At 44.4% G+C, this 71,479-nt stretch overlaps 2 protein-coding genes across 3 annotated transcripts; one reads left to right on the top strand and one right to left on the bottom strand.

The window, feature by feature from the left end:
* Positions 1–20,125: 20,125 nt before the first annotated feature.
* On the bottom strand, positions 20,126–42,285 carry Cgrrf1 (cell growth regulator with ring finger domain 1). Of its 2 annotated transcripts, XM_055612232.1 has the most exons (6): positions 42,083–42,285; positions 35,337–35,476; positions 29,749–29,926; positions 29,466–29,613; positions 20,823–20,930; positions 20,126–20,613 (listed from the first exon to the last, which is right to left on the bottom strand). In XM_055612232.1, the coding sequence occupies exons 1-6, from the start codon at positions 42,184–42,186 to the stop codon at positions 20,293–20,295; spliced, it is 999 nt and encodes a 332-aa protein (XP_055468207.1). In that variant the 5' UTR covers positions 42,187–42,285; the 3' UTR covers positions 20,126–20,292. The 2 variants fall into 2 exon arrangements, with proteins under 2 accessions (XP_055468207.1, XP_055468209.1); XM_055612234.1 differs by lacking the exons at positions 35,337–35,476; positions 42,083–42,285 and adding an exon at positions 34,287–35,330.
* Positions 42,286–52,144: 9,859 nt separating this feature from the next.
* Gmfb (glia maturation factor beta) lies at positions 52,145–65,403 on the top strand. Its single transcript, XM_055612347.1, has 7 exons — positions 52,145–52,343; positions 56,819–56,915; positions 58,102–58,151; positions 58,685–58,734; positions 59,289–59,371; positions 59,959–60,032; positions 61,601–65,403. The coding sequence occupies exons 1-7, from the start codon at positions 52,341–52,343 to the stop codon at positions 61,670–61,672; spliced, it is 429 nt and encodes a 142-aa protein (XP_055468322.1). The 5' UTR covers positions 52,145–52,340; the 3' UTR covers positions 61,673–65,403.
* Positions 65,404–71,479: the final 6,076 nt, after the last annotated feature.

The raw sequence follows: 71,479 nt of genomic DNA, 5'->3' as shown, positions 1-71,479 counted from the left end.
ACTTTTCAATGTTTACATCTTTATAGGGAGAGATTAAAAAGGAAGGAGTCAGTAGTATGCAAATGATCTAGAAAATGTATGCTCAAAAATCTGTAGTTCTTTTTTTTTGTGATTAAGAAAGTCAGCTCCAATGGGCAAGGATGTTGGACATTTTTAAAGAAAACGTTCTTCTATTTGTGTCAGGACAATTCAAAAGCACTTTGAGATTCGATCTCACTTCAGTAGGAATATGGCTGTGGTCCAGAAAAGAACTGACAAGTGCTGCTGGGAAGGCTGCAGAGCAAGAGGAACATTTAGCCACTGTTGGGACAGTACTGACTAGTGAAGCCACTATGGAAGTTAGGCTGGGAGTCTTTCAAAGTGGGAAAAAATAACCACCCACCTATACACTTCTGAGCCTATCCCAAGACACCATATCCTACCACAGAGATGCCCACACGTTCATGCTTGCTCCTGTTCTGTTCACAGCAGGAATGAAGCCAGCCCAGCTGTCCCTCAGCTGATGACTGGAGAAGGGAAGCATAGCATACATTCACAAGGGAATTTTATTCAGTTGTTAAGAAAAATGAAGCTATGGAATTTACAGAAATAATCGCTGGAACTGCATCATATTAAGTAAGGTGAGCTAGTCTCAGAAAGACACAAATATCCCTTGTACTATGAAAGTGGGAAAGAATTAGGGATGAAGGGGGCAAGGGGCAAGGGAGGCAGGAGGGGAAAGAAGAGGGAGAAAAGAAACAACCAAAACCAAACTTTGAAAAATTCTATAATGAGATTTTACTTTCTATTAGCTAATAACAAAAATTAAGAACAGTGACTGTTAGGTTAAGCCTGGGAATCCTGTCTTGGAGCCCGACCATCTTTCACTAGACCTATGGCTTTGTACAAGTCACTTCCCAACCTGAGCCTCAGTTTTATTGTCATGTTTACACTGATAACATTAACAAGATATTAATGGCCCAACCTCATGTCACTGTGACTAATGAATACTTCAGTATGTCTACATTTCTTAAAATGGTGCCTAGAAAATACTGTCATTAATTATGATTGCTTGAAAGAGAATTAATGGAGTAAGAGGAGCAATGGGATTTGTGTCTGTCTCCCTCAGAAATGTGTCTGCAATGTTAGGGAAGTATGGAGCGGACAGAGAAGCACAGTACAGAGCACCGTGTCTTTACGTGTTTGTTAGTGTTGAATGCAACCATCTGAAGACAACTCACACAACTCCAGTGACAGGGACAGGCTCCAAGATAGCTGACCTGGAAGAATAGTAAATTAAAAGAGACCAAAGGCTCATAGCAACCATAGGCAGTGTATACATCTTTATTGCACTCAGATTTGCAAAAATAGCGATAGGAGACATTTTGGGGGCAAGTGGGAAGCTCTCAGCATAGGCTGAGAACTCACTCATATTGACACTGCCCTTGACTTCATTAAATGTGCCCAAGCCCCTGTGGCTACAAAGAACACCTCTTCATCTGTTAAGGAATGGTCATGCTGAGGTGAGGGTGACGGGTCATGATGTTTGTCTCAAAAAATAAATATAGAAGTGATTGAGAAAAGCCGCATACATCAATCCCAGGTCTACACACACACACACACACACACACACACACACACACACACACACGCCAAGGAGTCCCCACATTACACTAGAAGAGTATTATTAATGGGCTGGGGAGATGGCTCAGCGGACAAAGTAAGAGCTGAGCTCAGATCCCTAGCACCATGTTGAGAAACTGAGTGCAAGTACGTGTGCAAATACTCGTTATCTCGCCCAGCAAGGCAGAAGCAGGAGGATCCAGGGGTTCTCCCCGGCCGGCCCTGCCAACTGTGAGCTTTAGGGTCAACGAGCGAATCTGGGAGGAAAATAAGATGGAAATGAACAGAAGAAGACGGCGAACATCGATCTCTGGCCTCCATACACGTGTACATATACAGGCACAGGCCACGGACCAGGAGGGCAAAGATGTGTGTGGCTGGGCGTGGAGGCACATTCCTTTCCTCTCAGTACCATCGAAGCAGAGACAGGCAGACCTCTGTGGGTTTGAGGCCAGCCTGGTCTATATAGCAAGCCCCAAGCCAGCCAGACCATAATCAATGAGACTGTCTTGAAGAAGGAGGAGGAGGAGGAGGAGGAGGAAGAGGAGGAGGAGGAGGAGGAGGAGGAGGAGGAGGAGGAGAAAGTGTGTATAATTAAAAATAATTATGCTCTAGGGATAAAGCTAGGTTGGAAGATAGCTTCCCTAGCATACTCAAAGCTGTGGGTTCAAGTCTCAGCACACTTAAGCCAGATAGGGTGGCATGTGAGTTTAATTCCAGCACTCGAGAAGTAAAGACAGGAAATTAGAAGTTCAAGGGCACCTTCAGCTATGTAGTAGGTTTTTGAGTTCTTGAGTTCAAGGCCAACCTGTGCTACAAAGAACCCCTGTCAATAATAATAATAAAACAATTGTACTGCTAGTTGTTCCAAGCTTGTTAAGAGGTCTGAAAAGAACTGGAGTAGTATTCGGTACCTAATAAATATTTGATGTTAAATTTCCTTCTTCCACATACACGAGAGAACATGATTTGGCTGATATCCAGCGTGGGTCAGTTTCACGTGCTTTTCTTACCCTTGGATCCGAGTGCCAGGGCCTGCCTAAGGGAGGCAGGAGCCCACACAACTGCTGACAGACAGAGGTAGGCAGGCCAGACGAGAAGCTGGTTCTGCTAAGATAAAGGCAATGAAAGGAGAGCAAGCATGGTGAGAATTTTTGTCTCTTTAAAACCCAAGTTATGCGACTAGGTTTTTGTTTGCATCCTAGGTGTGGGATATGGTGCAGCTTCAGACTGTCACGGCAGCTAACTGTGATTTGTCTCAGGCTCTAGGAGGGGTGTAGTTAACATTTAGAATTCCAAGGACTCCGCAGAGGATATATAAATGCCAGAGTCCCAAGAGAGGGCAGCTGCTGCTCCCCTTGCTGAGCTTTTGCTGGTTACAGGTTGCTGGTTGGAGATATCCTGATGTCGAAGACTGGACTCGCCCCAAGGCACTCAATGATTCTAATCAGCATTAAGGAGACAAAAGAGGTTGACACCCCCTTTCCCTTCTATCCTGCTTGCTCTCCTACCTAGTGTTGGGGGTTGGAGAAGGGTGATAGGAAAAAGAACCAATGAAGTAACCAAAAAGTACAGTTACAGGTAAGACCTAGGGGCCTGGGCTAAGCTGAGCTCAGAACATCTCAGTGTTATTCAGGGCGGACATTCCATTGACAACCCAATGTCCTGTCGGGCCAGGGCGATGTAATGAGCGTCTAAAGCCGTTTTCTCAATTACTTGCACATTTTTACACTCATGAGATCATGGCCTCCTGATCCTAGCCCAAATCAGCGCTGTTGGTTGGCGATAGGAACACTGGATGGGCCGTCTCCAGGAATCTGCATCCCCCTACCCCCCACCCCATGACACGGCTTCACTCTGTAGCCCTGGCGGGTCTGGAACTTGCTATGTAAAGCAGGCTAGCTTTAAACTCCTTAAAGCCAGCTGGAGCAGCCATGATTATGCCTGAGTATCAGAGCAGACTGTGCACTGAGTGGACAATGACTCAATACAAGAAAAAATTTAAAAAGTCCCAGTGTTCCCATCCTGCTAAACTACCTTCCCTTAACATTGCGCTCTCTCGCTCTGTGTGTGTGTGTGTGTGTGTGTGTCTGTCTGTCCGTCTGTCTCTCTTTGGTTTTTCAAGACAGGGTTTCTCCATGTAGCCTTGGCTGTCCTGGACTCACTCTGTAGATCAGGCTGGCCTCCAACTCACAGAGTTCTGGGACCACAGGTGTGTGCCATCACCCCCGGCTGCAACATCTCTTAAGTGTGAGTCTGGTGGCCTCAAGCTCACTCACAGTGCTGTGCATCCAACACCACCCCTGCTGCCAGCAGCTTCCTCCCATCAACACTGAGTTCTACCCCCACTCTGTACCATCCCCCCTCCGACTGGCAGCCACCATTCTGCCCTCCGCCTGAGTGAACCTGACACTCTTAGGTGCCTCACGGAAGTGGAACGGAGCAATCCTTGTCTTTTACGTAGGGCTGGTCTAGCACCCAGTCTTCCCGGCTGTGCCATGTGTTGGCGCCACGTTCCCTCCTCGCTGCCATCTCCAGCCCCTGCAGGGCTCAGGGACGTGCACACAGCAGGCGCACAGTGCGAAGCTGTGCATCCCGTGAAGAAACGTCTTAAGTATCTTTCCCTAGAATAGAGTCAGATAAGACATTCTAACTCCATTTCCCTTCAAAGGCTTAGATACACTGTCTTTTTACAGATTTGTAAAAAATATAATTCAAACCAATCTATGGATAAAGTTAACCAAATTCAGGAAAATATTAGCAAGCGAGGCTCACTCTCCAACGCAAATGCAGATGGGGTCATGCTTCTTAAGAATAAACAAATGTGTGAAGCCTTAATTACAGTTTTTACAGAAGAACGTCTCATCATGTGTCATAAACCATTGACTAAATGCAGTCAGAAAGCTAACTGTTGGCACTGCAAATCCTACTCACAGGATCTATGTAGGTCGGGATCCAAGAAGTGGGAAAGAGCTTGCTTTTAGATTGGCACAGATAAAGAAGTAGAAATTGCTCCTACTGGAAGCCTTCTTCTGACCGCGAGCCAAGACTTGCCTGTATGTGGCCCGGCATGGCAGTGCACAGCTGAGCCGTGTGGTCTGCAAATCCCGTGCCAGCCAAGGATTTTCTCTGTGGCAAATGGTTTTCTATATGGCAGGACCACATCTCAAGAAAACAAGTAACAGAAAAAGAGTTGACGGACTCTTTTTCACCTGAAAGAACAGTGCCCATAATGAAATGTGCCCATAATTTTAGGTAGTTGACATGCGAAGAAGAAGACGAAGAAGAAGTTGAAAGCTATAATTTTAGAACGTGAGGATCAGGCAACCCTTGTGTGACAGAAACAATCTGTAGATGCTGACAGACATGACTTTCCCCCAGGCAGGCACCACTGTTGCGAGGTCGATCCTTTTGGTAGATGTCAATTATTATTATAAATAATGTGACACAATGAGCTTCCCAAAAGGAAAGGCTTAGTTCGGTTCCCAGTTTTAGAGCATTCTGCCCTTCCCTGCCTTTGTGGTGAGGCAGCCCCTCGCAGTGAAGCGCAAAACAGAGCAAAACCAGTTCTGTCTTGGCCAAGAAGTAGAAGGAAGAGGCTAGAGCCCCATTGTCCTGTCAAGAGCACCCCAACTCAAATGACTTGAAGGCTTCCTGTTGGGCCTCACCTTTTTTGCTTTAATTTGTTTTAAATCTGCTTTTCCAAGTTCATGTTTGTGTATGATATGTGTACAAGCATGTTTGTATGTGCAAGGGTGCACAGGCACATGTTGAGGTCTGAGGCTGACATCAGGCGTCTTCCTCCACTGAGCTCCAGCTTGTTCAACTAGAGCTTCCAATATAGCTAGGCTGGCGAGCTGGCTACTTCTTCACACCTACCTTTGTCTTCCAAGACAGGCTGCTGCACCTTTATGCTGCCTGGCATTAATGGTGTTGCTGGGTATCTTAACTCAGGTTAAGGATGCTTGCAAGGCAACTGCTTTAACCACTGAGCCATCCCGTCAACTTGGAGAACCTACCTTTTAAAGGTTTCATAACGCTAGTGTTGTTAGTTTGGGGAAAGAGCTTTCATTACTTGGAACTTTCGGGATACAGCACCCAAACAATGGCAACCCATTGCTGAGGTGTCCCCGTCGGAAAGTTTATGAGAGGCCGCCCCAGCCCATACTGGATTTCATTGCAAGATTGTCCAAGCCTTTGCTAGACTAATGTTCTCTGTGACTCCTGTGCTAAGTGCAGCGCATGGTAGAGCTTACGCTTTCTTCAGTCTAGGCCCCCTACCACAACAGCCTGGCTGTGGCAGCGTTGCCAGGCACACTTTTGCGATAATAGGTAAAAGCAATAAACACGAAGGAGTTTGGAGTGGTGCATGCAGTTCCACGTTGAAGCTCGTGCATATATGGTTCAGGCACTGCAGAAGAGCAACTGGGGTTCAGAGGCACAGATCTGTTCAAGGTCACAGCAGCTATCTATGAATGCTGCCTAGCACAGAAGCATAAACTTAGGTAAAACATTGTTCCGTGAGGGTGTGTGTGTGTGGTGTTTTTTTTTTTTTTTTATTTCTAACTTGATTGTGTAGCTCTTGAGCATGACCTTTGCAGAAGACAAGGGGGAGGCACTGACCCGAAAGGCTGGACACAGCTAGGATCCCACGCTTCAAGCAAAGTGAACTTTGTTCAAATCCCAATTCTCCCACCAAACAGCTGCGTGCTGGGGGCTAATTACTTAACTCATTTCATCTCAGTTTTCTGTCTACACAGTAAATTGTGCCAGGATTATATGAGATTGTATCTAATCACGTCCGCTGAAATCCAGCCAAGAGGCATAATCCCTATCAGAGATTATGAGTATGGAACTGTTAACTGGAACCCGAAGTGTGACTGTGCTAGCAGCCGCAGGAAGCAGGGACCAGCCATAGAGCTGAGGGGCGACAAAGCTGCCCTTGTGACGTCAGAGTTTGGAGGAACGGCTCTGCCAACCTGAAATGCTTAGACCTCTAACTGGAAGGAAGTTTGCTGCTGGGTTGGGGTGGGAGAGGACTTCTTAGGACGATGAGAAAAACTGTCATCCAGACCCAGTGGCCATTCCAGAGAGACTGGGGTGCTGCTGTAGGGGGCAGGAAACAAACAAGAAAGTTGCGGGGGGGGGGGTTGGTTTTAACATCAAGTTGACATAATCTGGAGCTGCCTGGGAAGAGAGTCTCAGCAGGGTGTGCTCCTGAGCAGGCTGGCCCCTGGGCAAGCCTATAGGCGATGGGTGTCTTGGCTGGGCTAACTGAGATGGACAGCAGTGTTTCACAGACTGGACCCTAGACTGATGGGAAGCAGTTGAGCCCGTGGGCGCCAGCAGGCGGCGGTGGATCCATCCCTTGCACACTGAACTGGACATGGCCAGGGACTTCCAATTCCTGCTACCCCAACTTCTTTGCGGCAACATTCAGAGCTCGAGCTAAAATTAACCCTTTCTCCACTGGCTGCTTTTGTCAGGATACTTTATCAGCACAACAGGAAACAGAACTAAGACAAAAAGAAACCCTCTCTTCCTTCCTGTCTCCTGTAATTGCTCTGTTTTTGGAAGCTTCACAGAGGCAGCAGGAACTTCAGAATCATAAAGCCCGGGGTAGACAGCTGGATACGGATGCTAGGGAGATGGCTCAGTGGTTAAAGCACAGTTTGAGTCCTAGAAGGCAGAGGCAGCAGGCTGGCTAGGGAGAGTAGCAGCCTGGCCATATGGGTGAGCTCTGAGTTGACTGAGGGGCTCTGACTCACTGAATATAGAAGAGCGAACAACGATGAGTTTCACCATCAGGCTCCAGCCTCCGCACATATTCACCCCCGCACACATGCCTCCACACACGCAAACACGCACACACATACAAAATACCATACACATACGAGAAAAGGAGGGAAAGGGGGTTGACTCGGTACAGAAAAACCAAAGGAACTGCTAGCACAGTGCAGGCTATGTTCGGCTGAGAAAGCATGCCTGATCTCTATTCTTTCTCCTGAATCCTGACTCGGGATATATATTGTGATATATATTTGTGTAGTTTCTGTAACACAAGATTAGATCAAGTGTCTGGAGTGTCAACAAGTTCAACAAAGCAAACACGACAGGCTTAGCATGACATCTCACATGTAACGCGTCTGCGGCTGAACTCCTGACCTGCTTCTCTACTCTTCTCCAAATAGCCCCCTCCCTCAAGCCTCAAAGGTCTCACTTAAGGCATACCATCTTTCTGACCTCACTGAGAAGACCCTGCCTGGTCACCCTTGCCCATGTTCATGGCCTGTTGGCCCCACCCAGACCTACACTGTTCCTTCTTGCTTCTTTGGTTTTGGTTAGCCAGGCTTCTTCTTGGTTTTTAACAAACCATACAGTTCTTCCTCGCCTTGGGTCTCCACACTGTCCGTCCTTCATGCAAACTGCTGTTTCCAGTCTCATCTCTTATAAGGCCATTGCCTCCAAATGCTCAGAGCTCAGTGGTTCCAGAGAGGTCTTCCCCAGTACTGCTGGAACTACAGTTGCCCCCAATTATTCCTTCATAATATGTAACACAACACTGTATTATCTTTGTTTTTCATTTGCTAGTTAATTAGATGAATATATGGGCCAGCCCACTTTCAGATAATTAACTCCCTCTGCCTCCTACCCATCCAGATGAGTTCCATAAGGGCAAAGATCTTTGTATTGTATCTTGTCCTCTTCCAGAACAGCAGATAGGTCCATATATTCTTTCTAATGATTTGCTGAATGAATGAATGAATGAATGAATGAATGAATGCATAGATGGGTAATTGAATAACTGAATAAATAAAATATAGACACAAATAAGACAAAATCCATCTACCAGGGCCAACAATTAAATCAGAAAAGTGGTTGTGTCAATCCTTTTTTTAAAATTATTGTTATAATGAAATATCTAAGGGGGTGGAAAGAAGATATTTTAGTATGCTGTTTGCAAAGTTCTGAGGGCTCACATCTGTGGTAGCCTTGCTGCTAGAGTCTCCTGGCAGCACATACGCCATGTGGTACAAGCATGGGCACCTGGTGTGTGCGTGTGTGTCTGTGTGTGTCCTAGTTTTTTTCCTAACTTTTTTTAGAAAGCCAATACAATTCAATCTGAGGGCTTTATCTTGATGGTGTTCTCTAGTCCTAATCATTTACAGTGGCTCCACCTTTAAATGTCAGAGTTGGATTAAATTTCTGTCCATTTAAAGCCTTCCTATGAGGGCTCAAATTTGAACTCATAAAACATTAGGCGCTTTTCAAACCATACCGGAGCCAAGCAGAGGACACGCGCTGTTCACAGTAACTCACTCCACCAAGCCAGAAGCACACAGCATCGTTAAGTTAATTATCCTTCAATGAGGCAATTCCCAAATTAGACCACGCACGCCAGGGACAACAGTCAAATATTTAGACCCTTAATCTTCTCATCTGGGTTAGTGCAATACTATCTTGCTCTTGGGTTTCCTGCCTCAAACTCCCCTTCTACATGCTAAACCTTCTGCTAATTCATATATTCATTTATAGATGATGGACGTGGTCCACAACCAGTTAAACATTAGTAAAATCCGACATCCTGTGTAGATAAAAATAATCATGAATTCTAATGCTTTCCCTAATGCCACACCCTGAGGCACCTCTAATACTTGGTTTCCTAAAACACAACTATAGTCATATTACTCAATTAAAAATTACTACAGAAATTCCTGAGGTTTCTTCTTAAGATGTGCTTACTCATTCAACAGATATTTGTTAAATGGTAAGCTCTGACCAACGCAATGGAAACACAGATAACCGAGCCAGATCTTGTCCTAGGCAGCTCTGGTATGTTGGGATACAGGGACATAAACAAACACACAAGACAGCTTAAGCAGTACATTTTATGGGAGGAGAAGGAAGAGGGGCCTACTTTGGACATGAGACAGGGTTCCAGAAGTGACAGAAGCCAGGCCTAAGAAACAATTAGGGACAACACGCATGGTTCATTGGAAGTTTAGGGACATGGGAAGAGTTCAGAACTAGTGGAAGTGTGGTGTGTGAAGGAGAAGACAGAGGGCGCAGACTGCAGAGATGACTGAGGAAGGACTCGAGAAGAGGACAAGTCAATTTAGAATCTTTTCCTGAAGGTAAAAGAAGCCGTTGGAAGATTTTAATCTAAAGTAGCTTTAAAAAATCAAAATGGGGTGGAAAGATGGCTCAGCAGTTTAGGAAGTGTGCAACCCCTATACAAGATCCAAGTTTAGTTCTCAGCACCCATGTCAAGTGGCCTACAACTGCCTGTAATTCATCCAGCTCCAGAGGATATGACACCAGAATTCACATGGATGCACACACACACACACACACACACACACACACAAATAACAACAAAAGAAATTAAGACGTTGCTGGCTGGGAAGTGGAGAATTGTTGGGAGGAGATAGGCCACAGACTTCGGTAAAGTCATTTAGTTGCTGAGGGTACTAGCATGAAGACGGTGACAGAAGAAGAGGGCAGGAAATAGCGGCACACTTCTGGCTGGAGGGGAGGTTTTGGATGATATCATTCACTACAATTAGTGACTTTGCGTTTGAGGAGCCAGTGAGACAGAGTAGAAGGTTTAGGTCTAGGGATCAGAAGAACAGAGACCATTAGCCTGGTGGTGAGTGGAACCAGCTCCAGGTGGGAAAAAGCAGCGCCTGAGGCCTGGCTCGGGGAACTTACATCTAAAGAGCAGTGGATTTGAAAAAGTGTGATAGACAGTGAGGCACAGAGCATACAGAAAGGAGACAGGCATTAGAATTAGTAAAATGGTATAGAATCAAGATTTGTGAAGGTATTAGATGTGAGGGAAGCAAGGGGGAGCAGGGGCAGGAGGGAAACTTGGGTTTTGTTTTGTTTTTTTTCAATAGTTGAGAAGCAGCATGTCACAGGCTCCGGAAGAGAAAGATGGATAACAGATTTTTACAAGACATTGCTCTTCTTTAGATATGTTGGTGGTGTCTGGGAGATATGTGTAGAACTACTCATTGGACATTTAGAAGTAAAAGCTTGTGCGTGAACAGAAAGGTCAAGAGAGGAGAAACAGATGGGAGGAGAGTCACCTGGGAGTAAGGTATGGATGCAGTTATCAGAGAGTGTGGACAGTGGGCTCTGAAAACAGCAGTCCACTCCTGCAGGGTCATCACGCCACGGCAACGGTGTGACATTGACTGTGGGCACAGTGGGAATCATGCTATATGATATTTAAGATAAACTATGAAAGACTAAGCCCAGGCACTGGACAAGGGTGCCAGCTCCTTACCCACTTCCACTCAACATGATGCCCGAGCAGAGAGCTAGCTAACAAAGCATGCCGTGCTATGGTCCTGTGGGCCACCTGCACCAGAGTCACGAAGTCCCTTAAGCTAGCATAAAGATGCCTGTCGCCCATTCCAGAGCTAGTGAACGAGAGTTTTAAGAAGGACGGCTGTGAAGATCGACATTGTTACCTCTTTCTCGGGAGCAGTTTCTCAGCAACACTCAAGTCAGTGGACCTTGATGACTCAGAAACCAAGGGAAGTGAGTTTCTGGGAGGAGAAAACAGGTGTGCATGGCCCCCTTCAGAGGGACCATAAAGCATCGGGAGGGGGGATCACCGGAGGAGCTCTCTGCACACACGCATCACCCGCACCCCATGTATAAGAAGAGATAGACCAAATAGTGAATGTCAGACAAGACAACAGAAATGAGTCTAACTTTAGACTTTGGAGGCAGTAATGACCGCCTAGGGAACCTGGGACCCAGTGTGGCCGGGCTTCTGTTTTGTGATTTGGATAAGTCTCAACGTTGAGATCACTGGTGTCGAATACATTGTCCAGATGTTTGACACTAAGGAAGACAGAAAATGGACAAGTTAAAAAGGACTGAATGAGAAACAGGTTGTGGGTGTTCCTCTTTGGTATCGGTCACATTTAAAGCTAATAAGGGTTGAAGCATATAAGGCAGGCTGAGGATGCCAGAGAAAAGAGGCACACACATGTGTTTGCTCTTCCAGGACTACCTGCCAGGAAGAGTTCCTGTCAGACCCACAGCGCTGATGTTTTGTTCTGCTGGACCTTCACAGTAGCATCCATCTGCGACACTGTTTGCTCCCATCTTAAAATTAAACACCAGCAACCCACATTCTCCCCACTTTTACTATAACAAAATCTCCTAAAAGATTGTTTATATTTGCTATCTCCAGTTTCTTCCTCCCATATTCCAGACTTCATCCCAAAAAGGTTTTCATCATACCTCAAGAACAGATCACAAATGAGCTCTGCACTGCTAAATCCAATGGCCAGGTCTGCTGAAAAACAGTAGCAGCGTTTGAGTGGCATCTGTCAGCACTCTCTCCTCTCTGGTTTTGTACTTAGTATCTAGGAAACTAATTGGTGATGGCTTTAAAGAGCAATTGAAATTTAAATTATTTAAAATTCTTTCCCTGAAGAGGAATCTGCGTTTCCCTTTGAGCCTGGGCTTTGAGGAGAAGGGCACAATGGAAACAATTCTGTGGGACACACAGGCTGGGATCTACACCATCAGGCACAAGCAAAGGTATTCCCTCTGCTCACTTTTACCTAACTTTTGGGAAATCTAGCTAAAGAAATTAGGAAGAAGGGAAGGGGAAAAGGGAGAAGGGGTGGGAGAGAGGGAAGGAGAAGAAGAGGGAGAGGAAAACTCATTTGTGTTGGAAAAGAGGAAGGGACATTTGACTCGCTTCCATCGTGGCCTCTGAAGTCACAGCCCCTGCTTGCCTGGCAAGTGCTTTTATCTGCCGAGGCTTCATGTTGGCACAACCCACATCTACTCATTTTAAAATTATGTTGTTTGACTTTTTGTTAATGAGTTGTAAGAAATCTTTATTATTTCTGGATTCAAGTCCCTTATACGAGTTATAATGTTTCCTCTCCTATTCTTAGTTTTTTTTTTTTTTTTCACTTTCTTAATGGTGCCTTTTGAAAAAATGTTTTTATTGTTTTTGGCATACAGCTTTTTAATTTGTTCTTAAAATTTTATTCCCAAACATTTTATTCCTTTTGATGCTATTATAAATGGAAATATTTTCTTTTGTTGTTGTTCTTCTGCTTAATGTGCTCCCACCTCCATTGGCGCTATTATTTTTAAACTATTTTATTTGGGTTCTTTTATCTTTACCTCCCTTCAACCCCTCCGCCATCCCAATCTCTTCCAACCCCCCTCCCCAACACCAGGTGGGCAAGAAAGAAGATTAGAAGGGAAAGGGGGCATTGAGATCTTTTAGACTGTTTCCTGCTGGATAGGGTGGTCCTCAGACACCCCCCACCCCATGTCTGTGTGTGTACTGTATATGTGTGCAGGTATGGAAACCAAGGGTGGACTTTGGCTCTCTTCCTCAATTACTCTCCACCTTAATTTTTGAGATATTACTGAACCTTATTGAATAGAGTCTGTCATTTTGGCTGGACTGCTTGGCCAAAGGAGCCCATGGACCCACCTCGTCTGCCGCTGGAGTCCAATGCTATCTTTACAGATGTCTGTTGCTGTGCTTCGCTCATATGGGTGCCGGGAATCCAAACACAAGTTCTCATGCTTTCACAGAAAACAATGGATCCACTGAGCTACCTTCCCAGCCCTGGATTGTTGTTGTTGTTTTATGGCATTTTCCAGTTGTTCCTTGCCGTTGAACAGAATGTCATTCATTTTGTATTGATAGCATACCCTTTTAGTGTGCTGAGCTGGTTCAGTGGTCCTAATAGTTGTTTAGAGGATGTTTATGTATTTCTAGGCACACGCTCATCCACACGTGCGCTGGCACACGCGTACATCACTCTCACATCCGCTGTACACACGCACGCGCAGTAATAACAAGATAAATTATTTCTTAAAGTCTGGACATGCATGACTAAAAATATAAGGAAAGCTACTCAACCTCTGCTCGCTAGGGAAATGGAAGAAAGCAAGCCACACTGTATCTCAGAGTAGTGTTTGTCGGGACTGTATGTAGGGAAGGACTTCACAGGCATCCAGCAGGGCGAGTGTCGGGGTTGTGTGTAGGAGAGTTCACAGGCAGGAAGGGTGGGTGTGGGGAGCTGGGTGTAGGGAAGGACTTCACAGGTATAGATTTTCGGTCTCTGGACGTGAAAACTGTACTGGAGATCTGCTGTTGTCTGAATATACTTCACAGTCCGGGAGGTTACAGTGGTAAATTGTGTTATACTTTGTTTTCACTAAAGTTTTAAAAAATACAATTTACCACTTAACACCCACCAGCGTACCTCATCATGTTGTGAAGCGATATTAACAAAACTGTGGGGACTCAGAGAAACTGAACAGCCCCATGCGCCGCTGGGTGAAGTGTCTCCACAGCCTTGGACAGCCACCGAGCTGCCCCTCAGAAGGTTTTGCACATTACAAATGACCAGCAAGTCCACTAGCACTAGAGAGGTGTCCTGACCATGTGGCACAGGAGCCTACCTGGACTCTCTTACCTACGTAAAAACAGCCTCCTAAAAGAACTCAACTGCCATCAACTCCCTCCCATCTCAAGGAAGGCTGACTTATCCCTCATACTGAGAAGTCTCCAGAACTGAACCTGGACTACAGCTTAATAAAAACTTATTTCCCAGCTGCGGAGCATTTGCCTGTCCTGAAAGTCATTTCCCTAAACACAGATAATCCTGGGGAGGTGGTGGCAAAAGATCAGCAGCTCAAGGACATCCTGGGCCACACAAGTCCTCAAAACAAGAAAGTCATTTGTTTGTAAGCACCTTCCTCCATGTCCCCTTCTTTAGACCCAAAGTTCTTTTTATGTGTGTGTGTCTGTGTGCAGGTTCCCTTGGAGACCAAAGTATCAAAGTGACTGCAACTGGAGTCACAGGCGGATGTCTGCCCTGATGTGGGTGCTGGGAACCAAACTCAGGTCCTCTGCAAGAGCAACAAGTACTTACCAGTGAGACATCTTTTCAGCCCATGACCTCAGCTTTTAAGCACACCTTTGGATCCCATCTCTCTTCATTTTATTCTGTGGGTATGGGTGTTTTGCCTGTATGTATATCTGTGCATCATGCATATATATAGTACTCTCTGAGGCCAAAAGAGGACATAAGATTCCTTGAAACCGGATGCACAGGTGTTTGTAAGCAACCACGTGGTTGCTGGGAATTGAACTCGGGTCATCTGGAAGAGCAGCCAACACTCTGACCACTGAGCCATCCCTCCAGCCCTGGGTCAGTCACATTTCTTCATGAACTCTAATATGTCTACAATTAAAGTGTCTTGTGTCCTATTAATCTGTCGGTGTGTTTCATTCGGACCCCAAGCACTAACCCTGAAAGGGTTTTCTCTCTGCACAGTACAGGGAGGATGAAGATGTGCGCACACAAGAATGCGGGTCCGCACTCACGGCAGCACCACCCTCCGCGTATAAGGCAGAAGCTGCGCGCTCACCCGCCGGAAAAGGGATGAACGCGACGACGACGACACTTCACCCATGAAAAGGGGCAATCCACGCTATGGTATGGGTGGGCCTTGAAGCCACTGTGGTAAGTAAAATAGGCCCCAGTCACAAAAGGCCACAAATGCTGCCATTTCATTTGCTCCTGCATGCGATTCCATGCATGAAATGACTGGACTCGGCTAATGTATAAGGGCAGAAGGCAGATTAGTCCTTGTCAAGGACAAGATGGGGGAACTGGAATTGACCTGACAAACACATGGCTTCTTTATGGAGTAATGAAAAATGTTCTGGAATTGATGGTAAATGGGTATACATTATGAGCATGCGAAAGCTACTATTATATTTACATAGATAGATGATTGTGTGTGTGTGTGTGTGTGTGTGTGTGTGTGTGTGTGTGTGTGTACGCGTGCTCAGATCTCCATACGTTTTTAGTGAACAAAACAGGAATGGTCATACAATTTTGGGCACAATCACTGTGAAGATTTGTTGAGCCCTGGATGCCAGTTTAGAGCTCTCATTTCCCTGAAGCCACCATGTGTGACAAAGCCCAAGCTGTATGGAGAGGCCACACTTTCTAGTTCAGTGTCAGAGTCATCACAGGCCCCTGAGCCTCTAAATCACCGCTGGCCTCTCCAGTTGTTTGGCTTCCACACCATACTAATAGCCCTAGTGTTCTGTCATCTGATGGACCACTCTGACGGCTGTGGTGGCACCACCTTTATTACTACGAAGGCAGAGGCAGGTGACCTCTGTGAGTTCAAGGCCAACCTGTTCTATAAAGTGAGTCCAGGACAGCCAGGCTACACAGAGAAACCCTGTCTCAAAAAACTAAAAACAACAACAAAAACAGATGGAACACTCCTCTGCACTCTATAGAGCTGGAGGCATATTTACCTGTTTATTTGACATCTCCACTTAGATTTACAATTGACATCTAATACAACAGAACCCATATTCTTTCCCTCCAAAGCTGCTCTTTTTCCAGTTGTCTCCATCTCACTTATCTGCAGCTCTTAGCCTACTACCCACTATGCCCTCTTACCTACATTATCACATGGCTCAAGCCACTCTCCGGTACCTTCTGAAAGGCCCACAGAGACATTCCTCACGTGGGTTTGACATTTGACCCCACCTCCACTGGCCTACCCACACATGTCCACGTTCATGTTCTCCACAGTGGTGCCTCCATCTGGTTCACCGCAGCCTCCCTCTACTAGAGCACCGGCTATGGCAGAGAGGCAGGCCTTCCATCTGCTATACTCTTCGCTTACACTGTCAATGTCTCAACAAGGCAGAGCGTCTCTGTGTCTCTGACACTTCAGCAGTGAGCACAGATGAGATCAAGAGTGCAAGGAGAACACCCCCTTGTCTGGGGGAAGAGAGAAGAGGATGTTGACAAGCTTCGACAAAGCAAAACAACTCCAGGAAAGCCACCCACACAGAGCTAGCTCTGCAGTAGGCCTGGGCCTACAGGTCACACCTGCTAACAGGCACAAGCTCTCAGCAGTCCGTGGGGAGATCTAGTATCATTTTATACAGGAGTAACAGCAGAACCGGGCCCAAACCGTAACACAGCTGAGTTGGGGTAGGTTCTTTGTTGGAAGTGTTGGGAGCTGTGGGACACGGCTGCGGAGAAGAGCAGGGCAGGTTTGGGAGGCGATGAGAATTTGGTAAGGACTTGTTGAGTAGTGCCGAGGGTCCAGATACAGCTCAGAAGGTGGCCTCACAGTGGGCTCCAGCAACTGGTCGGGCCCCTGACCGTCCAATGTAAAACACAGCTGAAGCCAAGCACAGGAGCGCACACCTACAGCTCTCTGGGAGCAAAGGCGGAGGGTTGCTGCGAGGCTGGGAAAGGCAGCGACACACAGTAAAACCCTGGTTCACACACATGCATGTGGGCGCGCGCACACACACACCAAGTACAGTTGAGTTTAGCCACGTTTGTGGATTGGAAGACAGGAAATGTGAAGAGGTCAGAAAAACAAAATATAAAAAATACATTTGAACGAAGGGAATGCAGTGTTCAGGAACTGGAAAATGGAAGGGCCCAACCTGCAAAAGCAGGAGATTTGACTTAATTTCCTTCCACCTTGCCCAGCTTCAAGGACAAGCTTCAACAAGGCTCCTCATTCACAAACTAATAAAAGGCATTAACAAAACAGGCCAAGCCCAGGAGGGAGAATTCAGAGATTGTGTGTAGTGCTTAGGAGACAGTGACAGTCCTTCCTTAGAGTTTGCTTAGACATTAAGAAGTCTCAATAGGCACCAGATTGAGAGAAACAGAATCACTGAGAGAGACAGTGGCTATCTGTGAAGCTTGCCTGCACTCAGGCCTAGGCTGGGGTTTTTATAGAATCATAGAACCAAATGTCTTCCCTTTCCAATAATGCACTCAGACCAAATGCTTTTACAGATGTTTTCACATGGTGCCACTGTTCATGGTAGATTCTGACACAAGCCTCTAGGAGTCCATAAATAAACTTAATGCCACTGAATTTTACATTTAAAATGCTTAAAATAGTGAACTTTATGTAACATATATTTTACTACAAGGAAGTTATGGAGAATAGGTAACAATACAAGGCTACCACCCACAGGGCTCCTTATGAGGAATCCCATCTTGTTAAACAAAAGAGCTGTCTGCTCTAGCGATCCTGTAGCTAGCTGAGAGTGGGGCTTCCTGCAGGTGCAGTGAGCCTTCATGGGTCAGGTTGCGGGGTCGCTAACAGAAAAGTAGGTAGACAATCTAACCTTTGAAGTAAGGCTTCTATCGAACATACGTCACCGTTTTAACACTGTAAGGTCAAACTTTCCAGCAGCAGCATTATAAAAAGTCGTCACTGGACTTTGTGATGCACACCTGTAATCCCAGCACTCCACAGGCTGGCAGATCTCGGTGAGTCTGAGGCCATCATAGTCTACACACCGAGTTTCACGCCAGCCAGGCCACACAGAGAGACCCTGCCTCAAAGGAAACAAAACAAACAACAAAAAACTAACCAACCAAACAAGCCCAGCAGTAGTGGTGGGGCCATGTGTACCGTTTTACTTGATCGCCTCGCCAAGTTCTTCATAGCACTTACCACCGAGGGCAGGACAACTGCTTTAGCTGCAGCAAGGGCAACCCATGCAAACGATCTTTAACAATCACTGAAAACAGGCAGAAAGTGGGTATCAGGATGGGATTATGATTCTAGTCTTAGAAGGACTACAAGGTGTAATGTGAACTGCAGCATGGATAAACCTTGACAACACCGAGTTCAGTCTGCGGCTGTGACAGTAAACAGTGGCTCTCGGAGGCTCAGGGTGGGGAAGAGGGGCTGGTGCTATGCAGACAGAGAATTACAGCTTGGGATAGAGAGTTCTGGACATGGACAGCGTTCGTGGTTACACAACAGTACAAATAGACTGACTGCCACTGAATTTACATTTAAAAATTCTTAAAATAGTTCTGTGTAGCACATATTTTCCTTTGAAAAACTATGAAAACAGGATAACATTACTAATATAGTTACAGCTACTCAGACTGCTTCCTCAAAAGGCAGTTGCATCTAGGACGGCCTGGGTACGGAGACATGTAAGGACACCAGGCTAGGATGGAGGCACTGAGAGCTCTTCCAGATGACGGGTAACGTGAACATTCAGGCATCACCACTATCGGACTGACCTCTGGACAATCCTGGTCCACTGACAGGCTCAGAGCTTCTTCTGGGCATGGGGACTGCATCTAGCTACCATCCATGCCCCTTTTGGGCACACAATATTGAGGTCAGTAGCTTTGCCTGTTCCCTTGCAGCCCAGGCTCAAAAGGTATGCTGTTTTTGTATTTGTTTTGAGACAGGATCTCACGATAGCTCTGGCTGGCCTGGAATTCATTATGTATACCAGAATGAACAGGAATGCACAGAGACCCACCTACCTCTGCCTCCCAAGAGCTGGAATTAAAGGTGTGCACTAACTACCATGCCCAACTCTAGAAAGTGTTCATTACATGGCTATTGGATGCTGAGAAAAGTGTGAATTGTTTACAAAATGGAGGACAGATTTTCCTTGCAAATGCTGTATCTGGATGGAAGGAAATGGTATTAAAGCGGAAACAAAGGCACCACTTTTGTCATACAAACATTACAGAAGAGGCCTTAGCACCCCCTGAAGGCCTCGCTTATTTGCTGTGACCCACTTTCCTGGGGAGCTGATGGCAATTCTGATGGCAGCATGGGAAGCTCTGGTTTTCCCTTCTGTTCTCAGCTCCCACCTTAGAAAGAGTGGACGGGTGGAAGGGAGCAGGGCAGCACTGTGGTGTCCATCAAGTTCGACACTTTCAAGGTATGCTGAGTAATATGGGATTCTGGGCTCGTTTGGGATAAAGATGGTAGGAAAAGAAAGAAAAGTTACTTGTTCCTTCTAGTGTTTGTTTTCTCCTAGCTCTGTCCCTCCAGGCCCCAGCCTCTGGGTAGATTTGCTGCAGAGGAAGCAGCGTAAGGCATGGCAGTGGGGAGCCACTGACCTTCCTGAGTGGAGCACATTTTGCTAATCTAATCACATCTAACAATGAAGTCCATACGTATATAATTATCCATGAGCTCTTATTATCCAGGTGTTATGGATCTGCCTCCTGTAGATGAACAAACGCCATCTAATCTGTGACTCATGGGAACAGTCAGAACTGTGGCTTATGTTTATGCACTTAAACGTATATGGGAAGTTAAAAGGTGTATTTATATAACTCTGATAAGGAAAATTTGAAGTCAAATGGATATTTATAAAACATATTTCAGAGATGCTGGAAAGTAAAAAGTCCCTTCCAGCTATTTTGTAAACTAGGGCACATGTAATTATTTTAAGAAGAATTCAGTCTTCTAATTTCACTCCAGATTACATTAAACGGAAATGCAGTCAGCCATCCTGAAACTTGTACCTCTTGGAATTTTCAGTGGACTGATTTTCAGAGTGACTTTTCTCATCCATAGTATATGAAATCTTCTAGCTGGTAAAAAGCCAAATGTTTACATTCTTCTCAAGAGCAGAGTTGAGTTTTAGGTAGCAACAAAGACAGTATTCCAGTGCTCGCCATACTGGGCAGGAAGAATTTATTTCCATCATTCATGTATCATACAAGTACGAAGTGAAAATAGAATTCTCTCCGACAGTCAGGACTGCAGCTTCTGTGTTAGGATTGACTCTAAGGACACAGGGTTCTGCACCTTGTGTGGGAAGTGCAGACTCCAGCTGTGAGACCTTCAGGAAGCTTCCAGCACATCCTTGTCTGGCTCCTTCTGACTGCAAAGTGCAAAGGATTCCTGCACAAACTGCCGGCACATGGGACACTGCTTGAAGTAGCACACACAGCTGTCACACAGACACGCGTGCCGGCAAGGTAGGAGCACCCAGTTCACGGCCCCGTTCTGGCACACCACACAGTCCTTGCTGCTCTCCTCCACCGGCCCCACCTCTGTCCCAGCCAGGCCTGCCTTCTCCAACAAGCTCTGCTCTGCACTTGTGTCTGCTGGAGAGGGGTTGCTGGAGGGAGTGGGACCATTATTTGCAGACATGAAAAGTTGCTGAAAAATCAAAGTAACCAGTGTAAAGACAATTGTAAACAATAGTCACTCTCCCAACCAGAGTTTCACAAAAGCTACGAACATCTGAGCTAGCAGATCCAACAGGCAAGAGCGGGTAACTTCTATACCTGACTAAAAACCTTAATTCTCTTTAAAAGCAGCCATTCCTTAACCTTTATAAACAACAAATATTACATGGTATGACTTACCTTAAGATCATAAAATTGACCTTGAGCCAGGATTAAATATTGATACAATATTCTGCAGGGAAGTTTGTAAGTCTTATCAGGAATATGAATTACTGAGACCATGGAAATCTACAATAAAAATTGGACATGAGTCAGGACTTAACACTCCTTCACAGGTAAGTGAAAAGACACTTCTCAAATAAGAGATATATTAGAACATTTACATTAATTTGTATAAATCACAGCACTGAAAAGGAACCAGTTATGGACATATTTCTGACACATTTTAATTATACCAAAATTTACAAATTCATTGTGGTGTCAATAAAAATATTAGTGTGCAAGCCAGCATGGTGGCACACATCTGTAATCCCAGCACTTGGGGAGGCAGAGGCAGGCAGATCTCTGTGGGGTCAAGGGCAGCCTGGTCTACAGAGTCCAGGACAGCCTGGCTACACAGAGAAACTGTCTTGAAACAAAAAAAAAAATCAATGTGCTTTGTTCCAGAGCTGCAAACACTGATTCTAAAATACACAGAAAAAGGAACATTTAAGGATAGATAGAAAAGCACTCAAAAGCTCAAAGGCAGTCTAAATTCATCAAATATTAAATTGTATGGTACTGACTCATAAGTAGATGCATGGATGAGACAGAAACAGTCTAGAAAAAACGTTATGTGTGAGAATGCAACGAAGGACTAGATACATAGATGGTTTTAGGTTTTGTTTTTCTTTAAACACATAGTTTGGGGACAGCTGGAAAACAATTTGGAAAAACATAAACTGAATGCCTGCCTCATACAGCACATCTGTAGCATCAGTGCTTGGGCAGCAGAGACAAGCAAAGCCTGGGAGCTCCCTGGCTAGTGTAGCCAGCCAGTGAAACACTCCTGCCTCAAACAAACAAACAACCATAGAGACGGAGAGCAACTGAGAAGACATCTGATGCTCACCTCGGGCCTCCGCATGTCACTCACACACACGACATGAGCGTAAGTGAAGGAGAAAGTCCCTGCCGCCCCACCCACTACCAGATAAACAAAGGACAAGCTTCAGGGTTGCTCAGGCACTGAACTGACATGCATGGAAAAGCCTGCCCTCCATAGAGAGACTCTCCACGGGAAAGAGGAGTGGGGAGAACTCAATGAAGGGAGTTGGCACTATGTAACAGAAGAGCATGCATGGACACATCAGCTCAGCCCGCAATGAACCACTCTTGCACAGGTATTCAGTAACAGACATTTAGACTGGGAACCCCTACTATCCAAGCACAGGAGTAAGGAACCCCGGTGCACGCAGGCAGACGCACACATTCTCACCACATACAATGTGTGAAATGCCAGCCGGAATCCACAAGGCCGCCAATTGCTGACATTCTGGAAACTCAAAGCGCCTAAAAGCTAACGCTCCAAGAGATGGAGACTTACGAATCATAGTACCAAAGTGTAAGAACCCTGAATGCTAGAGTTTTGGAAAGCACAATTTCCAGTGCTGGGCGAAAGGCTGTGTGAGAGGGTAGAGAGACAAACCTCAGGGTCGGCTAATATGCTCTCACTTGTACCCAGGGCAGCTGCCACGCTGTTGAGAATGTCCCGCGCTCCTGCCCTGCGCTCCTGCCCCGCCAGACACTGAGCTCGGCCTCCCACCATGGAATGGAAGGCTTAGGGATCTTCTGGCACCAAGGACACCTGCTCACATGGAGAGCTCTCCAGCGCCACAGAGCAGTAAAGGGTAAACTAGTTTTAGCTAGAAATTTGAAATTAACTGCAAAGCTGAGCATAGGAAACTAGTGAGGGTCTCACTTTGATTAACAATGGCACCTTCAAAGTGGTGCCCACTGTTCCATTTGGTTTATTAACTATGCGCTACTCATGCTCATGAACCATCAGCGATTTTGGAAACTTACCCATTCATGTATTACTGCCTGGAAAAAGCAAAGTGTTCCATGAAGCTTACTGGAAGATGTGGTGGCCTTTACAGAATGAAACGGAACTCAACCGAGTTGCCACAAATAATGACATCTGGAACAAGATATGCTCAAGCTTCTGAGAGGGAAGTGCAAAGTCTTTTGTTTTCCACTCATCTGGTGCATTTGCCAGCGATACAGAGAGGATGCAAATTTCAGGTTAGCAACAGCACTGTCTGCTCGGCCCTCCTTCCAGGTGCTGACATTCCGGGAACTTTAATGAATCAAAGGCACACTCACCACGGCAGGAGTGATGCACTGCTCTGAAAACCGCTGCAGGCTCAGTGGGAGGAGACAAGCGACAGTGCAGCTACCCCATGACCCGCTTCACTTTCACCAGATGTGTCTGCCATGGAGTCTGTGCAACCCAGAACTCCATAAATGCACAGCATAGAAGATGGGACTGTATAATATATGTATGAAATCACAGAAGAATTTCAAAAAGGGACATGCTGCATAGAACATGAGCATATTCTCTGAGGACAGCCATCACACCTGACTTTGGAATACAGTTACCTGGGGATGGAGAGACGGCTCAGTGGTCAAGAGGACTTGCTGTACAATCATGGGATAGAGCTTCTATCCCAGTTGTGATGGGTGGCTCACACTGCTTAGAACTCCAGCTCCAAAGGGAGCTGACTCCGCCTACTGACCTACCGTCATTGGCACACACAATGTACACAGATACATGTACATGTAAATAAAATAAATATAAAAAATAGAGTTAAGACTGTGGAAATCAGGAGCCTTTTTAGACTGTCTTCACACATTGCCCACGATCAAGTCCCATGATGCCGTCTCTAGGTTAAATTTTCTTTTAAGCTTTTTCTTTGTGCTATTTCAAATTGTCAGCATTATTAATTTATAATTAGGAGTCTTATGTGTTTCAGTTTTGCATCACTTCTAATAGCAGTATCAATTATGTAAAGAATTCTGGATAGTATTAAATTGTTTTATGTGGGGTTATTTTTTGGTTTGGGTTTTTTTTGTTTTGTTTTTTTTTTTGCAAATTTGATTGGAGAAAACGTTTGTTACCAAAATATTGAACTGGTATGTGAACACTGAACACTTGGTAAAAGCACAAGGGGCCGGGGAATGGTTCAGTCAGTGAAGCGCTGCCATTCAAGAGCAAAGACCTTATTTTGATTCCCAGAACCCACATAAAAGCTGGGCAGCAGAGGCGCGCTCCTGCAGTCCCCGCACTGGAGGGGAGGGAGAGGAGGAGACAACTGGACCCTTGGGGGACTGTTAGCCAGCTGGTCCAGTGGAACAGATAAGTTCCAAGTCTAGAGAGAGACTGTCTCAAAAACCAAGGTGAAGAACCTAGGAAAGTCACCTAATGCCGACCAGTGGGCATACACACACCCCAAAATAAAACACTGAAATGTTCTCATTAAATGAAGAGGGGTCCTTCCTATGTATCTACTTGTAAAAGAAGAAATTTCCTGAGATTTCAGCTCTGGTCAAGTGCATTTCATCGTAGTCATGACTTTTGATCAATCTCATCAAAGGACTGAGGCATGTCTTGGTATTTCTACCACCACTGTAAAGTTGAGAGTACAAATTACGACCCAGGGCTGAAGAGATGGCTCAGGGGTTAAGAACACTGGTTGTTCTTCCAAAGGTCCTGAGTTCAATTCCCAGCAGCCACACGGTAGCTCAAGATCATCTACAGTGAGATCTGGTGCCCTCTTCTGGTGTGCAGGCGCACATGCAGGCAGAATGCTGTATAAAGAATAAACAAATCTTTAAAAAGAAAAAATACTTCATTAAAAAAAATTTATGACCCAGTGAACCATGTTTAGAAATTTTGATTTTTGGCCTTTTTTGAACAGTTTGTCTCCTCATAACTGCAAGGCTTATAGCATTTATATTGGTAAAAACCTAGAAGACATTATTGTCTATTTTATTTTATAAAGTAGCCTATCAAGCATCATAACATGTTTTTATATCTCTCAAATAAATTTGCTTTATTGCTAATATTATTAATATGTGGGTACATGCTGTATTTTCAGGGAACTACTTTGTGGGGTCTGTTGTCTTCTTCCATCTTTACATGGGCTCTAGTAATTGAACTCTAGTCACCAGGCTTGTGTGTCAACCTTTTATTGAGCCATCTTGCAGGTTCTAAACTCCCTTTTAAAAATGCAAATAAATGTCTTTTAACTAAAGTTTTAAAATTGTGTTCTCCAGACTTCTATTTTTGGATTTTGGCCTTTTAGGAGTTCAATGTTCAGGATTATAACTTTGGTTCAAACCAAATGAAATACTATGCAGCTATCAGAAAACAAACAACAACAATAATAATACCACTATCAGGACAATCTCTGTGAACCTATGTGCAAGTGATTTCTCCATGACACTGTGACATGAACAAAGCAAAGTACAGAGAGGTTACGGCACCTGCAGTGTCCTCCCTCCATGTAAGAAAAGGGAGGACAACACAGCAAACAAGAGAACATGAGCATACTCTTCATGTTCTCTTGAAAAGGGATTGAGGCATGTGGGAGAGGGGAAAAGGAGTATGGAAGATCACCTGATGATTTCTTATACAGCTTTCTTCATCTCAGGAGAATGAATGCACGTAATTTACAAGCACAATTTGACTATAAATGCTCAGCCTCGGTAGGAAGTGCTGAGACAGCAATCTGAGTGCCAAAGTAGTTAAAATTCAAAAACGAATAGAAACTACTGAGGAGAGAAAATGGAACCCATGCGGTCACAGGGATAACAGATACTCAAGTAAAGGGGAAGAAGGCTATGGCTTGTGGGAGCACGGTGAGGAGTGACTAGGGAGAGCGCTAGAGTGGGACAGTCACTTTCCAATCACATAGTAAATATAAAATCTGGCGAGAATCATAAAGGGGTATTGAATACAGGGGCAATCCATAAGGAACAGTAGGGCATCTGCAATGGTCCTGAAGGAATCAGGCCACAGGACCCTGCAGTCTGATTACCTGCCCCACTCCACAGAAATATCTGAAAGACACAACAGGAAGGGAGAGGGGAGAGGAGAGGAAAGTGGAGGTCAAACTCTCAGGAGAGGTGCAGTGCTTCCTTAGAAAGCAAGAGAGAGGAACCCATAAGAAGCTGGAAAACAACTGATCAAGAGACCAAACTTCTATTACCAATGCCAGCAAGGGGCACTATCTGCTTCAGAAGTCATACTCTCAAAGGACCCCGCAAGAAAACTTCCCTGCTTAGGTGTGTATGTGGAAGTGCTCTAACAAATGCTGTCCTAAAAAGCAAGCAAGACCAGGCTGTGGTGGCATGCCTTTAATCCCAGCACTTGGGAGGCAGGGCAAGGCTGATCTTGGTGAGTTCCAGGCCATCCTGGTCTACAGAGTGAGTTCCAGGACAGCCAAGGCCACACAGAGAAACCCTGTCTTGAAAAAACAAAACAGAACAAATAGAAAAACAACAATAAAAAGTAAAGACAGTCATAAAAAACAAGCAAGGCTGTGGGCACGTCTGCTAAAGACCTAACTCGAGACTAGAAACCCCAAGGTATGACAAGACAGAGAAAATGGAGAGGACGTGGGGGAAGTAAGGAGCCAGGCTTTTGCTTACAGTTCCAGATGGCTCAAAGTCAACAACTTCCCCGAATCTGGGGGGGGGGGGGAGTCTTAGAGGTGCTGAGAAATAACCAAGCCACAACCTTGGAGCTCAGCTTTCTCTGCGCTCCTCTGTCCAGCCCAAGCCTGGACAATGCACCTCACAGACAACCTTACATCTCCACCCACCGAAAAATTCTTTAAGATAAACAGGCAAGCCATGTCACACTTTTAGCTTAATTTTTAAACTTATTCTGGAAATTCTGCCTACCCTTTAAAACCTCACCATACGTTACACAGTTCAGTAATGTAACTCTGGAACACAAAAGCACATGTGAGCAACTCTCACAATACTAATGTTTCTCTCTGAACTCTGAACCTCCTTAAATCTAATGCATGAACTCTCGTTCTCTGACCTTGTCTTAATGAATCCCAATCTGCTTCAAACTAACTTGTCTTGAAATTCTTTTATGCAGCAGGAGCCAAAACCCCAGCTTCCGTGGGTGGAGGCCCTAAGCTAGAACCTCTCTGCAGACCCCTGGAAGCACCCGGCAGCAGCTTCTGCCACCGAAGCATTGCCAGCTGGAAAACTGAAATATAAGCACAGGTGAGCAAGGCACCATGTTCAATATGTACAGTAATAGTGGTATTGTGGCTAAACGAGAGCAGCTCTTCATCAGGAAATACACCCCGAACACAAGAATAAACAGCCAATGCCCTCCACGTTAACTGTGAAATCTTTCAGTTAAAAAGCGTAGATGATACCATCGTATTTACATACACAGGCAGATAATAATGCAGTTTTGAAAATGTCATTAGGTGCCTGGGTCAAGTGCACACGTGTTCTTGTACTTTGTATTTTTGTAGCCTTTTAAAATTATGTGCAAAAGAAAAGCTGTAAGACTACTACATAAATACTATGTTGTAAAACATTTTTACAGGTTTTAATACTGACATCAGACAGAACTGGAAGAGGGCAAAAACACTCCTGCCTCATTGGAAGAACCCTGATGTCTGAGTCAGCGCAGCCTTGCCAGCTATTACATGACATATATACATTAATATAGGTAGCTTCGTAAACTAGGACAAGGATGCTCGAGCATACCACTAAAAGAAGGCAAGCCACGCTTGTGCACAGTTCCATACTTTTCTTTAAAATCAATGTGCTAACAGGCTTGCAAGACACAGGTGTGTATTCATAGCTGTTATCTTGGGATGAGAGTACAGGCGATGACCCTCTCCCTAATACTCTTTCCCTCTTCGCCTATCTAAGATTTCTAGTTTTCCACTTGTTTTCTGCCACAAACACATGTTATGTGGATAATGTAAGAGTAAAAATAAAGTAATAAAGTAAAAATTCTGGGTGTTTATTCCTGGTATTCAGTGTGCATTTTCTGGTAAAGATATTCTCTTATATAACTTATATAACAACTCCTGCTCTCCTTCATCAACTAAAACAACAAACTAGCTCCTAACTGTACTTCACAGAATTAATTCTTGGGCTGGGAATCTGGCTCAGTGGTAGAACACTTGGGTAGCCTGCCGAGACTCTGGGTTCAGTCCTCAGTACTGTCGGCTGACTGCTTGTTAGGCAGGTATAATTCTGTTCCGTCACAACAGGAATGGGATCATTTTTGTTTTTAATTTATTGTTTACAGGCCTCAGATAAAACCCTGAAAACCTCACATGAAAAACAAATATGAACTAGTTTGTCTTTACAATTATAAACGCGGAGCATGAATGACATACATGCAAAGATGCTCCACACTGCCACAGCAGCCAGATCTGAGAGGCAGGCAACAGAGAAGGGAGAGAGAGCACCCGATGCACATGAATGGCACACAGGGCAGACAGGCTGCTTTCTCACAAAGGGTTGGGGAGGGCAGTGCTGAGCCTGAGGGCAGTAAGCTGCCCACAGTGACTCCATCCCAGCTGGCTCAGGAACCAGAGAGAAGACTCTCTCTTTATATGCCACCAAATGGAATCTTAAGTGATGAAAACAGTGAATTTCCCATTTTCCCACTTTACCATTCATACAATGAGCTATCCTGGAGATAAAGATGAGCCCCAAGTCTAACCAGGGAATTCATTTGTGCTGTAAGTGCATCTTAAAAACATGGCCTGACAGTAATTTTCAAAAGCATGTTTAGTGCACATACACTTGCCTGTGACTGCTCAATGAGGACGGCTTAGAATTTCCCAGGTGGCAAATGTCAGTGCTCACGATTCCCAGTTTCCATATTGGGAATTAACCCGTGAGTTCCCCTCACTGGCCACTGAGCGGCTCTCAGCCTCCCTAGTGCTGTGGCCTTTACTACAGTTCCACATGCTGTGGGGAGCCCAGCCACCACATTACTCTGTTGCGGCTTCCTAACTGTAATTTTGGTAGTTGTGAACAGTAATGTAGATACGCGTGTCTTCAGATGGTCTTAAGCAGCCCCTGTAAAGGGCTTGAAAACAACAGACTTAGGCACGTCTATGCTCTTAATAGGGAACACCAGCTGAGCAGTGGTGTCCCACGCCTGCGATCCCAGCACGCAGCAGCAGGCGGGTCTCTGAGGTCCAGGCCAGCCAGGGCAGCCTGCTGGAGTCCTGTCGCAATCCCCCCAAAACAAACAGCCCAAAGAATCAGTGCACAATGTGAAAGAAGAAATAAAATGACTGTATATGGGGATCCCACGTGGAAAACACAGGGTCAGCAGGGACTCCAATGAAAACAAGGTAACTATAACTATGGCCCAAGAAGAACAGACCTGGTCTTAAAATCAATCATTTCAAGTCATTATCATGCTGATCAATTCAGTAATTAAACTGTGAAGAATAGCCATACATCCCAAAGGACATTTTCTCTAAGTAAATAGTACTCACCACAGAAGGATGACATTAACTTAATTCAACAATAACCCACCTTTTATTTTCTAAATAAAGTCATGTTGCTGTTATAAAAGAGGAAAAAAACCCATTATACTCTGAAGGTGTGTTATAGTTATAAAAATTAAACAGGGATATAATACGTGTTATAATTTATCAAGACATGTGAGTCCAAGACCAGATACCAGAAAATTAATTTTTCCTATTTCGAAAATAATTAAGAATCACCCAAATCTTGTAAAGGCAAGGCGTTCCAGATGCTCCAATTACTTACAATGTCATAAATTTCTCGGTCATCCTCATCAGCGAGGGTCAATAGAGCTACCAATGGATAGCGAGGTCTGGGCACCGGGCCAAAGTCTTCAATGTCAGTGTCACTCGGTAACTGGCAATATAGTTCTTCTTTGCTGTGCTTCTTGATACTTTTGAATATGTAAAGGCCAATTGCCAAAAGAACGAAAAAAAAATGTATTAAAAAGTCAATAACTTGGCAACATTTTACTGGCTCCAGAGTCTCATGTCTTCTGTGCCAGTGAGCGTATCTGGAAAAAGGATACAAATACTGCTCTCGGTGAAGATAGTCGCTGTACAGTGCCTCTTCCAGCGCTCTCGGAGTGCTTACCCTGAAGCAGTGCGCGTGCTTCTGAAGAGCCTCGTGGAATCTCTGGACACTGCACCCCCAGTAGCACGTGAGGTGGCTATCCTCGAGGCAGTCTGTCGTCAAGGTCACGCCTGCTACAGGAGACAAACCAGAAAGAGAATGGCGTCACCCCACGTTGCGGATAATACAATAACGGGGGCAAGGAAAACGCACTGGCTTTGTTCTGGATGCTGGCCACAACGAAGGCAGTTTTAAAAAGTTGTTGTATATCTACAAAAGATGTATATCCACAAATACAAAAATCTCAACTGCTATGCACAATTGAAGCAATACCAGCAACATTTTATTGTCATAATTTACCTTCAAAACGATTGGTTCAGTTCCCCTTTTTGGTAACTATAACCACCCCTTTCTAACAATATGCAATTCAAATCACAAGGGTCAGCACAGCAGAGCCGAGCCATCCAAAGTGGGTGTACACAAAGCACAGGGGCCAGATGGTGATCACTGAAGTAAGAGAAGCGCTAAGAAGAGACGGGGCTTTAGTATTAGCATACACAGTGACAGTGTTAGCGCCCGTCAGTTAGTGTCCGAGGAGCTGCTGAGGACAGCAGCCACGGCGGCTTCAACAGCAATATTCTCATTTCTCTTTGCTTTCAATGAAAGGAGGTTACAGTTTCAGTAGACTTGATAAGTGGATACCTAGTGGACATAGAAAATTTATGTCTATTTATGCGTATGTAGTCCTTTAAGTGCTATCAACATTTTTTTCTCCTTACTAGTGGCAGTTGAAGCATTCCGAGTTCAAGAGGAGACACCTAGGGTCTCCAACTGTTGGGAGGGGAAGCTGCCACAGTGTGTGCCCGGAGACAGGGCGTCTGACTGGACCTAAATGCTGTCTCTGGGTCACTGTTCCCGGCACAGTGGCCTGGCCTGGCCTCTGCCCCCGGCTCCAGGCCCAGCAGCACTCCCCAGGCCTCCGCGGGCTGTGCAGAAGTTTTCTGCTGCCTGTAACAGGACTTGTATTGATTCCTTACCTACTTTTAAAATGTATGTGATCAAGAGAAAGTGCTGTGAGAAGACACACAAATCCAAGCACAGGCTTCACAGTGTGACCAAGATGGTCCCTACTCTTCTGCTCTGGTGGTGTGTCTGATAGCAGTGAACCAGGATCACATATAATTAATCATGTGCAAGCTTTGACTAGCAGGGACACTGCACAGGCTACTGGAATAAAATCCTATTTCAAATATTTATTTGATTCCAACTAGGTGTAATTCACTGGCAACTGAAAAGCGGTCATACTTTCGTGCGCCATGGAAACTGGTACTAGGTTACAGCGGCTCTCAGCCTCCCTGGGGCTGCGGCCCTTTACTACAGTTCCGCACGTCGTAGTGACCCCCCATAAAATAATTTTTCTTGTTACTTCATAACCGCAATTGTGCTACTGTTATGAATCATAACAGTAAGTATTTTTGAGAGTGAGGTTTGCCAGAGGTCTGGATCCACAGGGTTGAGAACCACTGTGCTGGAAGCCAATGAAAGAGCCACAGCACCTGCAGAATTCTCCACCAAACTGGGCCATTGCACAAACTGAGGTGATAATATACTAATGGAAACCACCTGAAGACAGTTCAAACACCTCTTTGCAAAACTATCCTCCCTTTATTTTCACCATTTCTTTTGCAGGGAGTTTCCCCCCTTTTCTGGGTTCTTGTTCTTCTAAACTTCACTGCATACAGAGAACTGTTTTGCATTGATATCATTAACAAAACTGGGGCACAGCTATAAATCAGAAAGTTTAATGTCAAGTGGGCGTGACTTCTCTCAACTCACCCTGTCCCACATAGCTGCCCTAGGCTGGTAACACAAAGTGCCAGAGACATCCCTGGCTCTGAATCCAGTGCACTGAGACCTTTAAAAGAGCAATAAGGGTCAGGAAAGCCACCCTGTTTCTGTGAGAAGATGACACAGAGACATGTGTGAGGATGAGTCAGGCACCTGGAGAGGAAAGATCCAGTTGCAGGAAATAGAGGTTGGCAAACTGCTCTCCAAATGCTAAGTGTGTTTTGCCTAAGTTTCTGTTTTTTGTTAGCTCTTATTGGATCTGTTAAGGGGGGGGGGGGGGTGCTGCTTCCAAAGTGACAACAGCTTTCTGAAGAAAATTAATCCAGTTCAACTAATATATACAGAGCATCTAACTTAGAGTTTCATTAAAGCCTCCATTCTGGGAACATGAACTGAACAAAAACCCAAACACAACACAGTTATACAACAAGATCCCAGCAACCAGTCCCTGTAAACAAATCAACGGTTCTCTTATTTGTTCTCAAGTCACATCAGGCCTGGATGTTTGCTCTCCCTCCTCTGCAATCTGTCAGGAATGTGGGATACAGCCATGAGAAAAATACATCCTTGATTATTTAAACTATCTGCCCACAAAACAAAATAACCTTTTATCCACTCCCAATGCCAGCATCCCAAGTAGATAGCATTAAGGACAGCTACCTTTCCATGAACTTTGTTCTTTTAATTTTCACCAAAATCCTTCTTTTTTCTCCACAGAAACAAATAAGAAGTGCTATCCACTTTTTTTTTTTTCAGTGAGTTCCTTTAGTCACCACACCAGCATTTGCTTTTTCTGTTAGTGAAGAACGTCAGTGCATGAGCACAGCTGAGAACTCCATGGACTTTTCATTTGCCTCAGACATGGTCAGGGTCAGCTCTGCTTGTGACTGCTTCTGCTTCTGGTAAGGGTAATTGCCTCAGTTCATGTCCAGAGGAGCCTGTGTTTTACTCACAGTGCGATCGGCTCTTCTCGTTTCTCAGTGGACTTCCAGGCTATGGGACTGGATGGCAGGAGGACACATGGCTGATTTTTCTATTGGCAGTCCTTACCCAAGAACCAGCTGAGACACTGCAGCATGTTGGAATCTTAAGCCACTAAGGATGTGTGTGTGTTAAAGGAGGTGGGACGGCATTAAACCATCATTGTATGTTTTAACCGTCACTGCCTTCGTTTAATAAGAGTGGTTTCTTTATGGCTTATCTTAAAATTTATTTTTCTAAAATGAAAATATGTCAGAACAAACACATACTCTTGGGGAAAAAGATTTCTTCAATCTGCAGGGTGGCGTTATTTATAGATAAGGAGAAAGAATAAGGAATTTTGTACTTTAAAAAATATATGTAAATAAAAAGTTACTTGCTGAGGCCAACTTGGGCTGTATTCTGAATTCCAGGCCAACCTGAGCTACAGTGTGAGGCCACCATCAAAGAAACAAAGACTGACGTAGGCAATGACTCATGGCGACTAACTGAACTGGTTTCTTGTCAGGTAGTAAGCTTCTGGAAGTATGGGCAGGGTACCGAGCTAAGAATGACCCACAGAAGCCCCAGTGCGCGATGTGAAGAAGGCAGGCCCAGGCCGCTCTGAAGGTGAGTACAGGAGCACCAGCCTAAGCTGCCAGCAGATCTGACTGTCTACCAGAGGCCATAGGTGGGATGAGAAGTGGGAATAGGGACTTGGGGAGCAGCACGTCAGTAGAGGGCTGTGGGAAGAAGTCAGCTGCATCATTTGGAGGAGAGAAGGGAGAGCACAGATTTTTACAATGTGGTCTCCTCCACTTCCCTGTGTGGGCCGAGCATGTGTGCGCCTGTGCCTGCCAACGGCTTCCAAGGGTGATGAGGAGACTCTGCCCTGACCACCTTCCACCTTCCCTCTGAGGCAGGACCGCTCCAGCGCAGAGCTCAGGTATGGCTGGTCTTGTAGCCAACTTGCTCGGGGAGCCCATCTGCACCTCCTGAAATATTTGCCCCTGCCCCCCCGCCCCCCCCCGTTTGTGTGGGGATCTGAACTCTGAACTCTGGTCCTCACACTTGCATTTTAACCATGTCCTTTGCCCAAATTTGTTCAGTTTTTATGTCTGTTTGTTTTTGTTCTTTTTTTTTTTTAACTTTTATTAATTACGCTTTATTCATTTTGTATCCCCCCATAAGCCCCTCCCTCCTCCCCTCCCGGTCCCACCCTCCCCCCCTTTCTGCATGCATGCCCCTCCCCAAGTTCACTGATAGGGGAGGTCCTCCTCTCCTTCTTTCTGATCTTAGTCTATCAGTTCTCATCAGAAGTGGCTGCATTGTCAGGGTTCTAGGTTATCTCCACGGATAGTCCCTGGTTAGAGTATGAGTCTCTGGGATGTTTTTTGTTCTTAACAGTTTTGAGGAAAGAAAAAGTAGTGGCAAGAGTAAGGTGAAGAGCTGAGGGAGATTAGATCTGTTGCTAGGCTATAAAAGGCTTTGAGGAGTCAAAGGTGAGCCTCTCCCCAGATTCTACTTAATCTCCACCTGCACTGACAGTCACAAAAGCATGGCAAAGCCCACAAACATAAGACTGGATTCAATTCTTTTCTTCCAAAATCCACCAATGCTCCCATTTTACCTCTGCTACGGAAAACCCATTCAAGGATCAAGTCTTCCCGGACCTTTCTCGCTTACCTACTGTCCTGGTTTCTTTTCCTGTTGCTGTGATAAAATGTGCTGGTAATAGCAACTCTGGGGATGAAAGGCTTATTCTGGCCACAGTTCTGACTGCACAGCCCTTCATGGTGGAAAGTCAAGGTGGCCGGGGCCTGAAGCAGCTGCTCACACTGCATCCACAGTCAGAACAGCAATCAATGTACCTTGCAGCTTTCTTCTTGTTTTTCTCGGTATGCAGTCCACAGCTGTTCTCCCCTCAGTCACAATCAAGAGAGTCCCTCAGGAGCACAGCCAGAGGCCAACTTCCCAAGGAATCCTAGAGTCTGTCCAGTTGACAGATAACACACCATCACAGCCGTCCCTCCCCATTTGAGCCATGCATGGCTTCTTGATTCTTACTTTTCAGTATTTCTCATATTCCTGGGGGCTCTGTTCCCAGTTCCTCCACCTAGAAGTTCCCTCAACGCCCCCCCCCCCCAAAAAAAAACACCTGCTTATCCTTCAATCAAGGCCATTAGAAACAGGGTAGAAGGGGACAGGGTTGACATAGCATAGTCCTAAATGTCCATACTACAGCAAACTTAATGCTTCCTTCTTCACAATTCACCTCAACAACGCCTAAGTAGTCCTTCCAACAATCCACTTTTCCAAACACAGGAACAAACCTGCCACCTGTCACTACCACATCAAAAGTAACTTATGATATGAAAAATATTATAATTTCAGATTAAAAATCAGTTGCTCGTAAGAAGGTCAGCAACCTTCAACTCACTGTGTTTTAGACATGTTGCCATTTCTCACTGAAGACCCCTGAATGAGGCAAAATACCCTAACAGACGGCCCACTGGCATATGCTATACTTCCTTCTCTTCTCTGTGCACATCTGTCTGTTTACTACTGGACAGACTCTTGCAGAGGAAAATTCGTAACACGTTAATCTTCACATCTGCAGTTCTCAGTTCAATGAATGGTTAAGTTCAAGGAGAAAGTGACAGAGAGAGAAAAACAGAAGGGCTAACAACAAGGAGACAGGAGATGGGACCAAAGCTTTGGAAAATAGCCACCAACTTGCTAGAGAAGCTGAGGACGAATCAGTGATCTCTAAGCCAAAAGGGTTCTTCACTTGTCTCATTTGTTTCTTGAAAGCTCTTGTGCTGAACTGGGTCTCTTCTGAATTTCTCAGAATTACTGGAACATCCCAACCAAACCTAAAGAAAGGTAAAAGGAAACATAACTTAAACAAATGTGAAACTTTATGTCACATAAAAAGTAGGTTAGGCTTCATTACATTCCTTTTAAAATAAGGACCAGGAAAAGAGGCTCAGTCACTGAATTTATATTATCTTGCGGAATCAACCTAGAATTCCAGGAGGTCCGAGGTCTCACAGAACTGCGATGTATCATTTGGCTGAATAAATCAGCCTGCTCCTAAAATAAGCAGATCTTTCCCTTATATTGTGGCTAGCAATACAAGAGCATAGTGATTATAGGTAAATTATGGTTAGAATAAACAACATGGCCATTATAGAGTTAAATCCTCAAAAGATATGAAAAAAATGTTTACTCAATATTGAGACTATGTGTTATGATTTATAAGGCCAGGAACTGTTAAAATATCAAAGCATCTTTTAGAATTTTTAAAATAAAAAGGCAAAAAATGAAATACAGCCTTTAATTCACATAATATAAAGGTCATATAAACTATGCGAAAGCATGAACTGTGACAATCGACACAAGACAAGCCCGCAGATAAACCAAACAAAATATCTAGTCCAGTTACAAACCAGGCAGGAGTCCACATAAAGCTGGCTAGGAGTGTGTGTCAGCGCAGTGTTCCAACAGCAAACAGGAGGAAGAGACAGGAGAAGCCCCAGAAGCTTCAGGGACAACGAGGCTGGCATATGCGGCGGAACAAAGAGACCCTGTGTCACACAAGACGGAGGAGGAGGACTGACACCTGAGAAGGCTGCCCTTGACCTCCAATGTACACTATGGAACACATAGCCCACATCACACACACACATATCCTACCACACTCCACCACATACACAGAGCGAGAGAGCGAGCCTGAACAGGCAAAAGAAAAGAGAACTAGAAACAAAACACGAAACTTTAGCTGGTGATAGCCATGCCCTAGCATGTAGGGGTGAAGAGAACAACTTACTTTGAGGTATACCCTGGATAAGATGGACAAATGGTTGGACAGAAGGAGTGAATGGGCAGATATATGATGCAATGAATGTTGAGGACAGCATCTAAGCCAAGGTAATGTATGTTCTCTATGTAATTCTTCTGTGTCCTGAATGTTTGGAAATTTATAAAAATTTTAGAGAAAAGGAGCTATTAGCTGTGTATAATGGCGACTACTTTTAGGGAAAATACACCGAGAAAGGCTACTGGCATGGATTGATGGATTCTGCGCCTGGAGCAGATAGTGGCAACCAAGTCTACACAAAGGCCAGTAGAGGCTGTGCATGCAATGCAAGGGTTAGGGCAAGGCTCACACCAAGAGTGTGTGAGCCTTGGGCCAGTGTCAATCGGCAATAGAAGTGTCACTGCAATACCTTGTCCTGGGTTGGACATCGAAGAATCTGGTAACAGACAGTTATAAGATAGTAAAACAGTGAAGGTAAGAAAAAGAATAAAACAAATAAAAAACATTCCACTAATATTTAAGTAGTAAAGTAAAATTTCATAATAAACACAATAGATAGTTAATTGGGATCACGGACCTAGTTTTACTAAAGTTTGATAAGGCTGCTGTGATCCAGCCAAGGAAGAGGAAAAGTAAGCATCTAAAAGATTAAACTGTTTCCAAGGAGATTAACTGTAATCCAGGACAAAGCTTAGGAACATGTATAAGAATGTATAAAATAATGGTTCAGCAATCTCTAAGGCAAATTCATGTTTTCCAATGTTTATGTTTTAAAAAGTTAACCTGCATGTAAAAAAATGGAAAAAAGTAACCATAAAGAGAAGATAAATGAATCTATAGAAATGCATCAAAAATTGTAAAGGTACTAGACTCTTCCTATCTTTTTATACAACCTGATAGGTAATCTTTGTCTTTTAATTGGGGATAACTACATAGTTGCTAAGACTATATTCCGTGGGCTCAAAAAGGCTAATAAGATTGAACACTATATACAGAGACACAGACAGCACTCACATCAGTTTTTAGAGTTGACAAAGGCAATGTCCGGGATGAAGAATATGCTTGCCAGGCTTCCCAGCAAATTACACGGTGAAGAATTTAAGAGGAGTAGATGTGAGGACACCACAATAAAAAGCACCCAGTATAAGGGCTAGGAATGGAGGGTGTCTGCCTACCACCCGAGCCTGTAGGCAATAAAACACTGCAGCAAAACACACAGGTGCACACACACATCAGCAAAGCAACCTGAATGATGTTGCTAATATGCCACCATAGCTACTTACAGTTATTCATTAATTCACATGAAGAGTGACAGATGGGCAAGAAAGAATACAGACAAATAAAACAAACTGTAAAATGGTGGACTTCGATCCACCCACCCCAATTATCACATCAAATACAAATGATTCAAACTCCCTCACAAAAGACAAAGATTATCAGACTGGAGAAAAATGCAATACCTAGGTGTATGGGACATATGAAAAAGCCACTTAAAATACCAAGACAAAAACAGATCTTAGGTAGAGGATGGGAAAAGAGAGTCTTGCTAATACCAACCAAAAACAACCTGGAGTCCTGGGATGTAGCTCAGTGATAGTTTGCCTAAATGCTTAAGATGTTAAATTTAATCCTGAAAAGAGGAAGGAAGGAAGGAAGGGAGGGAGGGAGGGAGGGAGGGAGGGAGGGAAGGGAGGGAAGGGAGGGAAGGGAGGGGAGGGAAGGGAAGGAAGGGAAGGAAGGGAAGGAAGGGAAGGAAGGGAAGGAAGGGAGGGAGGGAGGAAGGAAGGAACCAGGGAGAGAGATGGATGGGAAGAGAAAGTGAATGATCAAGCTAACCATAGTGGCAGCTATTTTAAGAGGAAAAGGGAATGCTGTTTCATAATGAGCAAGGATTTAACATCATTCAGGCACAATAATCCTAAATGTTTATTTATCTATAGATAGTACTTAAAATGCAAGGAAAAAAAGGAGACACAACTCTAAAAATGAAGAGAATACACAGAGATTTTAATGCTCTGAGCCAACTCAATAGTTGGTAGCATCAAGAGACAGAAGATTAGTTTGGAGAGCAAGGACTTGAACAGCACTATCAGCCTGTTTGACGGGTGGTCAGTTAGAGTATCACCAAGCAGAGAGGACCTCCCTCTAAGTGCACTAGAATGTTTACTAAAGACAGGCTGTATTCTGGGCTACAGGTTACAAAACATCTAAAATTACAAACTGGCTAAAGTGAAAACATATGTCACTTTGTTCCATGCTGAGAAAGCTGTACTTAGAAGAAAAACCTAGATGCCAGTGAAAAATGAGGAACCTTGAACTGTCTCAAACTCAATGAACCAAGTTTAAACTGCTGCGCAAGTGCTGACCTTCTGGCTCCGGAACTCCCTGAGCACAGACTCTCACCGACTTATCTCATCTTGTACCCTTGTCCTTCTCTTGCCATCTTAAGAATCCCAGCTCTGTCTCCTACCAGCGCGCACAGTTCTAGACAGTGGTTCTCAACCTTCCCAAATCCCTCGGCCCTTTAACACAGTGCCTCATGTTGTGGTGACCCCAACCATAAAATTATCTTCATTGCTACCTCATAAACGTAATTTGCGACTGTATGAATTGTAAATACATAAAGGGTCCCTACCCACAGGCTGAGAAGCGCTGCTGTAGACACGAGCTCACAAAGTAAGATGGGTGCTTCTCACTAGGTCGGGCTTTTGTCCAGTGCAGACAGAGACTGGACGGGCACAGCCTTTTCTGTGGGCGCGTCTGGAGAGCACACGCCCCAGCGGCCCCGCCACAGGCCTCCACAGGGACACTGGCTCCCTCACTCACGGAAGGCGGGCTGGATCCATAAAGAAAGGCAGCTCACGGTTCTCAGCTTTAAACTGGTTCACTCCTGTAATCCCAGGACGCAAAAGGGAAGCAAAGGCAGGAGGATCATTCCAAGTTCAAGTAAGCCTGGTCCACCTACTGAGTTCTAGGCCATCTTAGGGTTGAAACCTGCCAATAATAATAATAATTATTATTATTATCCTAAGCTTTGTTTATGTCTATATAAATGTCCCCATTACAAGTCTCATATCTCCACTTTATTCTAATCAGTAACAACCAAAGGCATCACTATTTAGATTAATTACAGCCCATTACAGGAAATGGGTTACTGGGATCTCATTTCTCATTAGCAAGCAGCTGAAGAATATCCCAATACCATCCAGGTGTCCACATTATTATCAGCCCAACTTCGAAGTCTATCTTTGATGGGAGTTTGCTCAAGAACCCTCTTCCGAGTAACACTTTATTAGTCATAGTCCAGGAGACCAAAATCACAGGAACTAGTTGAACAGAGAGAAATAAACATATCAAAACTAGTAAGCAGCACCAGGTGGTGGAGTGCTCGCCCAGCAGTGCAAGACCTGTCACAAGCTATTATCACTGACAAAATAACAGAAAAAGAAAAACTTGGAGTTGGGGCCCTCTGGAGCTGTGACTTCAATATAATCAAATGAGGCTGATCTAGGAAGAGTTGAAAACTATAAATTGGGGCCAAAGTCACCGTCAGAGTGAAGCACCGTTGCTATGAAGACATAGGAGGAAAGGAAATAAATGGATGCACTGTGACCCTAGCTGCCTGTCTCCTTTCTTGGGGAAGCATTCTAGGCAGTCAGCGAGCACAGGGGAAACGTGGGTTTCTGTCTCAGAGTCACTAACAGAGCACCCACGGGTGCTGTGAGGCTGACGGACAGTCCCTTACTCCACTGTGGTGGGCAGCAGCCAGGGAATCGCTGCTAAGCCCAAGTCCTGGGTTCTTTGTGTGAGGCTTTTGAGAGCATCCGGCTGCTGCTGTTGGGGTTAGGCCACCACAGAGGCTACAAGACTTATACTTCCTGCTGTGTGATTTTTTTTTTCTGTTGTTATTAGAATCTAATACTCTATTAATCTAATGTTCCTGGTTCTTCCAGCACACTCACCAGCACAGGTGAACACAGCAGAGTGGAAGGAAGCAAAAGAAATTCAGCTGTGTGCTGAAAGCAGGATGACTGAGAAACGGAGAACCAATGAAGATCAAACTGCAGCTATTACCAAAACAAAATGACAAGGATGAAAACTAGCAGGTTGACTAATTTAATTCTGTTGCCTTGGCTGGGACATGTTTGTAAGAATAAATGGTGCCCGAGTCATCATCATTTCTAGCAGATAGGTTGGCTCTGGTTTAGTTTGCAAACAACACGTAAAAAGCTTATCTCTGTAGATGAAGCTAAACCAAGTGGGAAGAATGGTTGGTTAGTTAGGTCCAAATGAGGATGGAGGTGACTCAGACTGGCTGACAAGGTCTTGCATCCTCAGCAGTGCTTGGCCCAGACTTAAAGAAAGAATACACCAACAGAAACTTGCAACACTGTAAAACTCATGAGGTAGTAAACAATCATTACACATTCAAATCAAACATTACACCTGGCAGAGCCTGGACTTGAACCTGTGTTTTTCTGACTCTTGCTTTCTCTCTCTCCTCCTGTCTTCCCTTTACCTTTAGATGCCAGCATTATGTGCAATATGAATTTCACCCATTTCCCAATGCTAAGATCTAACTTGGTGGCCTATTTAACACGAGATATAATTACCAACTAGGTACCAGTTTTCCTTATAGAGGAAAATTATGTTGAAGAGAATAACACCAGTATTATAGTCCTTTAAAAACTACGTATTCACTAGGGAAACACCTTCCTAATTCTACTTACAAACTTCCTTGAAGTGAATGACAGCAATTAGAACCTGAAAGGTTAATAATAAATAACACCCTGTGATTCAGGTATGGCGGCACACTCCCATAATTCCGGCGCCTGGGATACTGAAACAGGAGGCCTGCAAGCATATGCAGTCTTAGAGAGAAAATAATTTGTGTTAACCTGGCCACATCATGGGAGGTGTATGCTGTGCCGGCGGGGGGGACGGGGGAGGGTAGGTGTGAAGGAGTGTGTGTGGGGGGTGGGGGGTGGGGGGTGGAAATGTTAACATTTTCCTTCTTTCCAAAGGTGGCACCTATTTTCAGAAACTGACCAGGACGTGTTCCTGTCTGTAAAGGAATGACGCATATGTAATCAAGCGGTGCTTTTGAGCTTGATTTACAAGCCTGTTTCAGTCACAAGCCTGTCGGTTCCCGCTCATGCTCTGGTCTCTGAAACACATTCCCTTTCTCACATATTTGTCAAAATACGCGTTCCCCAACTGCAGCTCCTGTCTCTTCCGCGGTCCTCCTCGGGCCAGGGCTCCGGCTCACCGAGGACCACCGTTCAACACGGTTGGATGGCCTGGAGCAGCCGCCGCAGGCTCGTCGGCGGTTCCGAGGCGCTGTGCTTACGAGGCTGGCCTCCCCGAGAAAGGCGCGGCGGAGTCTCCCCGAAAGCGCTGCTCCCGCTTACGTAACTCTCCGCGGCGCACACCGCCCCCAAGCCCAAGAGTACTTGTCCCTAAACCTCGCTCCTTTCCGGACGGGCCACCCGCTAACGCTCGCCTCAGAGAAGCGGCCCGCGTCAGGAGGCCCGCAGCCCCCAAACGGCGGCCACCGAATCGGCGCGGCTGCTCCGGCAGACCGGGCCCGAGCGAGCTCGGCGAGCCCAGGCACGGCGGGCTCCTCCGCAGCCGCGGGCGCCGCCCGGCGCGCACTCACCATCCCAGCACCAGGCCCGTGGTGACGAAGAAGCAGGTGAAGACCACCGCGATGTAGAAGAGCGGCGAGTACTCGTAGAGCGTCACCAGGAACTCCGCGGCCATCGGGGTCTTCGGGCTCAGCCCGGCCCGGCCGGCCGCGACCCGAGCCGGTATGGCGCCCCGGAGCGGACAAACTTTGTAGGGCCTCGCTCGACCGGGGGGCTGGGCGCTGCGGCCACGGGAGCCAGGATGCCAATCACCAGGTGGCCGGCCGGCCGGCCACGCCCCTCCCGCCTCCTGCCCCGTCTATTGGCTGGATCGGCCCCGCCCCGGCCCGCCCCCAAGGTTGCTGGCCCGCGAGAACCGCTTTAGCCTGCCCGGGTTCGCAAATTGCAGTCAGCAGTTCGCGGCCCGCGGGAACGAGCTTTGAGCCGCTGCGGAGGCTGAGGTGCACAGGGTATCTGGAAACCCTGCAAAGCCTAGGCAGATTTGGGAAGAGGGTAAGAGCCGGCGTCGGAGGGCCCAGGGGTTGTCTACAAGTGAAACAAACACTCCTGGGCTTGTTTGGTCTCGATTTGCAAATAACCACGGAAAACCAGAAAAGCGGTCAGTGCAGTAAGCAATTTTCTGGAACCTTAACAGCCCTCTCAGAGAAACTTCACTCACAGGAAAATCGGCATAAAATGCTCTTAGAAAGAAAGCCGCTGTTCTCCCACGCCTTTTTTTCCTCCTCTTTTCTTCTCCTCAGATATTAGCCAGACCTTTGAGCGTGTTTAGTGTCTAATTTTTAATTGTTTACTAGGAGAAGAGCTTAAGTACAGGAAGTAGCTGAATGCCTGCTCCCTTTCCTTACCCTGATCTTGGGGCCTCAAAACAGCCTCCCGGAAGCTTTTTTACTTAAGCCCTACAGTCATTCCCAGTTACAGCAGAGACACACCTCCCACCGCAAATCCAACTCCGTTGCGAGGGAAAAAGGGAGAACAGGCATTAGGATGTATAACTAAAGAGTCCCTAAATACTTTCAAGTCACCAGGAAATTTGTGCTTTACGGATAGGAGTTAGCTTTGCCCTGCTTAAATAACCGTGTATTTTCTGGAGTGCTGCCACCTGAGAAGCTTGTTTCTAATTTTTCATCAGTAGATATTGAGTTGCAAAGGTATGCTTATTTAATCTGTGCTCAGTTGTTGGAAATGTTTTCTTACCGTACCAAGCACTATAGTGAATATCCATAAAGCTAACTGATTTACTTAGGCTAAATCACTAGCATAGGACTTCGTAAAAATGTATATTTAAAAAAATTTTAGAGACTGGAGTCTTGGGCTGGAGAGATGGTTCAGCCATCTCTTAAAGACTAGGATCACAACCAAAAATAGAAGACTGGAGTCTAGAAATACTGTGTCAAATGTACAATGACACCATTCCAGGTACAGCTTTAACAAAATTCTGTTTTATTATAATAAAACTATAAGGAATAGTTATCATGAAACAAACATGTAAGAAGTTGCAGGTAAAGTGACATTAAACGTGTCGATATGATTTTGCTTCCACCCAATCCCCATGGACCTACAGTAAAAGGATTTAAGATGTAAGTAAGAGCTGGCAAGATGGCTGACGGCTCTTGACAACCTGACTTAGATCCTTGGGGAGGACGTGGTGAAAGGAGAATACAGGTGTCTTTTGACCTCTGCAAGGCCACAAGCATGTGCACACACACACACACACACACACACACACACGCCCATGTAAATGCATTGTAAATATATGTAATGAAAGAAAAGAGTAGACATTTCCCATAATGTAAAGAAGAAAACTGGAAGCAAAAAAAAAAAAAAAATCTTAATGCTTTGGAAAATGAAAATCAGACAAGAACAATTCACTCATCCAGCCACGAGAGCCAACCTCAACACAAAAATAAAATGAAGAGCCAACCTAGCTTATCCTGAGGGTCTCTCAGGAAGCAAGAGCGGACACTTTTCACTCAAGCCTTTTCCAGTTCCTACTTGGAAATGCATCAGCCACGGAAATGCGTGTCTCTGACATGGAACCTCTCCTCTGCACTCTGCACGCACAGTGACCCCCTCCCCCCACCACCATTGGCTTCTCCATAGCACAAATCTAATTCCTCCATTGGTAAAAGTCCTGGATTGGCATGCCATGCTTTTTCTTTTTCTTTTTAAAATTAATTTTAAGTAAATTCACAAAGTAACGAGTATTACTTTAAAAAAAGTATGTCCTTGTGTTTTGCTTTTGTTCATCCTGTTAACCTTCTTTGTCTTTCCTCCCTTCCTGCAGGTCCTCTTTCTTTCCATAAATACAATACAGTTTTATTCTGTGTGTGTGTGTGTGTGTGTGTGAAAGAGAGAGAGAGAGAGAGAGAGAGAGAATGTAAAGGTCGGAAAACAGGTGTGAATTCTTGCTTTTCACTTCATTGGAGACAGGATGCTATTTCTTTGAAAACAAAGATCCTGAGAGCCTTGTTCTGCGTGCCTACTCCTACATATCTTGACTGTTACTACTTGAATGTGAAATGTCCCCTATAGGCTACATTTGAACATTTGGCTCCCAATGTATGGCTGTCTGAGAGTCTGTTTGGAGGGTCTTCGGGAGGTGAGGCCCAGATGAAGGAGGAAGGTAGCTAGGGGAGAGCCTCTGAAGGTTGTAGCCTGACCCTGCTTCCACTGCCATCTCCTATCTGATGATGCGAGGAACCTCGACTGTGATTGGGGTGCAACTTCTTCCTTGCCGTGCCACACTCTAGCCTGAAACCCTGAGTCAAACAACCTTAGCCTCCCTTAAACTCTTGGCAGATGGTCTGGCACGGCAACCGAGAAAAGTAATACACCCCTTATGTCTAATTAAGACAAAAACGGTATTGTGGGAGCTGAGCGGCAGCTGAAAGCGATGTTACTATTCCCGAAGGTGAGCATTCGATTCCCAGCACCCAGTCCAGTGGCTTGGAACCACCTGTAGCTTCAGTGCTGGCATCCTCTTCTGGTTTCTGAAGCCACAGGCCCTCATTAGTACTTTTGCATAGCCCCACACAGACAGACATAATTTTAAAATAAAAATAAATCTTTTTAAAAATGTTTGTGAGTGTTAGATATATGCCAGACATAAAGGCATTAGGGAAAAGATGAAGATGATGACAACGACAATGAATACTGTCTTTTGGATATGTCTTTTGACATATCCAAGAGGCTCATGTGTTAGAGGATTGATCCCCGTTGGTGGATCTAATCATTAAAGGTGACTGGATTGGCTGGGCTATGTGGAACATACTCAGAATTCCTGCATACAGGAGGGTGAATTAGTGGGGGAGCCCTGTGAGTTTGAAGCCAGCCTGGCCTACACATCAGCCAGAACTAGATAGTGAAACTTTGTCTCAAAGACATACCTAATTAAGTTAAAAAGAGATGATTGTATTATGGGGGATCTGACCTGGTCAATTAGAATAACCCTTTTGGTGGTTTCATAATTGATGGATTACTATGAGGTGGTGGGTTCTTTCAGAGGTAGGGCCGCCTTGGAGGAAGCCAGTCACTGGGGAATAGCCATAGGAAGTCTGTCTTGTCCCATTCACTCCCTTTTCCCGACTACCATGGAGTGAACAGCTCTGCTCTACCATACCCTCCTGCCACGATATTCTGTTCTTACCATGGCTTAGAAACAGTAGAGTCAGCTAGCCATACACTAAGAACTCTGAGACCATGAGTCAATTGACCGTCACTTTTTTGTTTCTATCAGGAATGTTGTCACTGATTTAAAAACAAATACACAATCTACTGGAAAAAGGGCAAACATTAATAAGATTCCAATAAAATAAAGGCAAAATGACAAGTTCTGTTAGAAGAGGTACATGGAGGCTGCTTGATAGCTGTCGGAGACCTGCCCTTTTCTGAAGAGAAACTGAGGAGAAGCAGATGTGGGGGCAGTTGTGGAGAAGCGGCTAGAAGGAGAAGATGGAGGAGAAAGTGTGATCAGAATATAAAATTAATGAATTAATTAATTAAAAAGAATAGGCACATGGTACCTAAGAAAACAGGCTAAGCAAGCCATGAGGAGCAAGCCAGTAAGGAGCACCCCTCCATGGCCTCTGTATCAGCTTCCGTCTCCAGTTTCCTGCCCTGCTTGAGTTCCTGCCCTGACATCCTTCGATGATGAATAGTGCTATGGAAATGTGAACTGAATAAACTCCTCCCCAACTTGCTATTTGGTCAATGGTGTTTTGTTCACAGCAGTAGTAACTGTAAGACAATGGGTAACGCCAACTCTGGAATCCCCGCATAATCTATTTCATTAATTTTAAGATTAACCATCACTTTAATGCTCACCTGTAGTCCTAGCTTCATTGGAGGCTGAGGCAGAGGCTCACATGAGATCAAGAGTTCAAGATAGCCTGAGCAACATAGTAAGTCCCCATATAATTTTTTTTAATTTTTAATCTTTAAAATTTTATTTTATTATTTATTTGTGTGTATATGTGTGAGTTCAAGTGCCAGCAGAAGCCAGAGGAGGGCATCCAGTTTCTGGGAACTGGAATTACAGAAGGTTGTGAGCTGCCACGTGGGTACTAGGAATGGAATTCAGATCCTCTGCAAGAGCAGCCAATGCTCTCAACTATTGAGCCATCTCTCCACCCTCCTAAGTCCCCTTCTTAAAAAAAACAAGGAAATCATGACATTTGCAGGCAAATGGATGGAACTAGAAAAGAACCCAGAAGCAGAAAGACACACATGGCATATACTCACTTATAAGTGGTTATTAGCCATATAATATAGGATAAACATACTAAAATCTATAGTCCTAAGGAAGTTAAACAACAAGGAGGACCCTATGGAAGATGTTTAATCCTCATTGAGAAGGGCTAGCAGTACAGACACTAGAAGCGGGAGAAGACAGGGAACAGGACAGGATCCTACCACAGAGGCCTCTGAAAGACTACTGATCGAGATATAGAAGCAGAGGCTGAGGCTCATAGCCAAACTTTGGGCAGAGTGCAGGGAATCTTATGAAAGAAGGGGGAGATTAAAAGACCTGGAGGGGACAGGAGATCCACAAGGAGAGCAACAGAGCCAAAAAAAAACAAAAAAAAAAAAAAAACAAAAAACTGGGCCCAGGGGACCTGTAGAGACCAATGCACCAACCAAGGACCATGGATGGAGAAGACCTAGATGTAGACCATAGGCAGCTCAGTCTACATGTGGGGGCCCTAGCAAGGGGAGCAGGAGCTGTCTCTGACATGGACTCAGTGGCCAGGTCTTTGACCTCCCCCCCCTGGGTGGGGGACAGCCTTGCCAGGCCACAGAGGAAGAGGATGAAGTCCTGATGAGACCTGATAGGCTAGGGTCAGATAGTAGGGGAGGAGGACCTCCCCTATCAGTGGACTAGGGGAGGGGGAGAGGGGAGAAGAGGGAGCTAGGATGGGACTGGGAGGAGATGAGGGAGGGCGCTACAGCTTTGATACAAAGTGAATAAATTGTAATAAATAATAAACCAACAAAAAAATAAAACAAAATTTAACACTCACCGCTCCTCCACACATATTCCTCTAACTTCTGTGGTCTGGAATCAGTACCTAAAAGGCCATGCCATCTTACTTTTATTCTCAGTCACAAGGTAAATTTGAGGCTTGAAGTATTCTAGTTTGAATGAGCTTAAGTTTTGAGGGGAACCTTGCTAGGCCTTATACTCAATTTCCTCATTGTAGTTCTATGTTCATACTTTTAGAATGGATCTCCAGAATTAGCTTTGCAAACCTGTGTCTATCAGCAGTGTGTTTAGAAGATTGGTAATGCATTCCGTTTAAGGTTTGTGCTCAGAGGAGAGCAGTGATAGTTTGATGGTAGAAAATCTAATGACAGCAAAAGATAATTAGGTACGCAGTTTTGTTTTGTTTTGTCTTTTTACTGAACCCAGAGCCTCAATTCCTGCTTCTCTTCTATGGCTGTGTGCCATGATTAAATCCCATAAGCCTCGCCTATGTTAGACTTCTAGTTCTGTTTTACCCTGCATCTCCTTTTTTAAGACCTGGAACTCTAGTCTTTAACCAAGCACATGACTTCCTTGAACAAAGCCTGTAGGTTTTTTTGTTTTTTTTTTTTTTGCAAACTTCCTGGCAGCTAAATTTGGACACAAGACTGACTTGTAGCCAATGGAATGCGTGGTATGTCCCTAGAATCTTCTTAAATGGAAGTTGTCTCTGGTTTTAACTCCTCCACGCTGGCAGGAATACAGATATGATGGTTGTCCCAGGGTCAACCATAGATCATAAAGAGACCTGAGGAGTAGGGGGCCATTCATAGCGGAACCAAACAGAAGGAGTCTAGGTTCCTTGTCCAACAGAACACAGTGTTAGCTTTTCATTCCCACACCTAGACTTTGAGTGGAAATTATAATTGGGATATTTCTGTTATTCACAGGAAAAAAAAAAGTCTAAGTAGAATCTGCTTTTCTAAAAGTCCTTGTCACTATCTAATCAGAATTAGCAAGATTTTCTGCTTGACCTTTTGAAATAATCTAGTAGTTGGTGTCCCTTTACTTGCGTCCGCCCTACTGCCCTTCCCATCAGTTTTGGCTTTGTTTTGTTTTGTTGTACACCAGCCACTGTGATTTATGAAAATCCAGATACACTGTCAGCCTTGTGCTTCAGCTGTTCTTAGGGTCCATGTAAGCAGTTCAAAAGCAGCACTCCTATTTGGCTGGGGCCTGCCTTCCTCCGGATTCTCCATACTTCAGCCACCCTAACCTCTCCGCCTCTTCACTTCCCACCTTGGGCCTCTGCCTGTGCTACACTGCTAGGTGTGCCCAATTTTATGACATTGTAACAAAGTTGTCATCTACAAAGCTCATGCTGGAGAATTGCACACTAAAGTTAGGGGAAAATGCAAAACAAACTCTCTTTTCCTTTTTCTCCCTCTCTCCCCCTCTCACTTCCCCTCCTCTTGCAGATAACTCTAGCTTGTGTCAAGTTGGCATAAAACCAGCCAGGACACCTACGCTCTTCCCTTGCTTGCAAACCCCTTATTTTTCACTTCCTCTTCCTCTTCCTCAGTAGTTTCTGGGTAAGTTTAAGAGTTGGGTTTAGCTCTCTTTTCTCACTCTCTGAGCGAGCTCTTTCTTTCTTCCTTTCCTGCCTTCTCTGTCCCCTGGTCTGCATGATGACTTTCCTAGCCTCCTTCCTCGGGACTGGTGAACCCTACCAAGAGCTGCCATCAATAAACCTCCCTTTATACTTAAAAAAAAAAAAGTTGGGTTTAACTCTGAAGGCCCCTGTTTGAGAAGCCTCCCCGCACACGCACACACACACTTCCTCTGTAGTGACTGCTTTCACAGTGCCCAGTACATTTCTGCTGGGAACCCTTCTGTTGTTTGCTGTTTATAAACAACTTCTAACAAGACTGGCTGGCTGGCTAGATAGCAGAGGGGTGACACCCGAGGATGTTTGCGCTACAAGAACCTAACTTGCACTTGTCACATAAATGAGTGCGGGAAGTTCTCCTGAGTGAGCTTACTTGGCAGTGCTACGTATCTATTCAGGGTAAAAGTGTATGTCTCTCAAGATCCCAGGGAAAATGGCTTGTCTGTATGATCTATAACTAATCTAGTGCTCTCTCGCTCTCTGTGTGTGCGTGCGTGTGTGTGTGTGTGTGTGTGTGTGTGTGTGTGTGTATGTGCGCGTGCGGCTTGGGTATACATGGAGGCCAAAGGACAACTTTAAGCTTTAGTCACTGCCCAGTGCTCCCCAGTGCTCCACCAATCCACCTGACTTTGAACTCAGCTCTTTGTGCTTTACACAGTACAATGAATTGACTGAGCCATCTCACCAGCCCTGATTTAGTTTTGTTCTCGAACACTACCCACCTTCCAATAAGTATGGATGTGAAGGAAGAGAGGATGATGGAAACTTATGTTTATAAACTGAAGGTCTTATTAATCTTTGAGTCTGGGGTGATGGCCCCGTGAGTCAAGTGCTTGTGGTGCAATGGTGAGGGCCTCGGCTCAGATCTCTGGAGTCCATGTGACAACAGACTGAGTGTGTAATCCCACTGGTTCTGCACAAGGGGAGAGAAGAGGCAATGGAAGGCTCAGAAGATCTTGAGCCAGGTAGCTTGGCAGATGCAGCGGCAACAAGACACTCCCGTGACAAACAGGGTGGGAGGTGAAGAATGACACCGGAAGTTGTGCTCTGGCCTCCCCTGAGCACTGTGGGAACGCATGTACCTGTGGCACACATGAGCACATGCTCATACATGACGGCTTTTTTTTTTTTTTAGTTTAACATTTTAAAGAGAAAATTCTTAGTTTTCCCTTTTCTTTCCTCCCTTCTCTCTGCTTGGGGGATGTGGTGGGAGGGGCAGGAAAAGGAAAGCTCCATTCTGCTCCCTGCACTCAGCTCCTCACCACTTTGAAGACAGCTTGGTCTGATCTTCTGCTTCTGGAGAGGATTCACTGTTGAGACTGGAGGCTCCAGCCAGTGACCTGTGTCAGCCAACCTTCAGAAACGCATGTCCTTTTAGTTCTCTCTGCAGGCCTGCTGGACTGCTCATCTCAGTTTTACCAGGGGAGGGGCACGGCGTTACATGAACGTGTCTTCTCCTGCATGTCGCATGCTGGTCTCAGAGCAGCATTAGGCAAGCATTTTAGACTGCTTCTGCTGCTGAATACATCTCTACCGTGTTAAAGACGGTGGAGCGTCGAGTTCAAGGCCTCTCCCCAGAGAAGAAAGTTTCCTCTGATACGCCGCCTGTTTGGATGCTTCCATGACTACACTCTCCCCGCCCCCCCCCCCCCCACTGCAGGCTGGAGGAAGAGGCCAGAACAGGAAGGCAAGGCTCTGTAGGTGCTCCAGCCTTCATCTCCAGCTTCCACAGACCCAAAGCAGAAGGCTTTTCCTCCCCACTGCTGACCTTGTCTCAGCTTCCCTAAGGAGTGGTATACAGGAAATCTCACTTTTAACCATATCTGGATTTTTTAAAATGCTAATAGAGCTTCAAAATTATATAAGACCCCCCTCTCTGAAAATATCTAGTTTTTTTTTAAAGATTTATTTATTATTATGTATACAATGCTCTGTCTGTATATACACCTACATGCCAGAAGAGGGCACCAGATCTCATTATAGATGGTTGTGAGCCACCATGTGGTTGCTGGGAATTGAACTCAGGACCTCTGGAAGAGCAGCCAGTGCCTTTAACCTCTGAGCCATCTCCCCAGCCCCCAATGTCTGGATTTTTAATATGATTGTGTTTTGGAGATCCAAAACTCTATTGTAAGAAATCAAAGTTGTTCTTGGCTTTTCTTTCTTCTTTCCTCCCTCCCGGTGGTTTGTTATTGATCTTAAAAATTATTTTATTAGCTTGTGTGTATGGGTGTTTTGCCTCTTGTACCCAGAGCATACAGTGTCCCTGGGGGTCAGAAAAGAGCATTGGATCCCCTGGAGCTGGAGTTACACTGTGAACTACCATAAGGGTGGGTTCTGGAAACGCAGCCAGGATTCTCCGACAGAACCACCAGTGCTCTTAATCAGTGAGCCATTTCTCCACCCCCACCCTACCCCTGCACTTTCTTCACTTTCTTCTTTTGGAATTTCTTATGCTACAGTTCTACTAATCTTTTCAGGACAATAGTTCTGAACTTCCAAGGAGAAAGTCACAAAGGGATATAAAAATATTAAAATGTTTTAAAAATCTCTCATTTCCACCCCCCTGTAAAATCGTCAACCCTTTCATCCACATAGTCTTTCTCAGAAGGGCAAATTTGTCTCGGTTTTGGAATACCAATAGTAATGTAAGTAAAAGGTCGTAACTTTTAAACAATAACAGCACCTTTCGGCTGTGACTTGAGAGAGAGAGGGGGGCTGCATCATCAGGAGGCTCTGGGACCTGCGAAGGATGGAAGCCGTGCCTACGTTAGAGAAGGCGTTAGCTCTGGGAGCAGGCTGCAAGCGACGCGGCCTTGACCACCGCCGTCGCCGGCTCAGGGCTGACACCACGGAAGTCCTGCCGTCGGGGCCGGTAGAGTACGTAAGACGCGGAGCGCCTGCGCGCCGAGGACCGGCCCATTCCTAGGCGACCCGCGAACGCCGGCCTACGAGCGCCGCGGAAGTTTGGGCCTCGCCTCCCGCCGTCCGCCGTCACGTGCGGGCCGCGGCGGCCGCGTCGTCAGGTGGGGGCGGCGAGCCCGGCGCGGGCCGAGCAGGAAGTGAGGCGGCGGCCGAGCCATTCTTAAAGGGGCCCGAGAGCGCGCTCGGCGGCGGACCACCGAGGACCGGAAGGAAAATGGTAGGCGGCGGCGGAGGGCGGCCCGGAGGGGCCCCGAGCGCGGGCGGGCGGGAGGGCGGTGGGGACGCGGCCGCCGCCCGCACCGGGTCGGCCCTCGTGCCCGCGGCGGGATGGCCGGGCCCGGGCGGCGTTGGTGGCGGGCGCCGCGGCCCTGGCTGCATCCCGGCCTCGCCCGGCTCCCTGTTCCCGCATTCCTGAGAGTCGAGGCCGGTGGAACCCACGTGACCCAAGGTTCTAGGGTCCCCCTTAGGCAGCTGTCAGGCTCACTTCTGCTGCGTTTGGGCCGCGGTGCCGGTTCCCTTTGACGATGAACCCCAAGCGTAAAGATAAAGTGGAGAATTAAGTCAGTTGCTGTCAAGGACCTTGTGGGTCCTTCCCAAGTGTTTTTTAAGTAAGATCAAGTGCCATGGAAACAACAGGAAGACACGGTTGTTCTCCATAACTCCTCCCTTGGGAAACACTTCCATCCAGCAGATCTTACCATGGACTCTGAACCCAGTGAGCTCATGGATTTTCATCATTATGACCTTTCAGCTACACCCCAGGGTATTGACACTCTCATGTTCGAAGCATTCCTTTTCCTCATGCCTTCCCCTTGGCTTCTGGGATTCAGAACTCCTGGCTTTCCCCCTACCTCTGCTGATGCATCTTTCCCCTTGGCTTCCTTTCTCCATTCCCTGGACTGTGCCCACAAGAGCCCTAGGTTCCATCTCGAGGCTTCATTTTCTATTGTTTTTCTCTTTTCTGAATTCCTGGCTTCAGTTACCACCTACATTGAGTTGACTTGTGTGTTCCTATCTCTGGCCCTACTGAGATCCAACCAGCAGTTATATTCCACTTTTCGGTTAATATCTGTAGGAAGCATTTCCTCACAGAGATGCCACAGAAGCTCCGCAGTTTGTCCAAAAAGAACTCAGAGTTTCCTCCCCTTCATTCAGCCAGGATTCTGAAACATAGTTAACGGTGCCATTTGTGTCCCTTACACAAGCCAGAAGTCTCAAAGTTATCTCTGTAAGCCTGTGTTTCCTTCAAATCTCAAATCTATCCCAATTCATAGCTAGTGGTTAAGAGAGAGAGAGAGCGCTCTAGAGGTCAAGATAACTGGGTTGCTTCCTGGGTTCACTACCTGTAGATGCTTCTAGCCTATCTAAGCCTTAGAGCTCCTGCCCAAGGGGGTTGTTGTTACTGTAGGTGTGAGGGTTTGCCTTGTGAAGCAGGGGTGAGTCTCATGTTACATACGTGGTAACTGATGTTACTCACTTGTATGCTGATCTTCAGCCGCTCAGCCAGTTGTCATCTCTTCTCTGAAGTAGTCTTGCTGGTAACTAATGCTTCTGTGTTCTTTCTGGCTCCCTGCCTTCTAATTGAATATCACAGCAAGCATGATCTTATCAAAATTCAAATATGGCCATGTTTGCCTTCTTCACAATACTTAAAATGTGTTGATAGCTTCCATTTGCCCATGAGATAGAAATCTGAGTACCTACTAGGTCCTAACCTAGCCTTGGTCCTTGCTTCTGTTGTGGGCATCTGAGTCTCACTGTCATTTCATGCTGTTGGCTGCTGTGCTTGCTGTAATTATGTTAGATGGCTTTTTACTGTCACTGTTATTTGTGTAGGCAATCCAACTGGCCTGCCCTTACAGGCCTTTAGGGCTCTGACTACATCCTATGCCATCACCTGCACCTGGTGTGAGGGATATATCCCGCCCACCACCTCTCTCCCCTACCCCTATCTCTCTCTGTTCCGCCTCTACCCTCTCCCTTACCCCCTTTTCTCTCTTCCTTCCCCCCCAATAAATCTTATACCATACGTGTTGTATGACGCTATATCTTTATATATTACAAAAGTCAACACATTGTTCTTCACCACTTACAGGTTCTCAAAGCATCACGTGACTCTCCTATCTAGCCTTTATCACGGATACTAGTTTACATTTTCTTGCCTGGTGGCTTTGAAGTAGGTCTCTTCTGTGAAGCTAGTCTTAGCGTACTGTTGGTGCTCATTAACCATTCACTTATTGAATGTACCAATAGGTGAATGTTTCAACTATCATAAATAACATTTGTTTTTTTAGAATTTTAGAATTGCTTTTATAGCTTTGTACTCATTCTTAAATGTTTAAAGTGTAAACAGAGGTGAGTTAGCTAAGCCTGAGTTCATTCCCTTCTCTACCACCACCCCTGCCTTTTTAGAAGAAACAATTTATCTTCCTGCCTCTGCCTCTAAATGCTGGCATTACAGACATGTGCTTCTGGTTCCTGAGTTCTCCTTGTAGGAGGGGATTTGGGGCTCTGTTGTAGCATTGGGAAAGGAGAAAACACAAACTGAATTACACAGATTAAATCAAAGCATGTTTTCATCTTTTCCATAATGCTAGGGGTCATGTGAGGCAAGTGCCTTACAAAGAGAGACACTGAGCATGTTTTCATCTGTGTCTGACCCTAGGAGATCAAGCTTACACTTGTAGCTCTGATTTTCAGAGCTGAATGGTAAGACTTCTATCAAATACGTTTTGTCTTAAATAAAAATCCAAAGTCTTTATTAGTTTCCTTAATTCTATCTTTGGTCAAAGAAATTTAATCTTAGCTTTAGGCAGTTCCCTAATATTTTGCATCTCTCTAAAGAGAAGTAGAAGATTGAAGATTTGTATCTTTTGTTATTTTCTGTTGATTAGTACTCTTGGCTGGTGTGTAGGCCTTGGTTGTACAATAGCATACTGTATGATATGTGTCACACTTCTTTCTGACTACCAGGAGTTCAGAATTTGAAGGACAGTTAAAATGCTAGCCATTTCCTGCTTTAATCCCATAGGCAGTGAGACACCTAGGCTTCCATACATGTTATTTTCCATATATATTCCATATATATATACTTATTTATTTAACTTAGAATTGGAAGCCCTAATGCTTTGAGGTTCTGATGAGAAGTTCCACATTTTCTTGAAGGGGAATGGGAAACTTCTATATGAAAAATCCAAAGTGAACTTTTTACAACTTGACTCAAACCAACTATAAAAAATGTAAAACATGGGGGCATCTGAACGTTAGTTAGGTATTGGAGACTAGAATTTTGGTATGGTTTTTAAGTAGAACAGTTTGCTATCTTTATGTTTCCTGTGACACATGCTGTCTTTAATAGTCCGATATTTCTAGGTGAATGACTTGTAGTCTTTGGGTAAGAGAGTCCATTGGGGTATGGGTGTACTGTGGGCAGTGGAGCTGAGTGATACGTAGGATTTCACTGATCTGTTCTCCACATTGCTGTGTTTTGGAAGAGTCTTTAACTTATTGTATTGGGGGGCTTTGGGGGACAGGGTCTCACTCTGTAGACCCAGCGGCCCACTTAGACATCTTTCCGCCTCTTCCCCTCAAGTGCGCACCATCATGCCTGGTTAATTTTGTAATTTTACCTAATAAACATATCATCGCATGGCATGGTGGCATTTCACACTTGGCAATTCAGGGAGTCTAAAACAAAGAGGATCACAAGTTTGAGGCAACTTGGGCAACAACAGAAATCCTCTGTCAAAAACCAGACAGTTAAGGGCTGGGGCGACCGGTGAGTACATAAAGTGATTACTGTACAGACACAAGGATCTGGCCTTGATATTTATTTCCTCTGCTTTTGCTTTGTACATTATTTTTGTTGTTGTTTTTCAAGGAAACCGGTTTACTGAGTGTACTGCAAGGGTCGGCAGGCTGGACAGAATATTGCTTGCCTTTTCATGTATTCTTTGCTTTTTGTTATTGTTGGGTTTTGAGACAGTCTCTCTACATAGCCCCGGCTGTCCTGGAACTCTATATGTTGACCAGGCTCGGCTAAAATTCGCAGAGATCGCCTGCCTCTGCCTCCTGAATGCTGGGATTAAAGGTGTATGCCACTGCACCTGCTACTCTTGTACATCTAATAGCCAATTTTATGTCTTTAGTAGTCAACTAATTTGTAAATTGTTCATTATTTTACTGTCATGGTCATTTTTATTTTCTCTATAATTGTGAAACTCCAAAACAGTGAAGTGATGTTCCCTTTCTTGCCACACAGTGTGAAATATGTGCTTGCTCATCTGACAAAAGATGACCTCTCACTTCCACATTTCCTCCCTTCCTCTCCACTTCTAGTGAAGTGCTTGTTAGGATGTGCTTGGTTTTTTAAGTACTTAGCAGCCAAAGAGAAGGTTAAAGTGAAGCTGATGTTAGAGATGAACAGAGGTATGACTGAACCATGTAGATCAAGGTTGGTAGATTTGAAATTTTATTTTATTTTTTTACAGGATTTCCCTGTGTAGTCTTGGCTGTCCTGGACTCCCTTTATAGATCAGGATGGCCTCAGACTCACAGATGCCTGCCTGCCTCTGTCTCCCAGAGTGCTGGGATTACAGGGTTGCGCCACCATGCCCAGCTTTGAAAGTTCTTTAACATGCACAAATATTGAAGTTATGGCATTTTAAGTGTATGTATCCCTCTCTCTTGTAGAGTGAGTCTTTGGTGGTTTGTGATGTTGCTGAAGATTTAGTGGAAAAGCTGAGAAAGTTTCGTTTTCGAAAAGAAACCCACAATGCTGCCATTATAAGTAAGCTGAAGTTGCCTCAAAACTATATGATGTTAGTTTGTTTTCTCTTAAAGCTCCTTTGAATGTGCCAAGACTTTGGAAAGTAATTGGTGCATCCTCCTGTTGCATTTGCTGCCATTAACTCTGCAAGTTAAGAAACTGCTATTGCCATAGATAACCCCATGTCAGCTGCCTACTCAGCTCTGGAGAAGCCAATTGTCTTGGTCACTTGAGGAATGAGGGTTCCCATTTGTAGTAACCCAGGGGTGTTTGTCCTTCTCAGGGGGCTAACAATAGTGCAGACCAAACGTTTGCCCACACCTGGTAAAGTTCAGCATTGGGCCTTATTCCAATTCTACACTAAACTTGAGTCTCGTGGAGAGTGCTTTACTTGTTTTCATAAGTCTTTGTGGGCAGTGATTAGAAAGATGAAAGAAGGTCGAGGGAGTGAAAATGTAACGACTATAGACTTTGCTTAACAGAGACACATCAGGTAGTGTGAATTAAATCAGGTGGTGGCACCTTATGAAGTTTGGGTCTGTTAAATAAGTGCTGTCACGTGGTTATATGGTTAATAGGGAAAATGTGTAACAGTGCCACTTGCCATCAAAGAGGAGGCTATTTGAGGTCACATTGTGTGTCCTTAGGATTTAAATGTGAGTGTAGTGCAAACCCAAACATAGTTGACTCCTTAGGCAGGTAGGAAAGAATGAAGGCATAGGTAGTCTGGGTTTACTTTGATTTGTGTTTGGGTCATGCCACCTATATTTGAGTCTATTTGAACAGAGGTGGCGTTGGTAATTCACTTTTTCAGAATAAGGACTGTATGCTATGAAACTGTAATGCTGGAGGAGCTGGTGTCTTGGGATTTTTCTCTCCTGACTCCTGAGCTTTTCTTTTGCAGTTCTAACTGTGTTGCACTTAGACCAGTCTCAATCAGATTTATGTTGACAGCCACTTTTTGAAAGTTGCATTGGAGTTACAAAGTTCTCCCTACCTGCAGTGCATGTGAGGAGTGGATAGGTCTAAATTAGCAAGGTACATTCTGGGAATTCTGTCTGCAAACGTCAAAGCTTAAGTGTATTTTGTATTATGTCTCTTGATGCCTTAGGCGCTCCTCTCTCTCCATAGAGACTAAGGTCACATGGGTTGGGTTGTCAGGGTCACAATAGAATTATACTTTACTTATACTGTATTTTCATTGTAGTGAAGATTGACAAGGATAAACGCCTGGTGGTACTGGATGAGGAACTTGAGGTTTGTTCAATGAGCTAAATACAATTTTTATAGTTAAGCAATTATTGTTGTCCAAATAATGCAATGTCAGTTTCATGTACTAAAACAAGTTCTGGACCTTCTTAAATACATACTATTTATGCATGAAAAGCATGGGCTAATTACTGGTTTCACGTTGTCTTGCTGATTTAACTGCCTTCCTTAAAGCATTAATGTGATCCAGCATTGTAAGTAGGAGTTAGAGCTCTAGTAAAGATGAGTCAGCTTCATAACTTATGAGCTGCGCAGACTGATAGAAAGCGGAAGCTTTAGTTACCTACTTGAGTAGGTAACTAGAGTAGAATTACTGTTTCCTCTGGAGGTATTGCTGTGTCACCAGTCACTTGCTGTTTCCTGACACTTGGAACATAAACATAGAAGGAACACTGACCTTCAGCCCCATGTTTTGTTAATAAATAGAAACCATTCTGTATGTGATAATGAACTCATGGCTCTTAGCAGAGTGGGTTTTTGCGTAAGGACATGCTTCACACTTCTTTTCTCTGCGGCATTAGGGCGTCTCTCCAGATGAACTCAAAGATGAGCTACCTGAGCGGCAGCCTCGATATCCTTTTCTAAGTGCTTTGGGAAGCTTTGTTAGTCACCAGGGTTTTATTTATGAGCCCATTTGTTAAACCTTCAAAAGATATATTTTATATGGCATGAAAACGATGAAGGGGACTGTTCAGGAGACAGGAGGAGTGTAGAGGGACAAATGTGAGCAAAGAACCAAATATATATGTAAAGCCCATTATTTTATAATGCTGACTATGAAGCCAATGAAAGAATAAAAACATATCTTACAAGCAGTCCATCCATATCCTGACCAACCAAATTAAAATATGTATGCTTATATTAGACAAGAAAAATGAAAGTTGGTGTCCTAATAGGATTAAAACAAAACAAAACAATTCTCTTTATTCCAATGTGCATGCATTAAAAATTGAGAAAGAAAAAAGTTCATATTAAATCTGTACTTTTAACAATTTTCTATTTGAAAGGCTACATGATTTTGTGATTTGCCTTTGGTTTTATGTCACAAGTGTGGTAGTAAATGGCGCCAGGTGTTGCTAATTGTCTGTCTTAGACAATGGTTTAGTTTCTTAACTTGAGAAAAACCTTCATTGTGTATAGTTACAAGTATCAGCATGATGATGGAAGAGTTTCTTATCCTCTGTGCTTTATTTTCTCCAGTCCTGTTGGTAAGTTAATTTCTTTAATAATGTATATTTCTCTTTGATATAATTGAATCATCTTTTGCTAAACATTTTTGCTATTCATAAAGGTGAAGTTGTTGAATAACCTAAACTGAGGTCAGTTTGTGTGTGTTGTACACACACTTGTACGCATCCCCTCAAGAGCAGGTACCGTAAAGCATTGTCTCTTGGGATGTGCTTACCTTAGCTGGTCAATTCCCAGAAGTGCAATTGTTGAGTTAAATCCTACATTTATGATTCTGGAACACAATAACATCTTTTTGAATCAGAAGTATATATTTTCATTTTGTTTAAGTATGTGATCTTTGTGTGACCATGTTAATATGCTGTGTTTATCTTTTTAGAAATAGTTACCAGTGGTAAGCCTGTAATCTTGAAGATGGTTCTTGTACTATTGAAATTAAAATAGTGCTGAACAAAGTTTCTAATGTCTGTCAAGACTCTGAAAATCAGGACCCAGAGAGACCTAGAACCACTTTTGATGATGTGATAAATCTTTGTGAAAGATAAAAGTAATAGAAACCAGTATCTTTTCAAAAGCTACCATTCGTTTCCATGCTGATGTCTTCCAGGGTGCAAGCCTGAGCAGCAGATGATGTATGCTGGGAGTAAGAACAAGCTAGTCCAGACAGCTGAGCTGACCAAGGTAGTGTGTGCGCTGGGCGGGTTTATTGATGCTTTCCTTCAGCACACAGAGCAAAAGCCAGGCAGCCTGACGTGGAAGTATTTTCCTGTAGCTGAAGCTTTGAAGGCTAATGTGATACATCAGTAAAGCTTTGTATTTATTAGTAGGAAAGAGAACGATAACAATCTTTGAGCCAAAATGTGTTTTTAAAACAAATTGATTAGAAAAAAATAACTTATCAGAAAAGCCACTGTAACCATGCATGGTGGTGGGTGCCTGTAAGCCCAGCACTGGAGAAGAAGCTGAGGCAGGTGGGTCATGAGTTCAAGGCCACACTGGGACACACAATGAGATTATCTCCATGAGGGTGGGTAGCGGAATCATGGTAACTGCTAAGCCTATCAAGTCTTTTATACTGTCTGTACCCTATTGTACTAGACCTGACATTATTCATTTACACATTACTTTATGACTTCTATAATCTCATTCTGTACTGGTGTTGAGATTGATGGTCATATCTCTGTAAATAAGAAAATAGGTTCAGGGTCCTGTGAGATGGCTCACTGGGTAACCAGACTTACGGCCAATCTCAGTTTGATCCCTAAAACACACATGGTGCAAGCAGAGAACCACCTCCTGAAAGTTGTCCTCTGACCTCTGCATGTGTACTGTGGCTCATGTGCATGTGTGTGTTTGTACAGGGACACATGTACACACACACAAGGGTAACTTTAAAAGCAAACTAGAGAAAAGCAGGTTCGGAAGATAATTTGCTTAGGTCTGTTAGCTAGAGCTAAGATTCAGAATTACAGTTGGCTCCAGACCCCGTCTGTTTCCTGAAATGCCTCGGCTTCCTACAGCGCTTGTGCTTTCTGGCCTGTGAGTTCAGATCCCTCCTGGAGAACTTTAACTGTGGGCTCTAATATAGCCTTATCAGATTAGTCAGCAGCCGGTGTTGACATCTGATACCTGAGCTGTGAAAGATGGGCCTTATGTTTCTCCAGCTTCTAGCTAGGTTGTTTTAGATTTGTATGCTTGGCTGTTTTTTCTAATGGGCAAGGTTTACAGAGTTGCTCTTTTAGTATGTATGTGCTAATTCAGAATTTGTGGTTTTGAAAGACTCTAGGTTTTATGTCATCTTGATTGCTATACTTTGGTTACTTAAGTATTTAGCATTTAAAGAAGCGTAATACTGCTGAAAAGTACATCTCATTTACTAAGGTAAGTCATGACCAACAGGAAGGAAACAGAATGTAGGTTGTTTGGTTTTTTTGTTTTGTTTTGTTTTTCTTGTTTGTTTTTGGTTTTTGAGACAGGATTTCTCTGTGTAGCCCTAGTTGTTCTGGGATGTTCTATAGACTAGGCTGGCCTTGAACTCAGAATCTTCCTGTCTTCACCTCCCAAGTGCTGGGATTTAAGGCCTGCAAGACTCTCACCTCTACCACTACCCCCACCCCTGGCTAAGAATGAAGTACAATGTAGAGATTGTACAATGAAGTACAATGAAGTACTCAGTACAATGTAGAGATTTTTCCCCCCCTAGAGTGATGGAATATGACTTCAGTTTGTTTGCTCTTTCCTTCCTTAAGGTATTTGAAATAAGAAACACTGAAGACCTAACTGAAGAATGGTTACGTGAGAAACTTGGATTTTTCCACTAATGTGAACTTCTGTGTTTCTAAAGTATTTATGTATTAACCTGACCATACTGGAACCAGACATAATTATTTATGCCTAAAAATGCACTGTTACTTACAGTTCGTTTCCTGCAGTAAAGAAAAACTCTTCATTTGTGCAGTTTGAACAAAGGGGAAATCATCTTCATAGTAATGAAACTTTGTGAAGTGTTTCCTTGTCTCTGTTATTATTGGATGGACTACTTTTCTCCAGGGATGAGTTGTACCCTTGTGACTAATTTCTATAACTTATGATTCAGAATCTGTTACTGTTTGCAGACACTGTTGGAAGGTGGGTACTCGACTGTGACCGACAACGGACCCTCCTTTGGCCACTCTGGGTGCTGGCAGTTTCTAAGTGCAAAGAGCATTTACCACTTGGCACATCACTGAGTCTCAGTTGGGGCTAAAGTCGTAAGGGGCCAATTTGGAGCCATGAAGAGTGATTTAGTAGAACCTCCGTTGCACTTCCCATCAGTTTCCATTTTTTCTTGGTTTAATCAAGTCTAGAAATTAAATCAATCACTCATTCCTGTGGTCTGGGAGTTCAGTTTTGCGGTAGAGTTAGGATTATTAGGTTGTCTTCTTATGGAAAATAGCATGCAGGTCTTAGAGACTGGTGAGTTCTACAATCAAAGGCTTCGTTTCTGATGATGCCACCAGTAGGGAGTTAGAATGTAGCTTGGTAACACTCTAAAGCCCCTCCTATTGTCTTGTGAGCACTGGCCTAGATATGTTAATTCTGTGCCTTTGATTTGTCAGCTTTAACATTAGCTTAAGACTTCTACACTGCCAGTATTCTAGATTTGGTGAAATTAATACTTTTTTAGAGGGTTCAAGTAAAACAATTTTCTAATATGTATAACTGAAGTTTGTAATAAAACCAACTTGTTATTTTTAAAATTCCAACTATCTGCCCAAAGTTGTGAATATATGGTAGGTGATAGTTATAATTTGGGGTATAGTTGCTATTACTTTTGTGCCATATGTAAGCATCATTTAAAACTTTGGTCATAGTTAATAACAACACAGCAATAAATGTCATACCTTTTATCCTAATGTCAAAAGAAGTTCTCATGTGGAGTGAGCCTGTCACGTTAGAGGTGAGAGCGTCATCAGGAAGCAAGGCTTCTAATCTACTTGCAATTATTATGTCACACTTAAGAAAGTGAGAGAAACTGCTGAATAGTAGTTTGCTTTAAAGAGAAAAGTAGAGAGACTGTGTAGAGGCTGACCAAATTCTTGTATTAAGAAGGTAATCATCAGATTGGTGTGGTGACACACGCCTTTAATTCTAGCACGTGGGAGGCAGAGGCTGGGAATCTCTTTGAGTTCAAGGCTAGCCTGGTCTACAAATTGAGTCCAGGACAGCTAGGTCTACACATAGAGACCCTGTCTGGAAAAAAAAAAAAAAAAAAAGGAAGGTAATTATTTTGAGCTGGGCCCTGGTGGTGCACACCTTTGATCCCAGCACTTAGGAGGCAGAGATAGACAGATCTCTGGATCTCTGAGCTCCAGGCCAGCTTGTTCTGCAGAGCAAGTTCCAAGACAGGCAGGGCTACACAGAGAAACCCTGACTCAAACCTTACCACACCTCATTTCCCTACCCATCCCCCCAAAAAAAGAAAAGAAAAACTAGCAAAAGCATCATTATGCTGGCTGTGTTCATTGCATGGTATTTGTCTTGTTGAGGGCTCTGCGCCAGTTTCACTGGAGGAAAGGTAGTTGGAATTTTCATAGTGTAATAGAGTGTGTTGTATTCCCAGCTGTGTGTTCGCTAGCCTGTGTGTCAGGAAGCAATTGCAAGCGCTTGAGGAGGTGTTTGTATTGGATCGTGAATGGAAAAGTTAGTTTACTTCAGTGTCCAGACAGTGAGAAAACTTCATCCAAGAAGTTTAAGGGGTCCTTATACAGGTGTTTTGGTATGGGCTAGATAATAACTTGCTTATAATCCTACAGAAATGCAAATGAGATCCAAGTAGAGAGCGACTTGAATGTTTTGAATGATGCAAATAAGGTTTTTCACCTGGTTGTATTAAGTACACTTTCAAAAGCAGTGCTACAAGAGCACACGGTTTGAATGTGGTTCTTTACTTTGGCTTGCTTATTTCATTTAGTTTTGAAACTTCAAAGCCTTTCATCAGGTCGATGGCACTGACCTGCCATGTACAGGACTCTTACTCTCCAGTTCTAGCAGCAGCACAGAGGTGAGCAGCTTTCTTTTTCAGGCTTGTCAGGCCCTTACCAATAAGTGAGCCTTTGTAAGGCAGCACATTGAATTGGGGCATTAATAGAGCATTTTTATTCTGTCTGTCCTTAGACAGGTTTATATGTTTCTCTTTACCTAAAATTTACATTCTTTTAAAGTATTTTTAAAATTCTTTTTCTGCCTTTCCATAAAGAATATGTCCAGATTTTTACACTCCATGATTTTCTGGAACAACCATTCCCACTCAGCCTTAAATCTTTATCTTTACTTTTTGGTAGCCACTCTTTCTAGGAACCTCTTTCTTTTTTTAAGTTTGGAAATTTCCGATCTTAGCTAACTTGTGCGTAACATCTAATGTTAGAACCAACTAGGAATCACAATGTATGTGTAATACAGTTTTTATGACAACCTAAGTGACGTATGAAGAAAGGTATTCTCAGGTTACTGTGCTGAAATTCCAAAATGCTTTGAGTTTTGAACAGTAATCACTTTGCTCTGGTAGTAAAACAGTTCCGTGAGGAAAAAGCTGATTGACTGTGTGTTTAAGTGACTTCTGAACTGTGTGAATTGTCTGTCCGAGGAGTTTGCTGGATGCCCAGTGCAGGGAAAGCATTAATAAATAATTGTAACAAAATGTGTGCTGGCATTTTCCCCTCCCTATTTGTCTCCTATTTTCAGGAGCCAAACTTAGCCATAAACTGTACCCTGGTCTGACACTTTCACTTAATGGTTTCCAGTTAGCAGAGTTTATTGCCAAATTAAACTTGGCTCTTTTCCCACCTAAAAATAAACTAAGGAAGGTGCACCTAAGAAATGTTTGAACACTTGCAAAACTCAAGTGACTCCTTCAATCTGTGTGTGGACTAGTGAACAGATACTTTCATAAGAGTTGAAAGGCCAGTGTTTGGGGAGTAGAGAGTGAGCTGTATTCTGTCACTTCTGTTAATATGGTTGTATTCCTAGTTTGTTCTGTAGACTGATAATACTGGAATCCATAAAGTTGGAGCCTTTACAGCTTACGTGAAGAAATGTTGCAAACATTTCTGGATGAATCTTATTTTGTATTTCTGAAAGAATGTAAATAATCTCCTAGGCCTCTTCATTCATGCTGATAGTTCCAAAGTGAATGTTTCTTGCTAGGCCATTTGACATTTCAGATCAATGATCATATTCCTGTAATGTTAAAACAGTTACGTTGCGCTTTGATGGAAACGATTTCTTGCTTTTTGGAATATAATTACTTGAATATTGTTTGAGATCACTAATATGCCAGGGCGCGTCCCACTGATTTTGATGGTCCAATGTAATCTCATTCAGGAGGCTTGAACATTGGTGGTTTAGTCTTGTGAATTTTAACAGTTCTCTGTCATTGTGTAAGAAAACCAACAGCTGGCACCACTTCTTGAGCTGTGGTTCCAGTCTGCTAATTCATCCGCATGTTTACTTTGGAGTCTTTTGGTAAGCATGGTCCTTGTACTGGTTTAAATAAAATGCTAACATGAAAGCACTTCCAGTGTTTCATTTTTTACTTATTTTCCACTTCCCCTTTGTAACTACTGATGCCTGCCTCTCAATTTCTTTGATGAGCCACATGCCTATTTAGCAGTTTACTTGATTTGGGAAAACTGAATAACAACAATGATGAAGAAAAGGAATCCTTGGGTGACTTGATGGAAGGAGAACAGAATGACATTGATCCTACTAAAACTCAGTCTGCTGTGAAAGGATGGATTTGTAAGAAAGTCAGTGAACAACAGTAGAGACAGAAGGGCTGATTCCAGATGATGAATCTGGCCTTAAAAGGGAGAATTAGAAGTTAGGAGGTCTGTGTGTCTCTGAGCAAACCTGTCAGAGGTTACATTATTAGAAATAGCTTCATTGTTTATAATCATATATTGAAAAACCATCCTGCTGTTACTTAGGGACTAAACTACAGAGTCTATGCCGTGGGTGTCTGTTAGAATGGATAAATGCAAATCACCAATGTGCTTTAGGGTTTACCGGGTAGGTTCTATTTATGATTAAATCTGCTAATAGTCACAACTTAATTTGGCTATGAAAGGAGTAATTAGTGACTTCCTTCCTGTTCTCAACAGGAGAACTGGCCAGAGCCAGTTTTTTCTTATTTCTCAAATTTGGTCAGTTAGCTACTCAAGGAAAACAAAACAAAACATTTAAAAAATTATTTCACCTTCGCTTAAAAATACTTATTTAAAAATTAATTTAAATCCTTGTTGGTTTCCAGCAACAAAAAGTATCTGTAAGCATTCAGGTCCCAGCATGGGCCCAGAGTGTTTTGCACAGGCTATTCCCTGAGTGGACACTGCATCCCAGCTGGCTGAAGCCAGAGGCAGCCATTTTCTGTGGTATTGCCCAACGGGCAGCAAATAAGTATCTGGGTCAATTATTCTTTTCAATGAGACAGCTATGTAAGTGTGAGAATGCTGTTTTGGGGGGAAGAAGCAGTAAGCAGCCCCGAGCAGAGGAAAAGATGCCAGCTCTGGCAGTGTGGACTAAAGCAGCAGGCTGGGTCGGGGAGCCCCCAATTACAGAGCCACGTTTGGGTTGGGGCTCCTTTGATCCAGGGTCTCTCTTCGGTTTGCCCTCTTCCCAAGGCCTGGTTGGTCAGCTTTTTCTGGATGTTCTGCACGTCTGTTAGCAGAAAACCTCAATTCTGATGTCAGCATGCACAGATGTTTGCTTGTATACAGAAGTGCCAAACTACAGGACCAGCTCCAGGTTGTCTGCCACCGTGGCCTGTATCCACATTCAGCCCAGCCCAGCCTACAAGTATACCCTGGGCTGCGGCCCGGCTGGAGGGGCCGTACCAGGGTAATCTTTAGTTTTAATTCATTCCAAAAAAAGGTGCGCTTGCTTGTGGTTTTATGCTTAGCCAAATCTCTTTACATTTTTGGTATAAACTGGAGGCAGGCATGATTTCCATAGTAATGCACAATTATGATTGATAGTACTGTGAATATTTATATACATATAGCTGTTTCCCATTATACCTGTTTTCTTGTTTAGAGAAGAAAATTCCAAACAAAATCATGGTGACTTAATTTCAATGATAGATCTTTGTATAGTTTCTAGAGAGAAGCTTATAAATTGTGTTCTGTTTGTAATACTTTATTTGTATAGCTCTAACAGGAAGTGTTGATAATCACGCAGTGGTATCCTTGTTCTTTGGACACCTAAGCTGGAGCTGTACCTATCAGATTCAGCAAGAAACGCTAACAGGCATGCATGCCTGTATACTTACACTCGGTACACTCGGTACACACAGCATCACCTCTTAGGATCCATAGATGATTGGCGCCAGGGTCCCTCCTTTGGTACCAGAGGCTGTGGGTGTTCAGTTCCCATATGTAAGATGATCTAGCATTCATATAAGACCTATGCACATCCTTCTGTGTCAGGTTAGGTAGGATACCTGACACCATGTAAATCCTATGTAAGTAGTTGCTGCATTGTTTAGGGACTAGTAGTAAGAAAAAGACCATACATATTCAATATAGGTGAAGGTTTTTTTAAGTATTTATTTATTTAAAAAATAAATACTTGTAGTTGGTTGAATCCATAGCTACGGAATGCATGGAGAGCTAGTTATCTAATCTGTTTCATTTCCTATGAGTATAGATCAGAGAAGGCATGGTGGTCTTTCCATAACATGCTGGAGACTCAGGAAAGCTGAAGGTTTAATTCTAGTATCAGTCCAGTGGCCTAAGAAAAAGGCAGCCAGCGATGTAAGCACCAGTCAAAGAGCAGAGAAAGTGGATGTCCCAGCTGCAGAGATAGACGGGAAACACCAGATTTCCATGTAATTCTTTGAAGCTCTGTTCAGGCCTTCTGTGGACTGGCTGATGACGGCCACCCACAAAGGAAACAGCATCAGATCCAACTGTGGATCTCACTCAGACACCTAACGTTTAATATGGAAATCACCTCTACTGGCCAGATTGACAGAATTAACTGTCTCTGGACCATAAAGTTATTAAGGCCAAGGGCCGAGTGATGGCTCAGCAGTCAAGGGCCTTGCTTTTCCAAAGTCCTCAAATCCAGTTTCCAACTGACATTGGGCAGCTCACAACGTTCTGAAGCTCCAGTGCCAGGAACCAGGCCTTGGGCCCACATAGAATAATAAATCTTTAAGAAAAGGAATGAGAATATCAAGGTTAAAGTTTTGGAGATTTCCTTAAAACTGCCAAGGCTTTGGATTTCCTTTTTTGTTTCTTTGCGGGTGTTTATCATGTCCTTTAACCCCAGGAATCAGGGTTGGTGGCTCTTGCTGGCATCCCGGCGGGTGCTGCCACTCTGCTTTGATGCATGTGCTCGACACGCGTGTGTGCCTGCGTCACACAGGGCTTTCACCCCCAGAACTGCGAGTCGGACCTCACACGCCCGTGTCCCACCGCTGAGCTACATCTCAAGTGTTTCATCTCCCTGCCTCTTGATACGGGCACCTTGCTGTGTGAGGTCCCAGGGGTTTGCCCATATTCGTGGGCGCTTCAGAAGGGATGCCCTTGTGCGTTTGTAAGCCCTGTAAGTCTATAATGCCTCCAGAGGGAGGGTTTCTTACTCTAAATGCAATGTTTGTAGACAGATTTGTTAAATCTTGGGAGCATAAGGAGTTATCTTTCAAGTCGGTCTAAAACATCCTGCAGTTTGGTTTTAGTGTGGATAAATGTAACGTGAATTTTCCCGTTCAGGCTCTTGATTTCACTATCTCCTGTATCCATGTGATGATAAGGGATGTTCCCCAGTTATCCCTCACTGGCTTATCAGAGGCCCACATCTGGCAGGGCAGAATGGACGTAGACATGGCAAAGGTTAGAGGGCTTTGGGGAGAGAAGGATCTTGGGAAGAAGAAGGGAGAGCAAGGCCGCGATGGGTTATCCAGCATGTGACTGGATCATGTGGATCGAGGAAAGCAGCCCAGATGAGAGAATAAGCAAGTGTTATGGAACTATGGATGGGAATTAGCCCAGTTAGAAATTATTAGAGCAGATGGCGTGGGATGGGCCTTGGGAGGTAAAGACAGCTTAGGAGGTAATATCTGCCCCAGGTGAAGTAAGGCCATTCTGTCAGGTCTCTGTGTCTTTATTGATTTCGATAACAGGTTAGAGAATACTGCTGTAATACTTATAGGGTTCATAGCAAACATTATTAGATCATACTTTTAAATGAACCACAACAATGGGTGTTTTGCCTGTATCACTGACAGTTGTGAGCTGCCAGGTGGGTGCTGGTTCTCTGTAAGAGCTGTGCACTTAGTCACTGAGCCAGCTCTCTACTTCCTCCTCCCTTCTTTTGTGTTAAAGTTTTCTTTTGTCAAACATACTGAGTCTGTTGTCTGATTGGTCCCTCAGATGTTTAAGTTTGAGACATCCAAGGACATTCGGCAAGTGAGAGCAAAGCACAGGAACAGAACAGTCAATCAACCTAGGTCCGAGCACACCTGGAGCAGGTTGAAACCACAGATAATGAAGTTATGATGGCTGCCAGTAAAGTAGCTAGATGCAGGAGTTTAGTGCATAGTTTATGGCCTTGAGTCTTCCACTGTGTGTCTAGATGCCTGTGGGATTAGAGGGTTCCGGTTCTGTGGCTCCTAAGAGGTGACCTTGGACTGGAGACGATACGGTTAAATAAAGCTGTGGCACTAATGAGGGCTCACATGCTCCAGGTCGTAGACTCTTAAAGGCCCTTGACAACTGTGCAAAGACTGAGTCCTTCCGATTGAGTCTACTTCCCATGTGTCTTTTGGTAAACAATGTGGTATCTGGTCAGGACTGTTCCTTACAACCACAGTAAGCCTGACTGACTTACTCATGGATCACACTGGTTGTGATGCTTGGTTTTTGTCAGTGTGATACAAACCTAAGCATATTTGGAATGAAGAACCTCAGATGAGAAAATGGTGTCTACCAGATGGCCTGTAGGCAAGTCTGCAGGTCTTTCCTAATTGATGATGGATATGAGAGGGTCCAGCTCACAGCCCACAGAGGATGCTGCCACCCCTGGTCAAGTGGTTGACCAGCAGGTTGAGCAAGACCATGCAAGCAAGAACACTCTTGTGTGGCTTCTACTTCTGTTCCTGCCTTTACCTCCCTCAGTGCCATATTAGATTGCAACCTGAGGGTTGAAAGCTGAAGTAAATCTTTTCTTCCCCGACCAAACCTGCAAGAATAAGAAATGGTGAGATGTTGAGAAGAAGGAGCAAGGATGAGAAATAAGACAACAACAATAGCGGGGACCAGGGGGACGTGTGTAAGGTGATGACAAAGCAAGTCCATTAAGAAAAGCATCTTCTATGCTATTTGCAGAGAAAAAAATGGGCTCACCAGTGAGCTAAATCAGACAATGTTGGCAAAGAGAACACAGGATGCTGCTGACACAGCTGCCTTAGGACCAGTAGCCACAGCCTTTCAGGGACAAAGCCAGTTTCCTAGGAACTGCAACCGTAACTTCTTTGAGGCTCTGTGTCTTAGGGTATCTATTGCTGTGAGAAAACACCATGATCAAAAACATGTTAGGGAGGAAAGAGTTTACTTGGCTTACACTCTCGTACTGCTGTTCGTCTCTGAAGGACGTCAGGGCAGGAACCTGGAAGCAGAAATCATGGAGGAGTGCTGCTTCCTGGCTTGCTTAGCCTGCTTTCTTTTTATTGTTTATTTTTAAGCTGCTTTCCAGCAAGTGCCCTGCTTTCTTATAGAACCTAGGACCACCAAGCCACAATGAGCTGGGCCCTCCCACATCAATCACTAATTAAGATAGTATTCTACAGGTTTGCCTGTAGCCTAATCTTACTGAGGCATTTTCTCAATTGAGGCTCTCTCCTTTCCAGTGACTCTAACTTATATCAAATTGACTTAAAATTAGCCAGCACACCCTGGCTCCATCCCTAGACTAGACCTTGCCAAGTCTGCTCCTGGACAAGGACACAGTTAATGTTCCCTTTGTCCTTTCTTCAGGGTCTTTCTTGAGTCAGTCAGGCTTCCAAACACTTGCCCAAGTTGTTTTTGGTCATGGTGTTTTATCAGAGCAGTGCACCCCTAACTAAGACTCTGGCAAAAGGAAATTAGAGCAGCTGTGTTCTCTAACAACTGTTCAGTGACCTTCCCAGATTTAGTACAATAAAGAGGACATTGAGATAACTTGAAAATCAAACCTATAAACAATCATAAAGAGAACTGAGCATGCTTCCATGCTTAAAATGTGGCAAAGTCATTCTCAAATTGATTACTGATGCTTTCTCTCTAATTCCCCTCTACTTACACCAGGAAGGAGGCCAGCCCTGTAGGCTGCCTTGCCTTGAGATGTTTTTGAGGCAGGCTTAAAAGAAGCAGCTATCTGAAGGCAACAGGTTCTCTTGCACACCAGAGACCCTGCTGGGATCACAATGGGAAAGGGATAGGAGTAGGAAGTAGGGAGCGAAAATTTGTGAGGTCCAGAGAGGAGAGAAAAGCTAGCCTTTCCTTAAATCAGAAAGGGATCAAGGGGCTGGAGAGATGGCCCAGAGGTTAAGAGCACTGGCTGCTCTTCCAAAGGCCCTGAGTTCAATTCCCAGCAACCACACTGTGGCT

This window comes from Psammomys obesus, unplaced genomic scaffold, assembly GCF_907164565.1.
Source record: "Psammomys obesus unplaced genomic scaffold, mPsaObe1.curated_primary_1811, whole genome shotgun sequence".
In the NCBI taxonomy this organism is placed as follows: Eukaryota; Metazoa; Chordata; class Mammalia; order Rodentia; family Muridae; genus Psammomys; species Psammomys obesus.
This window is presented reverse-complemented; position numbering and strand designations above follow the sequence as displayed.

Bases quoted from the DNA above. Each gene is read 5' to 3' on its own strand.
- Cgrrf1 (XM_055612232.1), bottom strand. From the start codon at position 42,186: ATGGCCGCGGAGTTCCTGGTGACGCTCTACGAGTACTCGCCGCTCTTC. The intron at 35,477-42,082 runs GTGAGTGCGCGC...ACCTTTCTTTAG, and splicing joins ACGGGCCTGGTGCTGGGATG to GTTTGGTTGGGATGTTCCAG. The intron at 29,614-29,748 runs GTATCCTTTTTC...CATATTCAAAAG, and splicing joins CTTCACCGAGAGCAGTATTT to TATCAAGAAGCACAGCAAAG.
- Gmfb (XM_055612347.1), top strand. The intron at 56,916-58,101 runs GTAAGCTGAAGT...TTTTCATTGTAG, and splicing joins CCACAATGCTGCCATTATAA to TGAAGATTGACAAGGATAAA. The intron at 58,152-58,684 runs GTTTGTTCAATG...CTGCGGCATTAG, and splicing joins TACTGGATGAGGAACTTGAG to GGCGTCTCTCCAGATGAACT.